We start from the raw sequence: 72089 nt of genomic DNA, 5'->3' as shown, positions 1-72089 counted from the left end.
AGAACAATTAACTTATGTTCTAACAGGTCACATTTTTCTCTCTCTCTGATACAGGGGAGTCACTGAGGGAGAAGCTCGCCCAGATGCAGCCGTCACCGCAAGAAGATGAATGCCATCTTCCCGTTAAGCCAAGCTTCAGCCGGACAATAGAGAGATTGATTCCACGAAGGCTCATCCAGTCCTGATGTGGTACACAGTATAACACAGATAGCTTGTGGTGACCCAGAACCACCAGGATGTTATAAGGACTCAAAGAGACCAAAAAGGACTGATACAAACTGATGTATATGAAAACTGTATCTTTCCTATTTCTAAAAGTTGGGAGGTATAAACTTGCTAAAGGGGTCTCTACGTGGGCTGCTCCTGTCCTCTGATGAATAGCCTGATACTCTGGCCTGGATTTACATCACAGGAACCTATAGGCACAGATGTCCTGGCACCTTAGACTTCGCCCTCCATGAACCTACAAACCCCCACCAAACTGCACCGCAAGTGTGCACTGCTGGTCGATCTAGCTGTCACTTCTCCCTTACTTCCCTTGCCCGTCATAGGTAGCTACAGATATCCCTTAGCATTAGGTTGCCAGAAGTACCCTCAATATTAAGTAGCTAGAGGTGCCCCTGACTAAAGGGAGATCTCTCGAGCAGGGTGAAAAACCTCTCACTTACGATCTCATCCGGACTCTGCCTAGGGAAGGAGGGAGGGAAGTGCTCAGGGAGGGGAGTGAGCCGCCTTTCCATCATCAGGCACCTGTAGGCACATGCCTACAGTGCCTTATGGCAAATCCGGCCCTGAGCGATTTGTTGCTCATGCACAGCCTGGCCACGCTCTCCCACGTTCAGGAATGTTCTGCACCTGCACAGTATTGCGCAGGCGGAGAACACTCCCCGGCCACAGGAGGGCAATAGGGGAGCGCACGCCCAGGCTGTGCATTTGCAACGAAGCACGATTCAGCCAGAGTACCGGGCTATCCAGTGGGTGACAGGAGCTGCCGTGGAGATGGCACGGGTCCGAGCAGCCTCAAGAGGGCTGGATGAAGCCCAAGGTAAGTATAAAACCTAAGACTTCTTTGGTCTCATGCCACCAATAAGCAAGAAAATACTTCGAATAATCTGGGCAGTACTTTTTGACCTACTTTTTGGTACTTTTTCAATTGCAGTGTGCTGAAAATTTATTGTAAACAGAAGATGAAAATTAGCTCCTAATTATCTCCAAATGCAATATGTTAAAGTGATCCTCCGGACTAAAAATCTACTCAGCAGAGTTTAAAAGGCTTGGTGTTTCTTTAACAGTTTCACAGCATCAGAACTTTGTTTTTCTTACCAAAGCATCATTTTTAGCTGCATTTTTAGCTAAGCTCCACCCATCAAAGAAAACTGCCCGGGCTTTTTTTTCCTGTTGCTGTGCAGAGCATGATGGGATTTCCTATGTTGTTATTCACGTTGCCTAGCAACTGGGAGAGGTGCTCAGGACACAGGGCAGTTGGAACTGTGTATCATGCTCCCTGTCACCTCCTTTCAACCAAAAAGATGGCTGCCATCATGAAATCAAACATTTGCCTGTTCTTTTAAAACAGTGTGGGTAAGAGATGATATTACCTATCTATTTTAATTATCATAACTAATGAAACTTAATGAGAGTAGGTTTGTTTAAGCTGGAGTTCCTCTTTAAAGGCTATTTCTTATGCTCTACTTATAACACACAATACTTTGCACATGTTATTCTGCTTTCTGCAGTTTAACAAATGCATCCCTTTTCTTTTTCTTTTTTTTGCCATGAATTATCTCTCCTTATAGCTGAGATGAAAAATAAGTAAGGTGAGATAATACAAGATAAGTTTTGACCCATCCATGTTTCAGAGCCATTTTTAAAGGCACCTGTATCACCACTGTATTTTAACCACTTAATCCACCACTACAGTATATGTGACATCACCTAAGCCACGAGGATGTAGATATAAGTCTTGTAGATGAAGCACAGTTGGGCCTTGCTCCTGTGCACACTTCCAGCACTATCTGCTGCAGCACTAATTCGTGAAAGGGAATATATGTTCCCTGAGCTAATAAAATTTATTTTTATCATTATAATACTTTTATTTTCTTAGTTCATAGTGAAAAATAAACACTGTAGCATTATTTTATAATCAAATACCCTCACCATAAATTGTGACAGGAACATAATCTGAGTTTTGTGATAAAGGGTAGAAATAGCCAGACAAAATTATTTGTGTTTTTTTCTACAGTAGTGCATTTTATTTTTAAACTGGAATTAGTAAAATTGAGAAATAATGTGTTTTTCCCCTAATTTTTCCCATTAAAATTCAAAAAAACAAAATTGTTTTATATAAAAAATGCCATGCAATGAAAGTCTAGTTTGTCTTGAAAAAAAAAACAAAAAAAAAAAACTATATATATTTCATTTAGGTGTCATAAGGAGGGATAAAGGTACTGCTAATTAAATAGTGACATAGCTAAAATGCCAAAACTACTCTGGTCCATAAGGGGAAACAACATCTGTATGCAAAGTGGTTAATCGGTTTGCTGTTATATTAATATGGGGTGCCCAATTAGATGTTAAAAACAAAGTTTTCGATTTGTTCCTTTATAGAACCAGCAGTTTAAACACATTCCATAAAGGACAGTGTGTTCTGCATGGTTTTGGGATGCCCCTCCAGCTGGTTGGCCCTGGGCATGTGCCAATTCTGCCTTATGCCTAAAAACATCCTTGCTGTTGATAACAAGTTATGCCTAAAAACATCCTTGCTGTTGATAACAAGTTGAGTTTCCAAATTTTTTTCCTCTGCAAGAAAAGTAAAACTGTAATGTTTCATGAAATCAATAGTTTTCCAACAAAGCAGACTGAAAATAGCCGTTACCTTGTCTCATCCCTCCAGGGAAACCTGCTGTTAAATCCTTCACTCTTAAAATAGTGTTTTGGGGTTGCTACATAGGAATTACACGGAAGAATCTGTACCCAGGAGACTGGAAAAAAGCTTTGCCACTCAGGGGAAAGAACGGCGGTTTTTGAGAAACAGCAATCCTAAACAGAAATAGATTTTCATAACAGGTCGTTCTCCTAAGCCTATGTTTTCTTCAATGCTTGCCTAATCCACATGTCATCAGCCTTACATTGCCAGCTAGTTTATGTATTGGAGACATCGAGATTCCAACAATAACACATTCCGTGTTGGTCTGGACTTTCCTCTACCCCCAGTCAACTGCTTTGTCTGTAAGTGGAAGAGGGTGGAGACAAAGATTCAGAACCTTTTCTTATCTACAGCCAATGACAGGGACATCAGTGACAGAAACAACAGTGATAGATACATCAGTGACAGAGACAACCGTGACAATGACTTCAGTGACACAGACATCAGTGACAGGGGTATCAGTGACAGCAAGATCAGTGACAGGAACATCATTGACAGGGGAATTAGTGACAGGGCCTTCAGTGATAGGAATATCAGTGACAGAGACACCAGTGACAAGGACTTCAGTGACAGGGACATTAGTGACAGGTACAACAGTGACAGGGATATCAGTGACAGGAACAACAGTGACAGTGACCTCAGCGAAAAGGAACATCAGTGACAGGGGCATCATTGATAGGGACATCAGTGACAAGGACTTCAGTGACAGGGACATTAGTGACAGGTACGACAGTGACAGGGACATCAGTGACAGAAACAACAGTGACAGGGACATCAGTGACAGAGACAACAGTGACAAGGACTTCAGTGACAGGTATATTAGTGACAGGTACAACAGTGAAAGGGACATCAGTGACACGGGCATCAATGACAGGAACATCAGTGACAGAAACAACAGTGATAGATACATCAGTGACAGAGACAACAGTGACAATGACTTCAGTGACACGGACATCAGTGACAGGGGCATCAGTGACAGCAACATCAGTGACAGGGGATTAGTGACAGGGACATCAGTGACAGGAACATTATTGACAGGGGCTTCAGTGATAGGGATATCAGTGACAGAGACACCAGTGACAAGGACTTCAGTGACAGGGACATCAGTGATAGGGATATCAGTGACAGAGACTCCAGTGACAAGGACTTCAGTGACAGGGACATTAGTGACAGGTACAACAGTGACAGGAACAACAGTGACTGTGACCTCAGCGAAAAGGAACATCAGTGACAGGGGCATCATTGATAGGGACATCAGTGACAAGGACTTCAGTGACAGGGACATTAGTGACAGGTACGACAGTGATGGGGACATCAGTGACAGAAACAACAGTGAAAGGGACATCAGTGACAGGGGCATCAGTGACAGGGACATCAGTGACAAGTACATCAGTAACAGAGACAACAGTGACAAGGACTTCAGTGACAGGGACATTAGTGACAGGTACAACAGTGAAAGTGACATCAGTGACAGGGACTTAAATGACAGGGACATCAGTGACAGAGACAACAGTGACAAGGACTTCAGTGACAGGTATATTAGTGACAGGTACAGCAGTGAAAGGGACATCAGTGACGGGCATCAATGACAGGAATATCAGTGACAGAGACAAAAGTGACAAGGACTTCCGTGAGAGATACATAAGTGACAGGAACAACAGTGTAAGGGACATCAGTGACAGGAACAACAGTCATAGGGATATCAGTGACAGCAACATCAGTGACAAGAACAACAGTGACAGCAACATCAGTGACAGGGGCATCAGTGACAGCAACATTAGAGACAACATACCTCTATGTGGGGAGTACTTACTCTTTCACCAGAATGTATTTGGTCCTAAAAAAGTACATTGACAAGTAAAAAAAATAAATAAATAAAAAACAGCGACCTTCCTTTTAACCCTGTACACTTCGTACCGATTCAAACCTCCATGTGTGAATGTCATTGGTTATGATAGCCTTATTTTATTTACGGCAAACACCTTATTTGCTTTCGTTCCCCCCATCCCCGGAGGCGATACATTGCGTGCCCTTGTATAACAATAAGTGCTATTTATACCCACTTGTTTTTGCATCCGCAGGGTGTGTTTTTTCCTCCTGTATAATTAGATGTTATTGTTTTACGTTGTGATATGATATTCACGCGTTTCAGAGATCTCTCTGTGTTCGGCGCGCCGTACATCTAGCGAGGCCGGTGACATTAATCCCTGCTGGATTTATCTAGCACAACATCTCTCCATGCCGCGTGTGCCATTAATTGCCGCCTCTTGCTTCCTTAGCCTCAAACAAAGCTTTCCCCATTTACACACTTCCCCGCGCCGTTCTGAGGCCGGACTCCTTCGTCTCTCTTTATACCGGTTTATTATGATGAAAATAGAGCGACGCCGGCAAGGCTCATGCATATTCCACGCCGAGCGCTTCTCCGGCTCTCCTGCAGGTTATTTTCTCTTTGAAATCCAAATATAATTAGTTTAATGGGGCCGATGTATCTCGGGAAACATGTCGCTTTGTACAACTTTCTGGTGGAACGTTCCACTTTTATATGCCATTTACTCCGGCGCTTTACAGCATGCTGCGGCTTGACTAATTAACACGCCACCGAGGGGACTTTATATATCCAGCCACCTTGTGTCCTGACGTTACCTAGCACGGACGCCGTTCTCGCAAAATATATCTATCTCTATACGGTATTAGGTATGGTCCGAAATTTCAGCTGAAATGGAAATGTCCGATTTTCCGAATCGAAAAATGGAAATCGGAATCCGAATTACCACAACTCGGTAATTTTAGGCCAATCGCAGCCCTCGGAAACATTCAACCAATAAGAGAATGCAGATTTTTTTCAATGGAAATAAGATTGCGCAGTAATTATTGCCCAACCAAAAGACTTGGATACTACCGAGAATTTTCAAGTCTTCTGATTGGCCTAAATTTTCTGAGGTTTTATCACCGCATCCACGGATTGGTTCTATATTACTGACTATTTCCGATTTTACATATTCGAAATTATTGTGAAAATTCGGGAAAATCATAAATACCGTACATGGTAGTATTGGACCAATTAGAGAATGTTGTGATTTACCACGAAAATTGGAAGACTTCAGAAATTTTCAGACTTCAGAACACTCGAAAATACTCTGTAGAAGAGACTTTTGATAAGCCTATAATTACTACGGCAATCTGATTTCTGTTTTAAAAATTCTACATTCTCTGATTGGTTGAATGCTTCCGAGTTCTGAAGTATTTAGCCAATTAACAGTTTATAAGTAAATTGTATGTAAGTAAAATTGTAAATGTTGTTTTTTAAAGGAATCCATAATATTTTGTGGATAGCTGCAAAAATTATGGACACCTGCAAAATAAGAATTCCAAAAAAAAAAACCAATATGTCTTTAGAAAGTAAGACATTAATGGTAAGACATTACCATTCGTATACTGCGGTAACGGAAATCAGAATGTTCCCCCTGTGGAAGTCCGCATCTTCGGGACTCCTCTGAAGACTTCGGAAGCACTTATGTCCCCAAGTGGTTCCAAAGACAGGCACATTCAGGGAAATGAGTACTTCTGAAGCCTTCACAAAGAGTCCCAAAAGCGTATTCAACCAGTTGGTCAAAATACTTTCATGGGGGGAAGGCCCACACAGCATACGCACCATTTTTTTGTGTTTGATCCCTAAAAAGGCTTTGCGTAAAATACTTATTTTGGGGAAATTGTTTGAATTGATCTTCATCTGTCATGCAACTGCCCGTATTTTTGGACAGTTTTTAGCACCTTTTTAAAATAAATTTGTGACTGCAAATATGCCCTGAAGATTTTCAAAGTTCACTTGCCATTAACTACTTCAGCCCAACCTCCATTTTACTCTTACCACCAAGAGCCATTTTCACCTGTCAGCACTCCTCTCATTGATTTGGCCATAACTTTATCACTGCTTCTCACACCTGAATGATCTATGTCTTTTTGTATGCATTTTATAGGGAAAAACAAGGGGAAAAAAGGGAAAAATACGCTACTTTTCCAATTTCATCCCCCATAGTTTTAAAATAAGCAATGCTACTATAAATATAACCCACCCATTGTATTTGCCTGTTAGTCCTGGTTATCACAACATTTAAATTAAGTTCCTAGTACAATGTATGGCGACAAAATATTATTTGGAAATGAAGGTGTATTTTTCAGTTTTGGTTTTTTTTTTTCTTGTTTTTGGACAATAATTACAAACTCTTATTTACTAAAATAACAGCAGTATACCCTCATGACATTTATATTAAAATAAAGCCGAGTCCCTACGGCAATTACCTATGTTTTTTTAACAGTTAGCTAGTAGTTGTTTGGAAACTGGGGGGGCTTTGGAAAAGATTAATTTTATTAAATGTTAATGAAAAATGTATCCTAACTGTGATTTAACTTTTTCACCAGTAGATGGTGCTGCAAACACTATAATGCTGCAAACACTATCAGGAAGTGTTCAATTTTTTTTTTTTACATTTTTTTAATTTTTTTTTATTATTGGTATTATAAATGGACATGGCCCTTGATCATTGTCATGTCCATTCATTCCAGGGACTGTGATTGACTCCGGGAACACTTATTCTCCTGCCTTCACCAATCGCTGCCCCGTAAATCCCACAAGAAATGAGCGGCGCTCATGCGCACTTACCTGCCACAGTAACACTGGGCTAGACCAGTCCAGTTAGACTTTAGCAACTTTTATCTGGACGACTATAGTCATCCAGATAGAATGAAGTGGTTAAAGTCAATGGGGGTCTGCTGCAAACGTTCAGTTCGTGACCTTTCACAGAAACATTTGCGAACGACCTGAAAACATTCGCTCATGATGTTCATCCATTACTAGTGGCCTTAATGCTACAAAACATCAGAATCCTCAATAAAGTCTGCATATTTTCCAACACATTTTCCTTTTTTAAACCTTTACGCCACCGAGCTAAATGATACCTTTTTACATCGTTGCCTGGAGTCCCGAAGTTAGTTTCCAAGGAAGAGAAGTCGTATTTTTATGCCTTGCCTATATAGGTTGATCTTCATTTTTATCCCCTTGTGATCGGCCTTTAAATCATCCCTCCCCCGGCAGAGGAGCCAGAATAAATCTATTTAGTAAAGCCTCCGGACATATTTAAGAACATTTGCTGTCTTGAAACATGTCAAGTGTATGTTATGGGCTGTGTTAGCACATCCTGTCACATATAGGCACGTTATTTCAGCTAATTTATCTGCTGGCCAGACACATGTTTCGGTAAATATAGCCGTATGGAGACAGATGGAAATCTTGTAATCTCAATTACTTTTACAACAGCGGCATAACCGGCTGGATTTGTCTCTCCTCTCTTTTCAGTGAGGCCTTTATTTTTCTTTAATATCTTTTCGCATGTTAAAATTAGTGAGAAGGAATTATGCGTATTTCTTTTTGTGGTTATTGAGAGCTTTTAAGGTTCGGTAATGAAAATAGCATGTTTTCAATTTATGTGAAACCTCCTCTGAGAAGCTATTGTCTTAGTGGGGGGAAATTATCCAACCAATTACTGTGAAAACGCCACTTTAATGTTCCTGTCAGCATATTGGAATCTGTTTCCAATTGGCACAGTAAGAATAACAAAAAAAAATGTTGAAATAGAGAGATATTGAAAAGGCTCAATAAGACAGATGTCTGTTGCCGAAGAGTCCAACTCCGAATAAAGATTGTTTTATTTTTGAACAGTGTGGAATGGGATTGGAAACTCTTTTAGGATTTACTGGTATCTTTGTTTCCGTTGTTGTAGGTCACCATAGCAGGTGACATAAGCTTATATGGGGCAATGTAGTGTAGCGGTTAGCGCTCTCGCCTTGCAACGATGAGTTCCCAGTTCGAATCACAGCCAGGTCAACATCTGCAAGAAGTTTGTATGTTCTCTGCCGTGTCTGCGTGGGTTTCCTCCGGGCACTCCGATTTCCTCCCACATCCTAAAACATACAGATAAGTTAATTGGCTTCCCTCTAAGAATTGCCACTAGACATATACTACACGATACATACATAGACATATGACTGTGGTAGGGATTAGATTGTGAGCCCCTCTAAGGGACAATTAGTGTCAATATACTCTCTACAGTGCTGCGTGATACATAAATACTTAAATAAATAAATATGGAGTGTGGAGTATAAAAGTGCCCATACATCAAACAATGTATGGGCAGATCGACCAAGAGACAGATCTCTCTCTGATCGAATCCTCCTTGTGACGCCACATCCGCTTTTTCGCCACCCCTGGCACTGGCCCCCTAGTGTAAAATGTGCCCCCCCCCCCAGTGCCCCTGCCCCATGCATGAATACTTTACCTGTCTGTGTCCTTTGCTAACTCTATGTTCCGTCCACATGCACGCACCCCACATGGTTGCTGGCATAGCGTGGGCACATGTGACATCACACCCATACTCACGTTTCTGCTGGCAACCACGTGGGGCGCGTGAGTATGTGGGCAGAGGACGGAGCCAGTAGCAGACACCAGCAGGTAAAGTATTCACATACGGGGCACATTGTACACTAGGGGGGACAGCGCTGTTCTCTCGTCCCCATAACGCATGCCGTTACTGCTGTGCTCTCGATTGAGCATGTTGGCCCTACATCTTGCAGCATGTCCAATCAATACATGCAACCAATTTCAGCCTGATGGGGCATGATCTTGGTGGCACAAATTCTCCTACCATTTTATCAAATGGTCAATCGGCCGCCAACTTGCCTGTTATATGGCCTCTTTAAGACGTTCCCCGTGCATCATTCATCTGAGCATCCTTCACTGGATGTTGGACCAGCTTTCCTAGTAAATTCTAAATACTGCACTAGACAGAACTTACAGGTCAAGTCTGCTCAGGCCTGTCCCATAGGTAACTGGCAGGAAAAGATGACTTCGCACGCGCTTCACCCCTCCTCTGGAATGCCATCCCACAACACATCCGTCACTCGCCAACCTTTGTTACCTTTAAACGCTCTCTAAAAACACACTTGTTCCGACAAGCATATGTTCTACCTTAGGCCACTTCCCTTTGTACTAAGATCAAATTGCACTCCTACTAGGTATCCTAAAACACAAAGCCTCTATATATTTGCTGCATACTACCCCTCCTCCTGTTCCCCCCCCCCCCCCATTCCCTTTAGATTGTAAGCTCACAAGGGCAGGGCTCTCTCCCCCTTTCGTGTCTTGGTAACCATTATACATTTTATTCATCATGTTAATTTTATCACTGTCATTACCAATTCGATAATTTGTATTTTGTCACTAATTATGTATCTTGTATATTGGTGTACACCATTGTCTGTATTATGTACCCAGTGTTTCGAGCGCCTGGGGACAAAGTCAACTTTTGCGCCGCCCCCCCTCCCCCGGAAAAAATGGGCATGAGGTAGTCAGGGAGCCCACCATGTAGGTAGCTAGGGAGCCCATTTCACATTAAAAATGCTATTTTTGATTTTGAGAAAATATTCGACCACAGTGGGGTCAAAAAAAAATTTTCGCTGAAAATTTGCAGAAAACATGAAGAAAAAAAATTATTATTTTAGCGCAAAAAAAATGTGAAAATTCCTAAACCTTTTACAAACTAATCTTGGATGTCATCTTGGCTTGAATTTTACAATATTTTCACAAAGATTAATGCAAAAAGAATATTGGCATTTTCACTCATCACTGGAAATGCTCATACCTTGAACTGTAGCCAAGACTTCAATGTTTGACATACATACAGGATTAGCATGGCCTCCAGGGGTACTGTCCTTGGGATCCCCATGGATCTCTCCCATGAAGCCTGGGTGTCTTGGGCATAGGACCTCTCCCATGAAGCCTGGGGGTCTTGGGCATAGGACCTCCCCCATGAAGCCTGGGAGGTCTTGGGCATAGGACCTCTCCCATGAAGCCTGGGTATCTTGGGCATAGGACCTCCCCCATGAAGCCTGGGAGGTCTTGGGCATAGGACCTCTCCCATGAAGCCTGGGTATCTTGGGCATAGGACCTCTCCCATGAAGCCTGGGGGTCTTGGGCATAGGACCTCCCCCATGAAGCCTGGGAGGTCTTGGGCATAGGACCTCTCCCATGAAGCCTGGGTATCTTGGGCATAGGACCTCTCCCATGAAGCCTGAGTGTCTTGGGCATAGGACCTCTCCCATGAAGCCTGGGGGTCTTGGGCATAGGACCTCTCGCATGAAGCCTGGGGGTCTTGGGCATAGGACCTCACCCATGAAGCCTGAGGGTCTTGAGCATAGGACCTCTCCCATGAAGCCTGGGGGTCTTGGGCATAGTACCTCCCCCATGAAGCCTGGGTGTCTTGGGGATAGGACCTCTCCCATGAAGCCTGGGGGTCTTGGGCATAGGACCTCCCCCATGAAGCCTGGGGGTCTTGGGTCTAGAAAATTAAGAATAGCAATAAAAACTTGTTGGATTCTATAGCTCCTTCCCATTCCACTAGGGGTGACAAGTCCTCTTTTTTTCTAGCTGGAGACTGCTTTCATGCTGTACCTGCGTCAAACTGGGGAATACTTGAGTAGGAAGTTCTCCAGGCCAAACGTAAACGTCTGCGATAAATATGCAAAGCGGAGAGTTATTTACATGTGTCTGGTGTGCCGTCTCCACACGCAGCTGGGAAGAAAGACAATGTTCCATAAAGTTTTGGATCTGTAGTAGGAAATGAAGCCTGTTTTTCGAGCAATCTGCTTTCGTGGTTTCCAGACAACAGAATTACAAACACACAGTCTATATATAACAAAGCTGCTGCTGATACAGACAGATGCATGGTAATCTATGACGCTTTACTGATGTTAGAGCCACACTTCTGCAGCCTCGGGTCGCTGTAGTGGAGTTGGACGCCCCATCATTGTAATACTTGGAAACTCTAAAGCTTCGTCCAGCCCCATGGGCATGGATGACTCCCACGCCGCTGTCCTCCGCTGCCTGCAGCTCCAGTACCGGGTCCTGTAACTTTCTCCAGTCTTGGCCAGTCTGCGCAAGAGGAAGTGTGCTCTTTACATATCTCTCCAATGGCTGCTGGGGAGATACATAAATAGCGCACTTCACTTGCGTCAGACTGGGTGGAAGTTATGGGACCTGTACCGGAGCTGCATGCAGCATGCACAGATGGAACTGTCCTGATTTGCTGAGGTAAAGAGTTCCATAATGAAGGAGCAGCATTACAGAAGGCTCTGGGACCAAAAGGTTTCAGGTGGACTCTGGGTATGACTAGATTATTAGAACTTGTGGATCTGAGGTTGCAGGGACTGCTACGCAGCTGTAACATTTCTTTCAGGGAGTGCAGCACTGGTATTATGTGGCAGTGATGAAGGTTGGCTGGTTTTTGGTTAACAGTCTCGAAGCAGTATTCTGAATCAGCTCTAGGCGGTACAAGTCCTTTTTTGGAAGCCCGGTGTAGAGAGTATTACAGTAATCCAGTCGGGATGTAATGAAGGCACGAGCTAAGGTTGGCAGATCTACTGGGGGGATTAGGTGCTTGATTTTTGCGATGTTCTTCAGGTGAAAATAGGATGATTTCACCATAGCAGAGATGTGAGTTCTGATGAAGTTTAAATACCCATCAATTAGAACTCCCAGGATACGCACATGCTCAGAGCTGTGTAGATTGGTGCATCCTTCTTGATCTTAAAAAAGTTTGCCATCCCAACAGCAGGGGGTGCTAGGAATAAGTTTCACACTTTTTTTTATAATCTTCTTCTTCTTATTTAGTATTTATATAGCCTCAACCTCTTCTGCAGCCCTGTATAAAGTAGATTGTCTTGTCACTCAACTGTCCCTCAAAGCGGCTTACAATCTAATCCCTACCATAGTCATATGTCTATGTATGTATTGTGTACTGTATGTATTGGGTAGTGCATATATCATAGTCTATGGCAAATTTAGGAGGAAGTCATTTAATTTATCTGTGTGTTTTTGGGATGTGGAAGGAAATCAGAGTGCCTGGAGGAAACCCACAGAGACATGGGGAGCGTATAAGAACACCTTTTCAATTTAATTATTAGTTATTTTATTAATTATTTTTAAGTACTAGATCTAACAGCTAGATTTTTACCACCTAATGACAAGCTGACTTATAAAAACATCCTGCTAGAGCCTCCTAATGGCTCCAGAACGTTTTTATAAGTCAGACAGTGTTGCTGCCGCTGTGCTCGTGCACGTGTGCGCGTCCATGTGCACGCTCCCGCGCGTGCACGTGCACATGAAAATAGTGAAAAAGAAACCCACCAAACGAAAAATACATCTTTATTTACTATATTGTCACCATACTTTGTATTAGGGACATAATTAAAATATTGTGATAACCAGGACAAATAGGCAGATAAAATGTGTGTGTTTATGTACAGTAGCAGTGTTTACATTAAAACTAGTGGGGATGAAATTGGAGAAATGGTGTATTTTTTCATTTTTTCCTTGTTTTTCCCTTTAAAATGCATAGAAAATAAAGTTATTACCGAAAACAAATATCAACCCCAAAAATCCCAATTGGTGGTGAAAAAAACAAGATATAGATAATTTTATTGTGATTAGTAGTGATTAAGCCGGGGTGCCCAATATGTCGATCGCGATCTACCAGTAGATTGCAAACAATTGTCGATCGCGGCGGCCTGTCATATTTTACTGCCGGCATTTGCTCTTGAAGCGGCCGCCGCTTTCTTATATTGTGCTGCTCTGCTGCCCAGTGCAGAGCAGCACACAGCCAATCAGAGAAGCCAGGGGAGGGGGAGGCGTGGCAAGGGGAGAGGCGCGGCTAAAGGGGAGAGATGCAACTGAATGACAGCGTCTACCCCTCCAGCACTTCCTGTGAAGATAGCCGTCCTTCGCCTTCCACTTCCACGTGGTTTAGGGAGGAAGAGATGCTGCTAGCGAATCGCTGCGTGAGAGCAGCCACACAGCAAGAACAGTGGCTCTAGCTAGGGAAAGAAGAGAGGAGACACACAGGTTGCAGGTGAGTATCTGTTTCTTTTTATAATAGGTGGACACGGTGGATTTGGGGATACTCTGCACTGTGGGGGGGATCTAATTACTTTGTAGGGGGGACTCTGCTATGCTTGAAAAAGGTGACTGGGTTGGAGTGATTGTATCTACTTATGCTAGGATGGGTAAACTATGAATAATTATGTTTATTTTTGATTGATTTCAGAGGTAGCTAGCCCAATTATTATTGATTAAAGGGGATACTTCTTAAATATATGTTTGTGGATTTAGGGGGGGACTCTGATTTACATTTGACTATTTATGTGGGACTTTTCCTAATTACTGTATGTTTTGAGATGGGGAAATGAGAGTCTGCCCAATTATGTTTTTTGTTGTTTTTTTCCGGGGGGTGGGGGGTCGGGGGTGGTATTCCGTAGTGCAGTAAATCACTGTGACCAGATAGTTCTCAAAGTAGCTCGCGACCTGAAAAAGTGTAGGCACCCCTGGATTAAGCTAAATGAAAGGGATGAACACTGAAAGGTGAAAGTTGCTCTTGTCCGTTAGGGTAAAAACGCCTTTGGGGTGAAGTGGTTAAAAAAAATCTTACATTTCACTTAAGAGAAAATAAACAAAAATTATAAAATATATAAATATATAATCAATTACTCAGTCGTCTTGATTAAATAAAGAAAAAGGTGAAAGCATTTTTTGTATCACCAGAAGCTTTTCGAGCTGCAACGCTCAGCTAAAGACTTCCATAAAACTCCTCTATTTGTTTTTATTGGCATCACCCCGGCTAGTGGGAGTAGCTGCTTGTCTACGGTTTCTGTAAGTGCCGTAATGTAGTCACAGCAGGCTTTTCTTCCTTTATTTCATTGACTTATATTTTTGTATATTTTATACCGAATTTATCGTGCCCATTCTCTTCCAGCTCGGACGGATGGAAAAATCATAAGACTTCGAGATGCAGGAAAGTTTAACTTATCATTCTCCAGGCTCGTTTCCAAATCGCTTTATGCTAAAGACTAAAACAAACCTTGCATAAATAACCTACGCGTTTCATAGAGATGATTTTTTTTCTTGTTTAATTCTCAGGGCATAATTTATCATCTGCTCCAGCTGAGGTAGTTGGAGGTATCTAATAGCTCAGATTGGCCCCTTCAAAAAATGACCTCATGTCCTTTGGGTTGAATCAGTGTCGATGTGGTCATCGAGACGCCGAAGAGAAGAGGCAAATTCCTTCAGACAATTTCGCTGTAATATTTGGAGCCGTCCAAATCACGCTAAATTATTTCTTCTTCTTCTTTTTTTTCAGGGCATTAAATCTACTTTTAAATAATGTTTCCAAGACCGTATCCCCACGTCCTGTCTTATTAATGCCAAAATTGCTGCAGTTTGTCTTAGGTTAAATGTCAAGAAGTAAAAAGAACATTGCCCGGAAATTGTGATAATAGGAGAACGATTAGAACATCAAAAAATAGGATTTCTCAAACGCAATATTTACGGCATCTGAAGAAGATAATGAAGTACTGAAGTGCGCAGCGAGGAACATCTTTTATGTAAACCATATAGCCACCTGTCTCTTTGACTTTGCAATGTTCTAATAAAATATGGGAGCTTGGTTTTCATAAATTTTCAGTCATTCTAAAGGACCAGATCAGATGGGCTTTTGGCCAAAGCAGGTAACTTTGGCGCACTGCGCTCAGCAACAAATGCCGAAGCTGGGCGCCCTCATAGCAGCAATGAGTAATTCAATGAGTAATTCAGGGATCCGGCAATCGCCAGACCCCTAATTACATCTCCCTCCGAGTTGTATAGTAGGGGAATAGTATTTAGTATCGCCGGGGAGTTTAGCGGCAGCAGGTAGAGCCATCCAAATCTCATCCTGCGCCCAACTCACCAACAGTGTACATCTACGTACACCTTTTGGCTATGTCACATTTAGTAGGTACTAACAGGGCCGGTTCTAGACTTTTTGCTGGCTGAGGCAAACTTGTGTGGATGCTCCCCCCTTCCCGATTTGGCACAGCACCTGACATTTGACTCTGCTTCATTTAATGTTCTCACATGACATGCTGCAACTCAACACAAATAGCACACTGGCTGGCTGTGAGTCTGTGACAAACTGCTCATCTTCAGCCACTCCATTCCTCCTCCGTCAGGACAGCAGTGCCACCTCCTCCCTTCTGCTGTACAAGTCAAATGAAACACTGCTGCTCTCCTGCCTCCCCCCTCCTCACTCACTGTCAGACTCCTCACACAGCACAACAAGCTGCTTTTCCCCAATGCTGCTCTCCTGCCTCCCCCCTCCTCACTCACTGTCAGAATCCTCACACAGCACAACAAGCTGCTTTTACCTAATGATGACCTCTTCACCTCGCTCTCCTCTCGCTTCTCCTCCTACTCGGACTGCATGCTGTAAGTGCAAACACAGTACAAACATGCTGCCCCTGTAATCTCTGCACCTGATGCAAATGTTTTACCTTGCTTTAGGAGAGAAAAGGCCCGGGATACTAAACGCTTCTCTGAAAACGAGCATAGAAGCGTGTGGCATCAGTTCTTGTCGTTTGGTTGTTGCTTTGTTTTTTTAAGCCTCCTAGGATGGCATGGAAGAGCCAAGCTGTAGCTTACATGTAGCGTCCCAGGAGAGACGAGACGGCGGGATCAAGTGCATCGTTTACGTGAACAACAGGAAAAAGCTAAAAAAAGTGCTTTTTGAATGCACAATGCTTAAAGGACCACTATCATGAAAAAAATTAAAATGTAAAATACATGTAAACACATACAAATAAGAAGTACATTTCTTCCAAAGTAAAATGAGCCATAAATGACTCATCTCCTATGTTGCTGTAAGGGAGCAGACAAAAATAGAGCCCGATTTTATCTGCACCATCATTTAGGGTGCGTTTCCACTAACGCGAATTCGCCTGCGTTCACCGCATGCAAATTCGCATAACCAATAAAAGTAAATGAGCCTTTGTCCACTTGTCAGGAAAACGGAGCGTTTTCTTGTGCAGGAAAAATCTGCACAGCAGAGCCATCCGAATTCGGACACGGCACACACCGCATGCGATTCGCATACAATGTATCTAATAGGGAATTCGCATGGCGTTTTTGTATGTGAATTTTACGATTTCGCATCAAATCAATGAAAAAGCCCACAGGCACTGCCATGGTTAAATTCGCACACAGCGTCATGCATGCGAAATAGTATGCGAATTCGCGGTACAATGCGCATACAACCACATGCGATTTCGCTCCTGCATGCAAATTCCTCTGCGGAGAATCTGTGGCAATTCCCCACCGCACTAGAGGAAACGCACCCTTAACCTCCTTGCCGGTCTAAAAAATCCGGCAAGGAGGCAGCGCCGCACTTTTATTTTATTTTATTTTTTTTAAATCATGTAGCGAGCCCTGAGCGGCGGCATCACCCCACCCACTCCGATCACCTTCGGCGATCAGAGTTTGCAGGAAATCCCGTTCTCAACGGTCGCCATGGCGTCGGGACGTCACAGGGAATCCCGAACCGCCCCTCAGCGCTGCCTGGCACTGATTGGCCAGGCTGTGCAGGGCTCTGGGGCGGACGGGGGAGGGGCAGCTTGGCGCGGCGAGCGGTAAATCGGCGGCGAGCGGTGGCGATCGCGTACTACACACAGCTAGCAAAGTGCTAGCTGCGTGTAGGAAAAAAAATTATGCAAATCGGCCCAGCGGGGCCTGAGAAATCCTCCTGCGCAGGTTACCCCGAGCTGAGCTCGGGATAACCGGCAAGGAGGTTAATCTCCTTGCCGCTAATTAAGGCTTGTACTATTGCTGCGGCAGGGAGTAAGTAGAGTCAGGGGGTTTAGTGTTAGGCAGCGGGGGTGGAGTAGTTCAGTTTTAGGCAGCAGGTGTGGGGGGTGGAGTACAGGTTTAGGCAGCGTGGGTGGACTGGATAGGTTTAGGCATAGGTAGAGGGAGGGTTCAGGGTGAGAGGCGGCAATGGTTAAATGATACATTACCTGGTCCCAGTCTCCTTTACTTCCTTTACTTTAGTCTGAATGAGTCCAGCATCAGCCAACCACCATGCGGCTTCAGTCTCCGCGTAGTGATTGGCTGGCTGCAGGACACTTTCCAACTAAACAGGAAGTGGATAGGAGACGTGATCACCGGGACCAGGTAATGTATCACCGATGCCGCTAATGACATCTTATCACAAAGGTTATTTAACGTTTTAGGACATTTCTGAAACGTTAAATAACCTTAGTAGCAAGATGCCATTATCGGCATCACCCTGCGCCATTTTTTTCTGGCGCCTTTTTTGTATATATCCGATTCTGAGCATGGCCTTTATCCTTTATGAAGACACTCCCTGAAAAGGATTTATACAAAGATGCTGGCCAGCCTCCCTGTTCACCGTACACTTTTTTGGCAGTTGGATGGGTCAACTGCCATTCCCTAAGTGCTTTTGAAAATAAAGAAAACCCAGACAACCATCCCCCCCATGAGAAGATGGGCTACTCCAAAACCTGTTGGTTCTGTCAGATTTCTACTACTTACTATAAGTGACAGCAACATAAGAGAAAACGTGATTTATGATTCACTTTACTCTGGAAGAAATGTAATTTTTATTGGAATGTGTTTACATGTATTTTAAATCTTCGCGATAGTGGTCCTCAAGCTTTTAATGCTGCGACCACACATTTAAAGAGAGTCTAAAGCCTAAAAAAATTACCTTTTTTAATAGCCAGTCCTGTGTTCAGCAATAATGCTATAGCTGAAATGCCACATTCCTGCGGCAGAACACGGCCTTAATCACCCCGAAATAGCCGGGGCAGAATTCAGGGCTCCTTCCGAGTTCCGACTAGAGGCAGAGCTTATGCAGTAGCTCTGCCTCTACTTGCGTCAATATCCGTGGATCTCCACCTCCTCCTGACCCCTCTCAGTCTTTTTTCACTTAGAGGGGCGGGGAGAGGCAGAGATCCGTGGAGATTAACTTGACTGGAGGCAGAGCTAAAGTGCAAAGCTCTGACTCCCCGGGCAGCAAAATCCACAACCTGGAAAGTCATTGAATTTTGTCCCGGGATTTTGGAGATAAAATCTTGTTCTGCCGCGGGTATGCGCCGTTTTAGCTATGGCATTATTGCTGAACAGAAATGGCTATTAAAAATAAGTATTTTTTTAAGGCTTCAGGCTCTCTTAAAAGCCCGTGTGAGCCAGGACTAAATTAGTTGACTTTTTTGGAGGGTCTCTGACACTTAAAGTGAACCAGAGCTAAAGCTCGGGTTCAAAACAAGTTCTTACCCTGCAGATAAGGGAGCCTCATGATCCTACTGAGACTTCCCTCTCTTGTCGGCAGACTCCAAATCGAGGCCGCATAGCTTCTATATTAATGGCCACACTGTAGCCTCGCGAGCCTACCTGCTCATGCGCAGTAGCCAGGAGCTCCGTCTCACTGCGCATACGCAGGTGGGCTCAGTCAGCTATTGCGCGGCCATGTACACAGAGGAGGAGCTGGGCGGCCCCAATCTGATTAGCAACAATGTCTTGCCGCTAATCTTCAGTAGGCCACGCTCCGTGACAGGGGACATAAAAGCAGTGATGGAAGCCTCAATAGGATCCTCAGGCTTCCCTCTATTTAGGTAAGTATCTGATTCGTGAAATTTAGCCCAAAACCTGTCGGTAATGTCAGATTTCTAATACCCACTGAAGTGAGAGCAACATAGGAGAAAAGTAATTTATAGCTCATTTTGCTCTGGGAGAAATGTACTACTTATTAATATGTGTTTAAATTTTAAGATTTTCGCAACAGTTCCTCTTTAAGGATTTAACGTGTCGGTGCTGTATACTTTAACTTTATCTCCAATCACAGACTGTAGTTTAGCTCCAGCCACCAAAATATGATGGCATTGCTTTTAAAGAGGACCGGTAACGACTCATAGCGGAAAAGAAAAAAATTATTCAGGATGCCCATTTTTACATTAATCAACCTGGTTTCAGCATCAGAAATGCCTCTTATATGTTGGTTTAGGCTGGATATTGGTATGTAACCAGAATAGAAGCACCGAGATAAATAAAAAGGCATTAAAAGCACTAGGATGTTTAGTGAAATAACCCAAATAAAGTAAAAAAAAAGGTAAACAACTATTTGTCAAATTCCAATTTGCAATTTTTTTTTAACTAATCTAAGATTGTAAATGTAAGCTTTAGATCTTGAGAAATAATAACTTTTCAAAGTGAAAGTTTAGGCCCCAATGTTTAATTTCAGTTTCATGTTGGTAAAGAGTAAAAACCTCTCACGGTTCATTAGAAGATCTTTCCAAAACTTTGGGAAAAAACCCTCTTGATAGCTGTTCCTGAAACAGATGTACTCGGTGGAAGATTTATCCCTAAAGACTTAGCTGGTGAAAATGTTACATGTTAGAACACCTTTCATTTCTTAGTGCTCACCCTTCCCCCATCCTTTCCCAATCTGGCCAAAAGTAAACAAGAAGAAGTCTTCTTGGCCAGATTTCCATTTGAACCTTACATGCTAAATATGATGCAGATAGAAGTAGTCATCACGGATGTTTTCACAAACCTCGCACAATGCCATTCTTGGCACACAGATCTGGAAAACTTCAGTGAGGAAGTAAGATCTTCATCGTGAGTGATTCTCATAACTAGCGATGAGTAACTGGACTTACCAGAAGATGGACTTCACTCATCCATTCATGTCCATATTTATGATAGCAGCTCACAGAGATCAGTCAGGGCTTCACTGAGCTTTCCACCCATTACCTCTGATCAGGGAACGAGCAGGAGGGTACATATATGTGATTTGTAACCTCTAATGTTGATATTCATGTTGTACTTACCTGACTACTTCTGATACTCCCCTGTAAATTGCTAAAAAATAATGTCCTGACCCTGAACTACAGTGGGATGCGAAAGTTTGGGCAACCTTGTTAATCGCCATCATTTTCCTCTATAAATCGTTGGTTGTTACGATAAGTTAACACAGTTATATTTGAGAAGTGAAAGGAAGTTTATTGGGTTTACAGAAAGTGTGCAATAATTGTTTAAACAAGATTAGGCAGGTGCATAAAGTTGGGCACCACAAAAAAAGAAATGAAATCAATATTTAGTAGATCCTCCTTTTGCAGAAATTACAGCCTCTAAATGCATCCTGTAGGTTCCAATGAGAGTCTAGATTCTGGTTGAAGGTATTTTGAATCATTCCTCTTTAAAAAAAACATCTCTAGTTCATTCAGGTTTAATGGCTTTCGAGCATGGACAGCTCTCTTTAACTCACTCCACAGATTTTCAATTATATTCAGGTCTGGGGACTGAGATGGCCTTTCCAGAACGTTGTACTTGTTCCTCTGCGTGAATGCCTTAGTGGATTTTGAGCAGCGTTTAGGGTCATTGTCTTGTTAAAAGATCTAGCCCCGGCGCAGCTTCAGCTTTGTCACTGATCCCTGGACAATGGTCTCCACAATCTGCTGATACTGACTAGAATCCATGCGTCCCTCAACTTTGACAAGATTTCCAGTCCCTGCACTGGCCACACAGCCCCACAGAATGATGGAACCACCACCATATTTTACTGTAGATAGCAGGCGTTTTTCTTGGAGTGCTGTGTTCGTTTTCCTCCATGCATAACGGGCATCTTGCTGCAGATGGAGTCACTGTGCATCATTCAACCATTTGGCACACTTTACACAAGGAGATGCTGTATGCCAGAGTGATGCAGAGAAAGCCATTTCTTTGCCCACAGCACAAACAGAGCCACTTGAAATATGCTACAAGCCAGCTTCATTTTGGAATAAGGTGCTGTGGACTGAGGAAACTAAAATTTAGTTCTTTGGGCATAACAAGGGGCTTGTTATGTCCAAAGAACTCAATTTTAGTTTCATCAGTCCACAGCACCTATTTCCAAACTGAAGCTGGCTTGTCCAAATGTGCTTTAGCATATTTCAAGTGGCTCTGTTTGTGCTGTGGGCAGAGAAATGGCTTCCACTGCATCACTCTCGCATACAGCATATCCTTGTGTAACGTGTGCCGAATGGTTGAACGATGCACAGTGACTCCATCTGCAGGAAGATGATGCTGTAGGTCTTTGGTGCTGGTCTGTGGGTTGACTCTAACTTCATTCTGTTTATCCAAGATTTTTCTTGGTTTGCCACTTCAACCCTTAACTTCATCTGAGCCTGTGGTCTTCCATTTCCTCACTATGTTCCTAACTGTGAAAACAGACAGCTGAAATCTCTGAGACAGATTTTTGTATCCTTCACCTAAACCATGAGGGTGAACAATCTTTGTCATCAGGTCATTTGAGAGTTATTTTGAGACCCCTATGTTGCTACTCTTCAGAGAAAATTAAAAGAAGAGGGAAACTTACATTTGACCCCCTTAAATACTCTTTCTCATAATTGGATTTACCTGTGTATGTAGGGCAGGGGTCACTGAGCTTACCAAGCCAATTTGAGTTCCAATAATAAGTTCTAAAGGTTTTGGAATCAATAAAATGACAACAGTGCCCACATTTATGCACCTCCCTAATTTATTTTAAACAATTATTGTACACTTTCTGTAAATCCAATAAACTTGATTTCACTTCTCAAATATCACTGTTTGTGTCTCCTATATGATATACTAGCTGATTGCCCGGCGTTGCCCGGGTATGTATTTGGCTGGTGTTGTGTGATGAATAGCGGAAAAGCCGCCACGTGTTCTGACAGTAAGGCGGCTGATTCCGCGTCTGACGCGGCGGTTTGTCCGCGCCGGCATGCGTCTGGGTTGTCTGGAACTAATGGTGCACATGGGAAGAATGGCGTGGGGGCCGCCGCATGTCCTGACGGTAAGGCGGCGGATTCCGCGTCTATTGTGGCGGTTTCCCCGCAGCAACATGTGTCTGGGCTGTCTGGAACTAGTAGTGCACACAGATGGAGAGCTATGCGCGCGCGCGCTGCAAGACAAGCTCTTTATACCAATAGGAGGAAGATCAGCTGATCAGGGCGGTCAGCTGATCGCTGCTCAGTCAGTGATTGGTTGATGGGAGCTGGGCGGCGCTGTGGAGCGCTTTACTATATATATCTCCTGCTGTTCAGTTGCTGATTGTCTGGCATTGCGAATGCTTACGTGTTAGCACTCTGACCTTAGTCAGATCCTTCAGTGTGGTGGAACCAGGTGGACCTGGGAATCCATACTTAGCCAGTTACTGTATATCATCTATGTTATTCTCTAGCATAGTGTGACGTACCTTAGGAGCTGGAGACCGATGTGCCGAGGGCAGCAACTCTTGCAACTTACTAGCCTAGTACCCTGGATTGGGAACAGGGTTCCACAGCTAGTACGGGGCAGGAGCGCTAGCAGATCCAATGGTGTAACCAGGCAGGAACCGAAGCGCTCCCACGTGCTGAGTCTGGAGGTGCAAGGACTCAGCTTCCAGACAGGTTTCAAGACTTGATTCCAAGCTGGAGCAGATACTGAGGCGGATCCGTGAACAGGCAGAAGGTCGGCAACAAGACGGGTAATCAGATGGGCAGAGGTCGGCAACAGAGCGGGCAGTCGTACGTAGCAGGAGTCGGAAGCAAGTCGGGAAGTCAGCCAGGCCAGGGTCAGCAACATGAGATCAGGAACAGGCAGATACAAAGATCACGCACGGGAACACACACCAAACTAGCTGCAATACTACAGCACTGAATGATGGCATTCTCCAGACTTAAATAGGCCGTTTGGCGGGAAAACACGTACGTCCGTACGCAATGACGCATCAGGTGCACGCGATGACGCGACGGACGCACGCTATGACGCGTACATCCGTACGCGATGACGCGGACAACCAGACGCAATCACGCCGAACAAACGCACGCATAAGCCCATAAATAATGCATGAACAGGCGGCCCTTCGGGCGCGCATGCGCACAGTATTACACCAGCGTTGCCGAGCGCCGATGTCTCAACTGCCACACACGGAGCCCAGTGTGCACCCTGCCCGGACCCGTGAGGGACCCACCAGCATGCACCAGGACACCTGCAGCATCCGTAAGTGCCAGCCGCCTCGTCCAGACAGGTAAGTGACCGTGACAATACCCCCACTCTAAGGGGCAGCCCCGGATGCCCCCTTGGAGCTGGTTTACCAGGACATCTTTGATGAAATTCCTTAATCAGGCGATCAGCATGTAGGTTTGAGGCTGGCTCCCATGTGTTATTCTCTGGCCCATAGTCCTTCCACTTCACTAGGTATTGAATGCCTCTCCCTCTTCTTCTGGAGTCCATAATAGTTTCCACCTCAAACTCCTCTTCTCCATTAACTATGATAGGTGGAGGAGGGGCCATGATTCGGCCAGGAAAAGGATCCTTGAGAACAGGTTTCAATAGGGATACATGGAATACCGGGTGTACCTTCAAATGACTGGGTAGTTCTAACTCATAGGCCACCTGGCCAATCTTCCTCTTGATGGGGAATGGACCGATGAATTTTGGTCCCAACTTCTTTGACGGGCAAGACAGTTTGAGATTAACTGATGATAACCAGACCAAGTCCCCTGGATCCATATCAGAGTCACCTCTCCTTTGATCGTCTGCCTTCTTCTTAAATGTTGCTTGGGCTAATGCCATAGATTTCTGTAAAACCGCATGATTCTGAAGTAATAATTTGATGAATTCTCCAGCAGCAGGAACAGGAGTCTCTGCAACCAAGTTTGGTAGGAATGATGGGTGAAAACCATAATTGGCAAAAAATGGAGACTGTTGTGTAGAGGAATGAACGGAGTTATTGTAGGCAAATTCTGCTACTGGAAGAAGCTGAACCCAATTATCCTGAGAACATGAGGAAAAACATCTTAAATACTGTTCCAGCGTCTGGTTAGTCCGTTCTGTTTGGCCGTTGGTTTGTGGATGATAGGCTGAAGAAAGGCAAAGTTTAATGTTAAGCATCTTGCAGAGGGCCACCCAAAACCTAGAAGTAAACTGTGCACCTCTATCCGAAGTGATGTCTGCTGGTATACCGTGAAGACGGACTATTTCCTTAATAAAAGCTGAAGCGGTTATTTGTGCTGTTGGAATCTCTTGCATTGGGACAAAGTGTGCCATCTTTGATAGTCTGTCAATCACCACAAAGATTGTGTTACAATTGCTTGATTTAGGTAACTCGGTGATAAAGTCCATGGATATGGAGTGCCACGGTCTTGGAGGAATGGGTAAAGGTTCCAGCAAACCCCAAGACTTGAGATGAGTTCCTTTTGAGCGGTTACAAACAGTACAGGTTGAGACATACATCCTACAATCCTTCCTGAGTCCTGGCCACCAAAAGTATCTCCGGAGTAAATCCAAGGTTTTAGAAAATCTGAAGTGTCCTGCTAGTTGGTGGCAGAGTTGAAATACTTTTACTCGGGTTTCTTCAGGTACAAAGATTCTATCATTGTGGTACCAAAGACCCTGTTTCTGGACAAGATTAGATTTGACATCCTCTGAGATATCTGTTGGTGTTAGTTGTAACTGTTTTACAATATCTGGTTGCATGATCAAAAAATTTTTGTTGGACAATATTGTATCTGGACTGACCTGAGGCTGATCATCGGGGAACATACGAGAAAGGGCATCGGGTTTAGTATTCTTCGACCCAGGTCTATAGGTAACATGGAATGAAAATCTCGAGAAAAACGAAGGCCATCTGGCCTGTCTAGGATTCAGCCTTCTAGCCGTTTTAAGATATTCCAGGTTTCTGTGATCTGTAAATATGAGTATAGTATGCAAAGCACCTTCCAAAAAATAACGCCATTCTTCTAATGCATCTTTGATGGCTAACAACTCCCTTTCACCGACATCATAGTTCCTTTCTGACTCAGACAGTTTCCTGGTAAAAAAAGACACAGGGTGAAGGAGAGCCTTGATTCCATGTCTCTGAGAAAGTATTGCCCCAACAGCAGATTCAGAAGCGTCCACTTCCAAGATGAAGGGCAAGGCTTGATCAGGATGCTTTAGTACAGGTGCTGTGGTGAAATGTCTTTTTAATTCATCAAAGGCCACTTGGGCTTCTTGAGTCCAGGAGAAGTGATGATTTTGACGAGTAAGTCGTGTGATTGGAAGAATGGTAGCAGAAAAATTCTTAATAAATCTTCGATAAAAATTGGCAAAACCAATAAATCTTTGTACTGCTTTTTTATTGTCTGGAGCTGGCCAATCAACAACGGCTTGAATCTTCTGAGGGTCCATAACTAGTCCATTGGCGGAAATGATAAATCCCAGAAACTAAATCGACTCCTTTTCAAATTCACATTTTTCCACTTTCACATATAACTTATGTAGACGTAGACGTACGAGCACCTGACCAACCTGATGACGATGAATCTCCAGAGATGTAGAAAAAATAAGAATATCATCCAGGTAAACAATGATGAATTGATCGAGGAAATCCCTGAGTATATCGTTAATGAAATGTTGAAAAGTGGCTGGAGCGTTGCACAGACCAAACGGCATCACTAAATATTCAAAATGTCCGTAACGTGATCTGAAAGCCGTTTTCCACTCATCTCCTTCTCTCATCCTGACTAAATTATAGGCACCTCGAAGATCCAACTTTGTAAGTATTGTGGCTTCCCGTAACTTTTGGAATAGTTCTGGTACAAGTGGGAGGGGGAAGCGATTCTTAATCGTAACTTTATTCAAGGCCGATAGTCAATACATGGTCTTAGTGTGCCATCTTTCTTTTGGACAAAAAATATCCCAGCTCCAGCAGGAGAGACTGAAGGCCTAATAAATCCTTTCTTCAAGTTTTCCTGAATATATTGCTTCAGTACCTCCTGTTCGGGATCAGAGAGTGGAAACATCCTTCCAAAAGGTATGGTAGCTCCTTCTATTAGATAAATTGGGCAATCGTATGGTCGGTGTGGAGGAAGTTGATCAGCCCCTTTTTTGTCAAATACATCAAGATAGTCGTGATATTGTACTGGGACTTCATCTGCCAAGGTAGAGGTACAAAGTAACGGGCCAGATGCTTCTGAGGCTTGCTGAAAACAACAACTATTACAGTAGGTGGAGGTGAACTTGATTTCTTCTGTGGCCCAGTTGATAGCTGGATTGTGAGCCCGGAGCCAAGGTAGGCCCAGAATAATAGGATATACTGGGGAAGACACTAGATCAAATTTAAGCCATTCTTGATGATCTTCGGAGGTGGAGGTGAGTAATGGCAGAGTCTCAGTGTTTACAGGTCCAGAGCTGATGGAGGACCCATCTGCTAGGTGTATGTGTAATAACTCTTTTCGGGATTGCACTGGAATTTGATGAGTTGTGGCGAATGCTTTATCCATGAAGCAGCTGCAGGCTCCAGAGTCTATTATGGCAGAAGTCTTAAGGGTTCTTCCGGGAAACTGAAAGAGAATAGAGATATTAAAATGAGTGTGAACCGTGGATGGGGTGTACTTGGGTGGAGTTTGAGCTTTCTGAAGATACTCCTTACCCGTTGGACGAACTGGACAATTCCTCAGGAAATGTCCCGGATTCCTGCAGTAAAAGCATAGATTTCCCTGACGTCTGCGGGTTCTCTCTTCATTGGTTAATGGGGCACGCATGACTCTGAGTTGCATGGGCTCAGGTTGATCATCAGTGGAAGTAGAGGTCGGAGAGGGTGACTGATTTACAGGAAGCCAAGAAGTACGGGCAGAGCAGGGCATTGATTTCTCCAGTTGACGTTCCCGAAAGCGTCGGTCTATCTGAATGGCAGTTGTAATCAACTCGTCCAAGGTAATGGGTACTCCCACTCGAGCCAGTTCATCTTTCAGATACTCTGATAATCCCAGGCGATATTGATGTTTCAGGGCTGACTCATTCCAGTCGGTATCTGATGCCCAACGTTTGAATTCAGTAGTGTACTCCTCCACTGGTTTACGGCCTTGTCTTAGGTTGCGGATGGCAATTTCAGCTGTAACACTACGCTGGGGATCATCGTACAAAACTGCCATAGAAGTAAAGAATTGCTCCATAGAATTTAAACACTGGTGTTTTTGCTCCATCAACCTGTGGGCCCATGACTGTGGCTCTTCCTGTAGTAAGGAGATGATGAATCCTACTTTTGTTTCTTCGTTAGAAAAGGTGCGAGGTTGTAGTGCAAAGTAGAGCTGACATGCATGGCGGAAGGAGCGGAATTTGGAACGGTCCCCTGTGAAGCGTTCTGGCGTAGGTACTTGAGGTTCCGGGTTTACTGCAGGGATCACGGGGACCGGCTCCACAGGAGCAGGTGCTGGAACTGCTGGAGGTGCAGGAGCAGGAAGTGACGGAGATTCCCCAGCACGCATTGTATTAATCCGGCCTTCAATTTGAACATGACCAGCTTGTAGTTCCTTAATGGCCTCCGTTAGTGCGGTAACTTGTTTGCATAAGGTACTTAGTATGTTTGCTGCCTCAGCGGTCTCCATCTTTGGTTGTAGTATTTTTGTGACGTACCTTAGGAGCTGGAGACCGATGTGCCGAGGGCAGCAACTCTTGCAACTTACTAGCCTAGTACCCTGGATTGGGAACAGGGTTCCACAGCTAGTACGGGGCAGGAGCGCTAGCAGATCCAATGGTGTAACCAGGCAGGAATCGAAGCGCTCCCGCGTGCTGAGTCTGGAGGTGCAAGGACTCAGCTTCCAGACGGGTTTCAAGACTTGATTCCAAGCAGGAGCAGATACTGAGGCGGATCCGTGAACAGGCAGAAGGTCAGCAACAAGACGGGTAATCAGACGGGCAGAGGTCGGCAACAGAGCGGGCAGTCGTACGTAGCAGGAGTCGGAAGCAAGTCGGGAAGTCAGCCAGGCCAGGGTCAGCAACATGAGATCAGGAACAGGCAGATACAAAGATCACGCACGGGAACACACACCAAACTAGCTGCAATACTACAGCACTGAATGATGGCATTCTCCAGACTTAAATAGGCCATTTTTTCCATTGACTTGAATGGGTGGAATCTGATTGGCTGTTTGTAGCTCCGCCCAGCAGCATCCGTAAGTGCCAGCCGCCTCGTCCAGACAGGTAAGTGACCGTGACACATAGTTCCAGGGTGTTGAGATCACGGCCCTCACACCCCAGACTAGGAATACTGTATATCATCTGTGTTAATAGTTCCAGGGTGTTGAGATCACGGACCTCACCCCTCAGACTAGGCCTTGTTCTGTTATCTGTTATGACCTATAGCGTTCCTGACTATTCTTCTGATCTCTGAATTGGTACCTTGCATATCTGATTCTCTGTTGCTGACCCGGCCTGCCTGACCTTCTGGCTGTCACCCCCCCCCGCAGGGTGTCCAGCCTTTCTGCAGGGGTCCCCGGCTCTACAGAGGGGACACTGTTTCTTATCAGTCAGGGACTCCCTCTCCAGGTGTCCTTGACTGCAGTAGAGTCTTTTCTACTTATTGGACCACCTGCTACCCCGGTGGTCCAAAGGTTACTGTTGCACCAAAACACTTACACTCTCAGGTGTCTAGAGGTTAGTCATATCTGATTATTGGCGAATCTGCAGATCCCCAATAATCAAGTATATCTGTATTCTTGGGGATACGGCAGATCGCCAAGGATCAGATTCTCTCTCTGGTTGCTGACACCTATCGTTACATGTTGGCTCTGCATACTTTTTCTAACCCTAACACACAATTACTCACTGACCAAGTTTGTGAGCTTTGCGGTCTTTGGTATCAATAATTTGCATTGAAATGAAAAGATCTGATTGGCTATTTGTGGCTCCACACCCTTTTCTGAATTTGAACCCCAGTCACCCAATAACCAACTGTTCCAGGTTTGAGGCCTGTGCCATTAACAGTGCAAGAATGGTAGCAATTAAATATTCCCCTTAAAAAGCAATAGGTGAAGTTTGATTCACTTTTGTAGGCTCCACCCACTTTTCTGAATATTAATCTCAGTCACCCAGTGACCAACTGTGCAAAGTTTAAGAACCCTGCCATTAACAGTGTAAGAATGGCTGCAGTGTACATTTTCCCAGTGAAATTTGTATTTGTCTCCACTCACTGATGACCCGGCGTTGCCTGGGCATGTATTTGACTGGTGTTGGCTCCGCCCACTTTCTAACCCTAACACACAAACACTGAATGACCAAGTTTGTGAGCTTTGGGGTCCTTGGCATCAATAATTTGTATATTCCCATAGAAATTAAACAAATCTGATGGGCTGTTTGTGACTCTGCCCCTCTCCAGCATTTGAACCCCAGTCACCCAATGACCAACTGTAGCAGGTTTGAGGCCTCTGCTATTAACAGTGTAAAAATGGCAGCAATTTAAATATTCCACTTGAAAATCAACAGGTGAATTTTGATTGGCTATTATAGGCTCCACCCACTTCACTGAATATTAATCTGTCACTCAGTGACCATCTGGGCAAAGTTTGGGAACCCTGCCATAAACAGTGTAAGAAGGGCTGCAGTTTACGCTTTCCCAGTGAAAATTGTTTTTGGCTCCGCCCACTTTTTGTAACCTGGACACAAAGTCACTACTCAATGCCCAGGTTTGTGAGCTTTGGGGTCCTTGGCATCAATAATTTGTATTTTCCCATGAAATGAAACAAATCTGATTCACTGTTTGTGGCTCTGTCCCCTTTTCTGAATTTGAACCCCAGTGACCCAATGACCAACTGTACCAGGTTTGAGGCTTGTGCCATTAACAGTGCAAGAATGACAGCAATTTTAATATTCTCCTTGAAAAGCGACATGTGATTTTTGATTGGCATTTTAGGCTCCACCCACTTTTCTGATTATTAATCCCAGTCACCCAGTAACCAGCTATGCTAAGTTTGAGAACCCTGCCATTAACAGTGAAGAAGGGCTGCAGTTTACAACTTCCCAGAAAAATCTGTTTTTAACTCCACCCACTTTTTGTAACCTGGACACACAGTCACTACTTAATGACCAAGTTTGTGAGCTTTTGGGTTCCTGGCATCAAAATTGTGCTAATGGAAGCAGTTTATCCAGCAAATAAATCTGGCTGTTTTTGGCTCTGCCCCTTTACTGAATTTGAACCCCAGACACTTAACGACCCACTGTAGCAGGTTTGAGGCCTCTGCTATTAACAGTGTGAGAATGGCTGCAGTTTCAATATTCCCCTTGAAAATCAATAGGTGAATTTTGATTGGCTCTTGTAGGTAGTGTTGGGCGAACATCTAGATGTTCGGGTTCGGGCCGAACAGGCCGAACATGGCCGCGATGTTCGGGTGTTCGACCCGAACTCCGAACATAATGGAAGTCAATGGGGACCCGAACTTTGGTGCTTTGTAAAGCCTCCTTACATGCTACATACCCCAAATTTACAGGGTATGTGCACCTTGGGAGTGGGTACAAGGGGAAATTTTTTTTAGCAAAAAGAGCTTATAGTTTTTGAGAAAATCGATTTTAAAGTTTCAAAGGGAAAACTGTCTTTTAAATGCGGGAAATGTCTGTTTTCTTTGCACAGGTAACATGCTTTTTGTCGGCATGCAGTCATAAATGTAATACATATAAGAGGTTCCAGGAAAAGGGACCGGTAACGCTAACCCAGCAGCAGCACACGTGATGGAACAGGAGGAGGGTGGCGCAGGAGGAGAAGGCCACGCTTTGAGACACAACAACCCAGGCCTTGCATGAGGACAAGAAGCGTGCGGATAGCAATTTGCATTTTGTCGCCATGCAGTCATAAATGTAATACAGATGAGAGGTTCAATAAACAGGGACCGGAAACGCTAACCCATCACAGATGTTCATTGTTCATGTTACTTGGTTGGGGTCCGGGAGTGTTGCGTAGTCGTTTCCAATCCAGGATTGATTCATTTTAATTTGAGTCAGACGGTCTGCATTTTCTGTGGAGAGGCGGATACGCCGCCGATCTGTGACGATGCCTCCGGCAGCACTGAAACAGCGTTCCGACATAACGCTGGCTGCCGGGCAAGCCAGCACCTCTATTGCGTACATTGCCAGTTGGTGCCAGGTGTCTAGCTTCGATACCCAATAGTTGAAGGGTGCAGATGGATTGTTCAACACAGCTACGCCATCTGACATGTAGTCCTTGACCATCTTCTCAAGGCGATCGGTGTTGGAGGTGGATCTACACGCTTGCTGTTCTGTGTGCTGCTGCATGGGTGTCAGAAAATTTTCCCACTCCAAGGACACTGCCGATACCATTCCCTTTTGGGCACTAGCTGCGGCTTGTGTTGTTTGCTGCCCTCCTGGTCGTCCTGGGTTTGCGGAAGTCAGTCTGTCGGCGTACAACTGGCTAGAGGAGGGGGAGGATGTCAATCTCCTCTCTAAAGTCTCCACAAGGGCCTGCTGGTATTCTTCCATTTTGACCTGTCTGGCTCTTTCTTCAAGCAGTTTTGGAACATTGTGTTTGTACCGTGCATCCAGAAGGGTATAAACCCAGTAATTGGTGTTGTCCAGAATGCGCACAATGCGTGGGTCGCGTTCAATGCAGTCCTAGGCCGAAGAGGTCATAGCCTAGGGTCACAAAACCTGTTTATTTGGGCAATTTCAATGGTGGCGAGTCTGACGTACATAAATCGCAGCAATGGCCGTTAGCAACGTCTGAATCTCACGAAATGTCTCATGCAGGTAGAAGACACATTGTTAGACTTGGGCTCCAAAGATGGGTTCCCTACATCTCTGCAAACCAGAGTTACAGGGCTCCAAATTTGGTAAAATCACCCATAGGCTTTCATTGGGCCTCCTATTTACAGTTCCAAAATCTCACATCTTTTCAAAGGGCAATTACTCAGCAGTGGCAAATTTTCTAGCATTGTAGGGACCCTTAGGGGGAACATGACTGGTGAGTTTCGGGCCCCTAGGCCAAAGAGGTCATAGCCTAGGGTCACAAAAACCTGTTTATTTGGGCTATTTCAATGGTAGTGATGGTGACGTACATAAATCGCAGCAATGGCCGTTAGCAAAGTCTGAATCTCACGAACTGTCTCATGCAGGTAGAAGACATATTGTTAGACTTGGATTCCAAAGATGGGGTCCCTACATCTCTGCAAACCAGAGTTACAGGGGTCCAAAATTGGTAAAATCCCCCATAGGATTTCATTGCCTCCCTATTTCACTTTCCAAAATCTCATATCTTTTCAAAGGGCAATGGCTCAGCAGTACCAAATTTTCTAGCATTGTAGGGACCCTTAGGGGGAACATGACTGGTGAGTTTCGGGCCCCTAGGCCGAAGAGGTCATAGCCTAGGGTCACAAAAACCTGTTTATTTGGGCTATTTCAATGGTAGTGATGGTGGCGTACATAAATCACAGCAATGGCCGTTAGCAACGTCTGAATCTCACGAAATGTCTCATGCAGGTAGAAGACATATTGTTAGACTTGGATTCCAAAGATGGGGTCCCTACATCTCTGCAAACCAGAGTTACAGGGGTCCAAAATTGGTAAAATCCCCCATAGGATTTCATTGCCTCCCTATTTCACTTTCCAAAATCTCACATCTTTTCAAAGGGCAATGGCTCAGCAGTACCTCTTGTACCCACTCCCAAGGTGCACATACCCTGTAAATTTGGGGTATGTAGCATATAAGGAGGCTTTACAAAGCACGAAAGTTCGGGTCCCCATTGACTTCCATTATGTTCGGAGTTCGGCCATGTTCGGCCCGAACCCGAACATCTAGATGTTCGCCCAACACTACACGTGACCCGTTCGGCCAATCACAGCGCTAGCCGAACGTTCGGGTAACGTTCGGCCATGCGCTCTTAGTTCGGCCATATGGCCGAACAGTTTGGCCGAACACCATCAGGTGTTCGGCCGAACCCGAACATCACCCGAACAGGGTGATGTTCTGCAGAACCCGAACAGTGGCGAACACTGTTCGCCCAACACTACTTGTAGGCTACATCTACTTTTCCGAATATTAATCCTAGTCACCCAGTTACCAACTGTGTAAAGTTTGAGAACCCTGCCATTAACAGTGTAAGAAAAGCTGCAGTTTACATTTTCCCATGTAAACAGTTAGTTGTTTTGGCTCTGTCCACTATTTCTAATCTTGACATACAGTCACTTAATGACCAAGTTTATGAGCTTTGGGGTCCTTGGCATCAATAAGTTGCATTTTACTATTGAAATTAAACAAATCTGGTCGGCTGTTTTTGGCCCGCTCCCTTCAGAATTTAAACCCCAGTCTCCCAGTGACTGACTGTAGTAGATTTTAGGTCTCTGAGTGCATGAATGGCAGCAATGTATTTCTCTTGAAAATCAAAAGGTGAATTTTGATTGGCTGCTGTAGGTTCCACCCACTTTTCTGAATATTAGTCCCAGTCGCCCAGTGGCCAACTGTGTCACGTTTGAGAACCCTGCCAATAACAGAATGGCTGAAATCAATCTAACAAATGTGATTGGCTGTTTGTGGCTCCACCCCTTTAGTGAATTTGGACCCCAGTCACCCAATGACTGACTGTATCAGGTTTGAGGCCTCTGCCACTAACAGTGTATAATGGTAACTGAAAGGAAGTGGTCACTTTACAGACCCACTGGACCTTCAGTGATGACCTAGAAAACCTAGAAATAATACTCTGTGATTTCTATACCAGTACTGGCTTTGAATCAGCTGGTCAGCCACAATAAGAGACACACAGACAGGTTGTGGTTGCCAAACAGATTAATTATTGCCTTTGAATCATTATATTTATACAGTAATTTGTACATCCTGCGCAAACTCAATAGACATAGAAATTTCCAGCATATTTACATAATACACGATTTAAATAATACAGATGAGGACTTTCCTAGCATAACATATGACATCTCTGCAGGTGTCAAAGTGGCACAATAAAAGTTTCCTGTAGGACAAAGATAGAACAGAATTGGGGAAGTGAGAATGCAGTGTAGCATGACAGGTTCAGTCTTCAAGATCTGGCTAAACTAAAAGCTTGCTACAATATATATATATGGATCCTAAGATGGCTGCTGAGAAGACAAAATGGCTGACAGTGTATATACTTATGCTTGCGAACCCTTACAATTCCCTCCTTTTTAGACATTTTCCAAAGGAAAAATGGCTACACAGACTATGCTAGTATTGTCCCCCAAAGATTAGTATCCTGGAGGATGCCAATCTAATTGTATCTTTATGAAAAAAGATAATCATATCAATGTCAATTATTTAGCCTTATACAGAACTAACATATCAGTGGGCAAAATTCTGGTCACAGTCCTCCAATGCGATAACGGACATAACATGAGAAGTTGTCTGCACTTCTCTTTCCTGATGTAATCTAACAAAAATCTTATGCATACTGCATGTGAGGGTACACTCATGTGTATAAATTAGCCTGCAGCAGGAATGTTTCTCTCAGATCAATACAAGAAAGAAACTGTCTTATATCAGCACTTACTCCAAGAGAAGTTTCCATCTGCTCCTGTCTAAAAAAGGGCTTGTCTAAATACTAGGCTTTTAGGTAGGCCAAGGTCAAAAACACCCTTATGATAGCAACTAGCGCATGCATAAGGTGGCTATATTTGTGAGAGGGTGGTCTTGACTTTACAATTTAGTTTATAACCCATTTGTGAGGCATGGCAGACCTCCGACCCTCCATCAGCCACTGTACTCCAAACTATCTTTGTATCCTTTACTCTAGGTCACACACTCCTGTTAACCCAGGGAGTGGACATCAACCCAACTACAATCATACTCAGGCCTTAATACCCCGAGTACAGAGGCTGAGATCAGAAATACAGGAGTACTGCCAGAACTCACCAAGCAGGTCAAACCGTAGCTACAGGCCTCAGTCCAGGACACATTTGTGAAAGGGAATACAGATCACAGCAGAAATCTAGGGAATAAGGCTACATGAGATCCTCAACATCTCTGGCCTTCCAATTATCCCATACTAAATATACCAATCCGGTTGCCCAAGGCAACTGTGTTGCTGTGAAATTGTAGTCCATTGCACCAATCATACTGACCAAAATCCTGTTATGCTTGTTCAGACAAACAGATACAACTCTGATTTAACAAGGAAAGGGAATGTTAGCTAATTGACGTTTTACCACAGTAGCGGTAAATATCTATACAGACACACTACAAATCAAAGCAGAAAAAGATGTAACTTATAGCAACCGCTGCTATAGATACTCTTTCAAGATCAGGACTAACAGGACAACTGTAATGATGGCTACCTTCAGATTTGACCATACTAGAAGGACTCTGCTAATCAAACATATGGGCACTCATCAGTTATATTCATAATCAGGATAGGACAGAATATAATACTCTAGTAAAACTTAGCAAGACAATTATGGCCAACTTGAATCTACCAAAGACCAAGGTACCAAAAATAGGAGACTTGTACCCTGAAAATTGCCCACTGAGATCAGGTCTGCTGAATTATATGTGTAGCAACACGTATGCGTGGGTATGTAAATATATATATTTTACTGTCTGATAAATATACAGTTTTATAGTTATCTGGGTTGAAGAAAGAGGTGTGTACATAACATAACACACCACACCGGCCCATTTCACTGCTGGTCCAGAGGAAGGCGAAAAACCCTTGTAAGGCATAGTGTATTTAGCCCCAAAAAGGGAAAATTCCTTCCTGACCCCAAAATGGCGATCAGAAAAAATCCCTGGATTTATCAGCATTTGGCCTTATTTAGTAATTGAGATATCTGCTCATTACATGTCAACCCATTATATAACTTACAAAAACCCTAATTCTAATTTTTACTTGAAAAATGATATAGCAAAATAAAGGCTTTTACTATTCAGAAAGCAGTAACCCATAATGTGACTTACAACTAGATCTCTTTCTATCATATCCTTAATATAGTGACCCACCCCTCATGGCAGCTGATTCAATCATTGATCTAAGATCGGCATTAAAAATATCCAATCCTTGATCAGACAAGTGAACCCTATCCGGGCGGAATAAGTTAGGCCGGGAACCCTCAAGCTTATTATGCCAATAAGAAAAACCCCTTATAGCTGGCAGGGATCTAGATAAGGCCCTATTAATGAATGTCTTAATGGTCCTCAATCTATCTTGAGGAAAAATCCACACCCGTCTGGGAATGATTTCAGAAAAAACCAACACACATTGGGGAATGATCTCATGAATGCGCATAAAATCATATTTCATGCGGTGTAACAAATCAATAGTGTTAACTTTACCCACGTCGTTCCCACCCAAGTGACAAATAAGAATGTCTGGCATAGGAAATCTCCGCATTAAAGAAGTAACCCTACCAAAAAACATATTCCAAATCATCCCTCTAATACTGAACCAATAGATCATGAAGTTATTTCTAGATAACCCAAGGTTTTCCCCATAGTCACTATTAGTAGCTTTCCTACGAGCCCAATACACATAAGAATGTCCCACAATCCATACAATCTTCCTGGGTCTGAGATCCAGATCTTGTTCCATTCTTCAACAGATGACACACGCAACTATGGAACTGATGAAAAAGTCTCTTTTTGGAATTCAGGCCTTAGTCGAACTATTTCACCCAAAACAGTGGATCCAGTAGAAATCCTTCTGTAAAGATAGACTCAGGATAGTTTCTGGTCTGGTCAGAGACTCCCTTCGGGATGGATTCCTCTGGATGGATTACTTCCGGATGGACTCTGGTCAGGCAGTCTTATCCTCCTCAGGATAGATGTCTGGCAAGTTGTTTCTGAAAGAATAAAGAGAAATGTGCGAGCATCCTGTTGCGAGCATCCTGTTTTTCCCAAAAATCCAATAAGTCATTTATTTTTCCTAGTATTTGTAATACCAATATGATTCATACTCTCCACCATGAACTTCAACACACACTTAGCGGATCTTTCTATGACCCTAACGGATCTCTCGCAATACCCCGTTCGCATGACGTCGTGTCGCTGTACCCGTGCGAGTATGTGACTCCATACATGGCAGAGAGGATAAATTCCCAATGAATTTTTACACCATAATGAATTCCCATTTTTCCATTCTTTGATTACAAGTCACACTCTCATTCCATCATACCTTCCACAATCATACCAAACTCCATAAATAGTGATGTATTTAAAGACCTTAGGTGGCCCTAGGCAGGGCTCTTTCCTTCCTAGGCAGGGCTCTTTCCTTTTTACAGAACTTAGGTGGCCTGGGCAGGGCTCTTTCCCCTCTTTGACCATACATTAAAGTTATTTTAATGTCTGGTCAGAATAAGTGAAAGGCTAATATGAGCAGGGTCACAGTACAGCGGAACAGTGGCCAGCACTGTCTTCCTGTAATAGGGTTGGGTCCCCTTTTAGATTTAAAGCTACAGACATACAAAGAACATCTATAGTGTCCTTTTCCTCATAGTGCGCTTAAGGTACTATACCTATGGTTGTCCCCGAGACACACTTCTATAGGCACACATACAAAGAACAGCACTACAGAGACTAAGCTAAGGCCTCCTTACTAAACAGACACTGAACTACAGATCAAGCAGAACTGAAATTACAATTCTGCCAGAGGTAAAGCTTCTAATCATTACACTATAAAATTAAACAGTGTATTTTTTCCTAGAGTCTTCAGAACAGTGAAAAATTCTGTCAAAAATCTAAAAATCCATCCAAATAATTGTCATATCAACATCAAATGATTCTGCAGTTTGTCAAAAAGGTTCAAGCATTAAACTAAGCTATTTTCCTAAGGCTAAGAAAAATGTACTTATTTTCCTATGCTGAGTGGATTTTGGGCTTACAAAAAAAACCATATATTCTCACTAAAAATATGAGTGACATAGAGTAAGAGCCTTAAACAGCTCTCTGCTAATATATGTCATTAATTACATACACACAAAGATATTGTGCCACCCGGAGAGGAGATATTAATGTAAAGGAGATGGATTTATGAACAGGAAGAGGGGTTATTAAGGTCAAAAAAACCCCACTATTGGAAAAGAATTCCCATAATCAGGGTGACATGAGATAAACAGCAAGTGTGACCCAGAACTACACACGCGATCTTAATTGACCTAAAACTATATACCTGTCCTGACTATTTAATATGTCCTCAATGTTTTCCATACATTTTCCCAAATGAATATGGCTTTCACAGTTTCACAATATCCACTAAAATATAGTACAAACAGTATACAATACATCATTATCTTTCAAGAGTTGCATGACATTTAGAAATATTGAAGTTACAATAACTGTGCTTTATCAGTGTGGCTTTGGAGGAGGAGCAAGCTGAGAGAATTCGTTCAACTGGGTGACCAGGCCAGTGAAGAATTAAATTAGACACAGTTTAGTTACAATAGCATGTAACACTTCAACAATGAGTTGCAAACATCATTAAATGCCTTTTCTGCTGCGATTGATATAAAAATACAGCCTACCAACTATGATACAATATTCAAGAAGGATTTTATCTATGGAGAACTATTGAGTAAATTATTTGAATCTATATGCTTCAAAGTTACAAGCTATATAAATTCCGTTCAAATATGAACATTATTCTAACAAACTTATGGCAACTACCATGACATGGGGAAATGATTTAACTCTACTCACTTGTATAAGTCTGGGTGACAAAACGCCATTCCTTAATTAACCCACTTCAGACCAAGGGAATTAGGTTGTACTAAAACTAAATTCTCTTTACACTATGACACTAAGGTAACACGGTGACGTAGCAGCCAGTGCTCTCGCCTTGTAATGTTATTTAAATCTCTGCCTGGTTAACATCTGCCCCGAGTCTGCATGGGTTTCCTCCAGACACTCAGTTTCCTCACCCAAAAAAAACCCCACAGACAAATCAACCGGCTCCCTTCCAAATTGGCCCCAAACTATGATATATGATTCCACTATACTACCTATGAAAAAATCTCAGCACCTCTTTTGGACACGTATAAAAAAATCCAAAAATCTATTCTGCAGTATGGGAAACTTCAATCATATACATATGGACCTGGGTGACAGTTGGTATCAGTGAAATCTAATTTAATTTAAGGACACTAAAGTTCAGGAAAAAAATTATTCTCCTTAAAACTTCCTATACTAGACATGTGGATTTATTTACAGACTGCCGCGTGTGTAGTGAACAACACAGTAGCAGGTATATTAAAGAAAGATAGGGACAAAAGAAATATATATAAATTATTCACTGTTCCAAATACTCCAATAATATACCTCATAAGATACATATGTATACAGATATACGGTATATTCAGAAAAGACTTCTGAATGTGCTTTTTTTTTTCTCTGCAAAGTAGTACGCTAGTTCCTCTTTTTTTCTCTCTCTGCTGGCAGAAAAAAACCATAAGCAGGCGTTTTGTGCAGCCACCCGGAAACACCAATTAAAGAAAAGCAAAAAACGAATCTTTTGTCACAGAACCAAAATCCTTTGTCACAGAACCAAGCCTATTTAGATACAATTTAACTTTTTTATTTCTAACTATTAAGAATACATCCGTATATATGCAGAAATCATTATTAACAGATAAAAAGAGTTAAAAATACTACTATTTTATAAGGCAAGTAGTATACCTGACATTAATCCATACATACGGACATATATGTTTCCTAATTAATCTAATGTTAATGTTAGACCCCATTAGATTAAAAAGCACTACTTTTTACTTCCTCATTTTATTTTGCTGTCACTGACTGATTCAGAGGAGGAACCCACACAGATGTTGGCGGGCGCAGATTAGATCCCTTAAAAATGACGTGTGCTAATTTTTAACCCTTTCAAACTTAAAGGAGAATTCTAACTACGGGCCCTGGTGTAGATTTTACATCAGCCCCCCCCCCCAAGAACTCTATACAGGGCAATTGATACAGCGTGCCAAAACTTACCAAAGACATTTAGAGTGTCAGAGGTGCAAGGAGGGGATTGGGACACACTGGCAACAGTGTGTTAAAGACTACTATTGTTCAGGACCAATAGAAAGCTAATACGGTGATAGAGGGTGGACCCTTCGGGGCCCTTGTGGACCAAAGGCATGGGTACGGTCAGTCCTTCTGTACCCCTCCCCCCTATTGTTATGTCCCTGCAGTTATCACCTCTCTATCATACATATCACATACATGCACTCAATACAATCTCCCAATTTACACACATATGTGTCAGGTTGTACACAATACATATATGAATACATTATGATACATATTATTGCATACTTAGATCCTAATTTACAGGAAACTGATTACATTATTATATTTCTGAGATGTTTCTTTTTACAGAAAAGCTTATTTTACATGACCCATGGATAATTCAGATAATTTTAATGATCGGTCATCACAAAAACCCAGTACAAACAGACCTTTTCCAAAGGTGGCGTCTGAAACCAGTTTGTACGTACATAGAATTTATACTGGCGATTTCAGTAAATGACCGCTCTTATCCGAATCCCATGTGTGTTCTTAATATTAATTTTACTAACCTTCTCTCAGAAATACAGTAAGAATCTTATAGCAATTTATATCATCGCTGGTGCACCCTATAGACAGACAACAGACATACATAAAACACACATTATTATTCAACTGTTCGGTAATAATAATGCGGGGCAAATTCTAACCAATTCTTTGCTCCTTGGTACATATATTGATAATCCCAGTTAATATTATGTGACAAATCTTTTTCCCTCTTTAAACATAAGTCCTTAATTAAGTTCATATGTATTAGGCTATTACTACCAATTAAGGGGAATTGTGGACTAAAATTCATTTCCCTGGTCTTTTCCACTACTTTTTCTACCCACGGGTGAACTAAAGATCTTTTTCCAGAGGCCCTTATAACAAACTCTACACATGACTCAAAACTCATAGGCGTAGGGGCAGGAATTAACTTAACAATATTCTGGCCCATCTCACCCAATTCTAATTTATAATATACTTTCTTGGCCATCTATTCAGGTTAGAAATATATTATTGAAGTCTAGGGATTCTTGTATATATTATTCAAGTCTAGGGATCCTCTTTAAACCCAATCTATTATTTAGTAAGGAACACAATACAGTGGAGCCAAATCACTCTATATAATGATTTGGACTTGAAGTTCCACACAAATACCAACAAATTATCTTCTACTTCTATGCAACAGATAAGATAAGCAGACGACCAAACAAACATATATTAGAAATCACAAAGTATTTGAACCCACATAATCAATATACTATGGCAACTATCTAAACCCTTATTCTTACCAAAAGAAATCATTTCTAATTCCTTACCAAAAGGAACTCTTTCTTTCCTGAAGAAATTACTACTGAGTTGATCAGACCCAAATAGACAAATTAGATTTTCCCAAAAAATCTAACACCCAATTCATTCAGACTTTTACCTAAAAAGTCCGAAAATTTTAAAATTTAGACTTACCAAAAGTCAAACCTATTCCCTATTCCTATTACCTGTCATACCTCTCCCCCTTTTTTTTCCTCTAAATTAAGGTCTATATATTATACTATCAAAATTTTAGACCCCAAGTCTGAATACTATTCAAACCCCGAGTTGCCTGCTTCGACACCCACAACAATTCATATAAGTAATAAACAGTCTTCAATCAACATAAAGACATAATTAGTACTTACATGAACTGAGGCGTTTGAAGAATCCCAGGACGAGAGCCCCAGCTGAAAGGAAGTGGTCACTTTACAGACCCACTGGACCTTCAGTGATGACCTAGAAAACCTAGAAATAATACTCTGTGATTTCTATACCAGTACTGGCTTTGAATCAGCTGGTCAGCCACAATAAGAGACACACAGACAGGTTGTGGTTGCCAAACAGATTAATTATTGCCTTTGAATCATTATATTTATACAGTAATTTGTACATCCTGCGCAAACTCAATAGACATAGAAATTTCCAGCATATTTACATAATACACGATTTAAATAATACAGATGAGGACTTTCCTAGCATAACATATGACATCTCTGCAGGTGTCAAAGTGGCACAATAAAAGTTTCCTGTAGGACAAAGATAGAACAGAATTGGGGAAGTGAGAATGCAGTGTAGCATGACAGGTTCAGTCTTCAAGATCTGGCTAAACTAAAAGCTTGCTACAATATATATATATGGATCCTAAGATGGCTGCTGAGAAGACAAAATGGCTGACAGTGTATATACTTATGCTTGCGAACCCTTACAGTAACAATGTGAATATTCCCCTTGAAAATCAATAGGTGAATTTTGATTGGCTGTTGTAGGTTCAACCTACATTTCTGAATATTCATCCCAGTCACCCAGTGGCCAATTGTGTAAAGTTTGGGAACCCTGCCATGTTAAAAAATTAGTTGTTGGCACCGCCCACTTTTTCTAACCTTGACATACAGTCACTCAATTATCAAGTTTATCAGCTTTGGAGTCCTTGGTATCAATACTTTGTATATTCCCATTTAAAAATAAACAAATCTTATTGGCTGTTTGTGGCTCTGCCCCCTTTCTGAGTTTGGGCCCTAGTCACCTAGTGACCAACTGTACCAGGTTTTAGGCATCTGTTTTTAACAGTATAAGAGAATGGTAGCAGATGAAATATTCCCTTTGAAAATCAAAAGGTGATTTTTTATTGGCTGTTGTAGGCTCCACCCACCTTCCAAAATCTTAATCTCAGTCACCCAATGACCAACTGTGCAAAGTTTGAGAACCCTGCCATTAACGGTGTAAGAATGGCTGCAGTTTATATTTTCCCAGTAAAAGTTGTTTTGGCTCTGCCCATTTTGTCTAACCTTGACACACAGTCACTCAATGACCATGTTTGTGAGCTTTCAGGTTCCTGGCATAAAAAATGTGTGAATAAAAGAAGTTTATCCACCAAGGAAATCTGATTGGCTGTATGTGGCCCCGCCCTGGTAGTGGATTTGGACCCCAGTCACCCAATGACCGACTGTAGCAGGTTTGAAGCCTCTGTCATTAAAAGTGTAAGAATAGCAGCAGTTTAAATATTCCCCTTGAAAATCAATAGGTGAATTTTGATTGGCTGTTGTAGGCTCCACCCATTTTCTTGAATCTTAATCGCATTCACTAGTGTTGGGCGAACATCTAGATGTTCGGGTTCGGGCCGAACAGGCCGAACATGGCCGCGATGTTCGGGTGTTCGACCCGAACTCCGAACATAATGGAAGTCAATGGGGACCCGAACTTTTGTGGTTTGTAAAGCCTCCTTACATGCTACATACCCCAAATTTACAGGGTATGTGCACCTTGGGAGTGGGTACAAGAGGAAAAATTTTTTTAGCAAAAAGAGCTTATAGTTTTTGAGAAAATCGATTTTAAAGTTTCAAAGGGAAAACTGTCTTTTAAATGCGGGAAATGTCTGTTTTCTTTGCACAGGTAACATGCTTTTTGTCGGCATGCAGTCATAAATGTAATACATATAAGAGGTTCCAGGAAAAGGGACCGGTAATGCTAACCCAGCAGCAGCACACGTGATGGAACAGGAGGAGGGTGGCGCAGGAGGAGAAGGCCACGCTTTGAGACACAACAACCCAGGCCTTGCATGAGGACAAGAAGCGTGCGGATAGCATGCTTTGTACCACCATGCAGTCATAAATGTAATAAAGATAAGTGGTTCAATAAACAGGGACCACGCGGCAACGCTAACCCAGCAGCAGCACACGTGATGGAACAGGAGGAGGCGCAGGAGGAGAAGGCCACGCTTTGTGAGACACAACAACCCAGGCCTTGCATGAGGACAAAAAGCGTGCGGATAGCATGCTTTGTACCGCCATGTAGTCATAAATGTAATAAAGATAAGAGGTTCAATAAACAGGGACCACGCGGCAACGCTAACCCAGCAGCAGCAGCAGCAGCAGCACACGTGATGGAACAGGAGGAGGCGCAGGAGGAGAAGGCCACGCTTTGTGAGACACAACAACCCAGGCCTTGCATGAGGACAAAAAGCGTGCGGATAGCATGCTTTGTACCGCCATGTAGTCATAAATGTAATAAAGATAAGAGGTTCCATAAACAGGGACCGGCAACGGTAACCCAGCAGCAGCAGCAGCAGCAGCAGCACACGTGATGGAACAGGAGGAGGCGCAGGAGGAGAAGGCCACGCTTTGTGAGACACAACAACCCAGGCCTTGCATGAGGACAAAAAGCGTGCGGATAGCATGCTTTGTACCGCCATGTAGTCATAAATGTAATAAAGATAAGAGGTTCCATAAACAGGGACCGGCAACGGTAACCCAGCAGCAGCAGCAGCAGCAGCAGCAGCAGCACACGTGATGGAACAGGAGGAGGCGCAGGAGGAGAAGGCCACGCTTTGTGAGACACAACAACCCAGGCCTTGCATGAGGACAAAAAGCGTGCGGATATAGCAGCAATGCTTTTTGCCGCCATGCAGTCATAAATGTAATACAGATGAGAGGTTCAATAAACAGGGACCGGAAACGCTAAACCATCCCAGATGTTCATCGGTCATGTTACTTGGTTGGGGTCCAGGAGTGTTGCGTAGTCGTTTCCAATCCAGGATTGATTCATTTTAATTTGAGTCAGACGGTCTGCATTTTCTGTGGAGAGGCGGATACGCCGATCTGTGATGATGCCTCCGGCAGCACTGAAACAGCGTTCCGACATAACGCTGGCTGCCGGGCAAGCCAGCACCTCTATTGCGTACATTGCCAGTTCGTGCCAGGTGTCTAGCTTCATGCCCGGTTTCAGGTCCAGCGGTGCCAGCCACAAATCCGTCTGTTCCTTTATTCCCCTCCAAATTTCCTCCCCTGTGTGCTGCTTATCCCCAAGGCAGATCAGCTTCAGCAACGCTTGCTGACGCATGCCAACAGCTGTGCTGCACTGCTTCCACGATCCTACTGCTGCTGGTGCTGGGTTAGCATTTCCGGATGAGGTACAGCTTTGAGATGCGTTGGAGGAGAAGGAGTCAGAGAGGTAGGTGCTGCTGTTGTTATCCAGCTGTTTGCGGCGTGGGCAACACCCGCGCCGTAGCAGGTGAGGAATCGCTGCCAGGCTCCACAAGGTTCACCCAGTGCGCGGTAAGGGAGATGTATCGACCCTGGCCGAACGCACTCGTCCAGGTGTCAGTGGTGAGGTGAACCTTGCAGGCAACGGCATTCTTCAAGCTTCGGGTTATTTAGCTGACCACGTGCTCATGCAACTCAGGCACTGCAGAGCGCGCAAAGTGGTAGCGGCTGGGAACAACGTAACGTGGGATGGCCACTGACATCATGCCCTTGAAGCTGTTTGTCTCCACCACTCGATATGGCAGCATTTCGCAGGCCAGAAGCTTGGCTATGCTGGCTGGCTGTTACTGCCACGGCCCGGGGGTCATTTGCTGGCAATTTCCTCTTGTGCTCAAACATCTCAGAGACAGACAACTCAACCGTAGCGCTGCACACCGAAGGGCTGTTGGTTGTTGTGTTTGATGAACACTGGGAGACCTCAAGAGCACTAGTCCGGAAAGTGACAGTGTCAGCATCGTCTGATGTTTGTGAATGTTGTGAACCACGCAATGGCTGGGCTACTGCTGCTGCTGAGGCGGGTCTGGTGGTGAGTCTGGTGAACCCAAGGGAGGCAGTGTTGCTGGTGGTACCCTGTCCTGCCGCGTTTGCCCACAGAGTGGGATGTTTGGATAGAATGTGGCGGCTCATGCTGGTGGTGGAGAGGTTGTTAATACTTTTCCCCCTGCTCAGGCGGGTCTTGCACACCTTGCAAATCGCCATGGTAACATCCTCAGTGCAGTCTTCAAAGAAAGCCCAGACTTTAACTGGCTGAGGACTCGGACCTCGTGCGTGATGTGCTGGTGCTGCTTAACCCACTGCTGGACGCTTGAGAGGTCATCCAAGTAATTATCTGGTCCTGTTCTTTTGGATCTGTGAGGGTTGTTGTCCTGGACAACATGGGCAGTATTGAGTGGGTTTTCTTGGGTGCTCCCCTGTGGCCTGTACGTGAACCGTCAGGGGAAACACCTCTTCCCTTGCCCCTCCCTCTTTCACCGGATTTCTTCCTCATTTCACTTATCCTTAAAGTACACGCTGACTGGCAGCAGTACAGTGGCAGTACAGAAATGCTATACAGTGGTGGGTGAGCGGTGTACCACTATTGTCAGCAGTGACACAGAGCACAATGCTATACAGTGGCGGGTGAGCGGTGTACTACTGTTCCCAGCAGACACAGAGTGGAAGTAAACACAATGCTATATAGTGTGGCTGAGCCGTGTACACAGAGTGGCATTAAACACAATGCTATATAGTCTGCTATATAGTCACCCCGAACAGGGTGATGTTCTGCAGAACCCGAACAGTGGCAAACACTGTTCGCCCAACACTACTGGGAGGGAACGCAGATTTTAGTACCTAAACACACGATACAACATGTTTTCCGGGGTCGGACTCTGAGGCACATACAGATGGTCCCGATCATCATCCTCATCATACAACTCTTCTCCTGAGTCTGACCCACCCACCACCTCTGCCACCCCAACATCCCCAGACACAGACCCCTCATCGTCCTCAACATTAACTTGGGATGCTGGCCTGAGCCAGACCTCCTCCTCCACATCAGGCCCCATCATCTCCTCAATGGCAGCCCTCATTAATCGCTCTGGCGACGGACTGATGGACACAACGTTCTCCTCCGGGGAGGGCTGCTGCTGACCACTGGCTGCTGGGGTGGATGTTATAGCTTGCGTGGGGCGTTGGCTGTTGCTGTTGTTGGGAGTGCTGCTCACAGCGGAGGTCTCTGGGGAACTCATGTTGAGCTCATATAGTGGTTGACGGTGAGTGGAGTATTACTGATCCCAGCAATATACACACTGACTGGCAGAGTACGCAATGCTATATAGTGTGGCTGAGCGGTGTACACAGAGTGGCAGTAAACACAATGCTATATAGTCTGGCTGAGCGAGCGGTGTACTACTGTTCCCAGCAGAATCAGAGTGGCAGTAAACAATGGTATATAGTCTGGCTGAGCGGTGTACACAGAGTGTCAGTAAACAATGGTATATAGTCTGGCTGAGCGAGCGGTGTACTACTGTTCCCAGCAGAATCAGAGTGGCAGTAAACAATGGTATATAGTCTGGCTGAGCGGTGTACACAGAGTGTCAGTAAACAATGGTATATAGTCTGGCTGAGCGGTGTACACACAATGCTATATAGTCTGCTATATAGTGTCAGTAAACAATGGTATATAGTCTGGCTGAGCGAGCGGTGTACTACTGTTCCCAGCAGAATCAGAGTGGCAGTAAACAATGGTATATAGTCTGGCTGAGCGGTGTACACAGAGTGTCAGTAAACAATGGTATATAGTCTGGCTGAGCGGTGTACACAGAGTGTCAGTAAACAATGGTATATAGTCTGGCTGAGCGGTGTACACAGAGTGGCAGTAAACACAATGCTATATAGTCTGGCTGAGCGAGCGGTGTACTACTGTTCCCAGCAGAATCAGAGTGGCAGTAAACAATGGTATATAGTCTGGCTGAGCGGTGTACACAGAGTGTCAGTAAACAATGGTATATAGTCTGGCTGAGCGGTGTACACAGAGTGTCAGTAAACAATGGTATATAGTCTGGCTGAGCGGTGTACACAGAGTGGCAGTAAACACAATGCTATATACTCTGGCTGAGCGAGCGGTGTACTACTGTTCCCAGCAGACACAGAACAGTGAACAGAATGCTATATAGTGTGGCTGAGCGAGCGGTGTACCACTATTCCCAGCAGACACAGAACAGTGAACAGAATGCTATATAGTGTGGCTGAGCGGGCGGTGTACCACTATTCCCAGCAGACACAGAACAGTGAACAGAATGCTATATAGTGTGGATGAGCGAGCGGTGTACCACTATTCCCAGCAGACACAGAACAGTAAACAGAATGCTATATAGTGTGGCTGAGCGAGCGGTGTACCACTATTCCCAGCAGACACAGAACAGTGAACAGAATGCTATATAGTGTGGCTGAGCGAGCGGTGTACCACTATTCCCAGCAGACACAGAACAGTGCACAGAATGCTATATAGTGTGGCTGAGCGAGCGGTGTACCACTATTCCCAGCAGACACAGAACAGTAAACAGAATGCTATATAGTGTGGCTGAGCGAGCGGTGTACCACTATTCCCAGCAGACACAGAACAGTAAACAGAATGCTATATAGTGTGGCTGAGCGAGCGGTGTACCACTATTCCAAGCAGACACAGAACAGTGAACAGAATGCTATATAGTGTGGCTGAGCGAGCGGTGTACCACTATTCCCAGCAGACACAGAGTGGCAGTAAACAGAATGCTATATAGTGTGGCTGAGCGAGGTACACAGAGTGGCAGTAAACAGAATGCTATATAGTGTGGCTGAGCAAGCGGTGTACTACTATTCCCAGCAGACACAGAGTGGCAGTAAACAGAATGCTATATAGTGTGGCTGAGCGAGGTACACAGAGTGGCAGTAAACAGAATGCTATATAGTGTGGCTGAGCAAGCGGTGTACTACTGTTCCCAGCAGTGACACAATGACAGGGGGGACCCTGGCTAGCGTGGCTGGAGCGCGAACTACCCTGCCTGCCTACCCAAAGCTAAACCCACAGACAAATGGCGGAGATATGACGTGGTTCGGGTATTTATTTACCCGAACCACGTGACCGTTCGGCCAATCAGAGCGCGTTCGGGTCCGAACCACGTGACCCGTTCGGCCAATCACAGCGCTAGCCGAACGTTCGGGGAACGTTCGGCCATGCGCTCTTAGTTCGGCCATATGGCCGAACGGTTTGGCCGAGCACCGTCAGGTGTTCGGCCGAACTCGAACATCACCCGAACAGGGTGATGTTCTGCAGAACCCGAACAGTGGCGAACACTGTTCGCCCAACACTAGCATTCACCCAGTGACCGAATGTGGCAAGTTTGAGAACCCTGAAGTCTAAGAATGGCTGCAGTTTACATTTTCCCATTTAAAATGAACGGCTGAAATGTGATTGGCTGTTTTATGCTCTGCCCACTTTTCCTGGATTTGTAACCTCGGTCACCAAGTGACCAACTGTGCCACGTGTGGGGACTCTGGCTTGATTACTGTCAGAATGGCAGCCTTTTAAATTTTTTCCATTGACTTGAATGGGTGGAATCTGATTGGCTGTTTGTATCTCCGCCCAGGTGTGCAGGGGGACGCGAGACCCCCAGAACATATCATCTCAGGTAGTAAGGGATCTGTATACCAAGTTTCATTCAAATGTGTCAAGCCGTTTTCGAGTGATTGCGGCACACACACACACACACACACACACACACATACATACATACATACATACATACTGTACATACATCCGATTTTATATATATAGATTTAACTGACATTTTTTATCATAACAACCAATGATTTATACAGGAAAATCATGACGATTAACAAGGTTGCCCAAACTTTCGCATCCCACTGTATTTCCCTTCTGAGCCTTGTGTCACACTGTAGTAGAGTAGTGGGTAAAAGGAATTTGGTATTATGGCTGACAATCTCGCTTTAAAAAGCATTTTATTGATAAGTAGGGATGCAAATTCGGATTCCACAAAATTGATATCCCTGCATTACGCATTTGTGATCGGAATTCGGAAATTGGAAGACAGAATTGGAAAGTCAGAATTCCATGGAGATTCAATTAGCATTGGACCAATATGTGAATGCAGAAATTTTCCGCAACCCCCCCCCCAAAACAACGGATTACCACGGTAATTTTACACAAGATTCTGTTTTTTGATTTCCGTTTTTTTTTTCATTTTTTGCATTGCCTGCAGCAAAGGTTGTTAGTTGCCCACCAAGGAAGGGGGGTTATTAGTTGCCCACCAGGGGGGTTCTTTGTTCCCTCCAGGGGGGGTTACTAGCTGCCCAGTAGAGGAGGCTTCTGTGTGAGAATAGGGTTAGGTTGGCGTGCATTTTCTGATACAAATACATTGAAGTCAATGGTTAGGTTGCACTTTCTGATAGGTATACATATAAATTATTGTAACCGATTGCAAACATTGTGTCAACACTGACCGTCCTTACTGATAAAGTGTAAAAATATCACCTAGGAGAAAACTTGGAGAAAGAGTAAATCAGATCCGGCCCTATGTGTTTCCACTCTTGAGTTAAAATTTTCTCCAATTTGCAACTAGAGATGGCCTGAACTGTTCGCCGGCGGACAGTATTCTGTGAACTTCTGCTGTTCGCATTCGCGGTGAACAGTGAGCATTTGGCGTGTTCAACCAGCCCCCTATACATCATAATTGAGTTAAACTTGGACCCCCTACCTCACAGTCAGCAGACACATGGCAACCAATCAGCTAGCAGTTGCGATGGACCTGTTGGATTCATTCTCAGCCTGCAGTGAAATTGAGAGCAGGGAAAGACGTGCTGCAGATAGGTAGGGAAAGCATTAGCTAGGCCTTTGTTCTCGTTCCTCACTGACTACTTGCTAAAAGCACTCCTAATAGCCCTTTTGAGGGCTAGTACATAAGTCTCCTGTGTTTTTTGTGTGTGTTTGACACTCCAAAGCCCACGGACACCCATAGCTGTGCACACTACTGCTATTTGTTGCCACATTAAGTTGCAGGCACAGAGTGCCACTCCTGTGAATTATTTGTAGGAATGTACTGTGATTTCTGCCCTTTAGCGATTAAAACACGACTACGTCAACTTTGTAATTTCTGGTGGGACGTTTGGCATGGTTCCCTCTCCGGTATGCCACAGACCAGGTGTTAGACCCCTTGAAACAACTATTCCATCACTTTTGTGACCAGAAACAGTCTTTGTAGGTTTTAACAATTGTCTGCCCATTGAAGTCTATGGCGGTTCTCTGAGTTTGCGTGTTTGCAAATATTTGCGCAAGTTTGCGTACGCCGTTTGCGAACGGAAAATTTGATGTTCGCAACATCTCTATTTGCAACTGAATTTGAGTTGTCATTTTTTCTAATCTTATCCTATGTAACTATGTAAATGTTGCAATTCATACTGAGGCCCCCTTGTGTTATCAGCTGGTCAGCATCCTGCTGGACTAAATGGAATCCCTCCTATCCTCTGAAAAACCATTACGCTTTTGTGTCAACGGCAAACTATGTCACATGCGAACAGGCTAAGGTCATCCGAGGTTATAAATGGCATCTTCTATCCCTTTGCACAGCCTGGCAATCACTTGTTTAAACTGTTTATTGTCCAGCTTCTAGAATGGAACAGAGAGACGCGGAGGATAGCCAGCCAGGGAAATGCTTCAGAGCTGGGAATCATTAAAGCCAACTGCAGCGCCTTTGATGAAATCAGCTAAATTGAAGGGGGATCTTCTGTGGTTGTTTTTTAGTAGAGACAAGATTAGTTCAGCTTATGACAAAGCAGCTGATGAAAATGGCATGTGTGTCTCTTCAACAATGTCGGTGGCTATTAAATGGCCCCTGCAGGAAATAGAACATTTACCAATGTTAAAGAGAAACTCCAACCTAGAATTGAACTTTATCCCAATCAGTAGCTGATACCCCCTTTTACATGAGAAATATAATGCTTTTCACAAACAGACCATCAGGGGGCGCTGTATGACTGCTTTTGTGCTGAAACCCCTCCCACAAGAAGCTCTGAGTACCGCGGTACTCTGGGCAAGCTGCCACAATGTAACAATGTTCACAGACAGGAATTAGCTGTTTACAGCTGTCTCTAACAGCCAAAACAGCTAGCAGCAGCTACATAACCTGCCCACAGTAACAATGTCACCATGTAATAAATGTCAGAATGTAAATCGGGGAGAGGAAAGATTTTACAATGGGAAAACACTGACTAAATCATTTATACATAATTATGGTAAAAAATGAAGCACTTTTTTTACTACATTATTTTCACTGGAGTTCCTCTTTAAAGAAGACCTGAACTGAAAAATAAAAGTTAAAATAAACAAACACAGGTCTTACTTACCTCCCGTATAGTCTACTCATCAATCTCTTTCACCTCTCCAGTGTTCCGTACAGTGGTGTATTTATAATTCATGAGGGTCCCCCAGCGAAACATTGATCCCCCCTCCCAACATCCCTTCCCTCCCTTTGGTGCCCTTCATGGCCTTGGGACCCATCTCACAAGGGTCATAAAACAAATGGGGTCATCCTGATCTTCACACCCCTAACACGTGTAGCCAGAAAAACACCTGTTCTGAAGTATAGTGCCCTGTATCAGAGGAAGGGAAGGTTAGTAGTTGGGGCCCTAAAACAGCTCTGGGCCCCCCAGCCATTGCAGGGGCTTCTCCCCTCCAGTTACGCCCCTGGTTCCATACGTCCTCCATAAAAGATGACATTTTTCTCCTCCATTTTGGAGACGAACAGCTTCCTGGTCAGCGATTCGTGAACCTGTAATATTACACTCCCCTCAAATGTGGAGACACATGAGCCTAAATTGGACGAGCCTGGAGAGCAAGGCAGCGCATGCGCCAAAGGACTTCAGCTTCCCGAGGGACAAGTATGACTGGATCTAGTCGGAACTGGAATTGATTGCTGTTAGAAGAAAATGGTGAGCTTCTGATAGGAACTTATGGTGAGGTAAGCATGTAATATTTATTTTCAGGCACATCATGTCTTTATTTTACATCATTATTTTATTGCCATCTGTGTTCCAAGTGAGAAGATTTTTCCCAAGATTGTTCATAGCCTGAGGAAGCGGGATATGCCTGTGAAACGCGTTGCACTTTATGAAGTATGTGAATAAATATTTGGTTGAACTCTATCAACAGTTTGTTGTGTCTACCTGGAGGAGGGGAATCCACCTCGGCCTACCCTGATTTTTAAACTTTTTATCGACTTTTATCCTTTTGGCGCCTCTGTTTGCCTGTGCATGTTCTAAGTCCACCCTTGATGGAGGGGTGTTGCCCCTTTTTTCCGATCTACAAAGAGCGACTTCTTAATCCTGAGTGGGGACAGGTCTAATCTTACCACCTGTCTTTACAGTGGTTGCCTGGATGGTAACCCTGGTTTAAGAGTATTAATATCATATACTTACTTTGTCACACCCATATTACTAGTACATACTATACTTCACTATATTGGGCTCTCGATGTCTCTTTCTGTATACCTCTCTGAGATAGGCTGGCTCAGTGGTACAGGTAGAAGCAGAGCACCTCTCTGTGATAGGCTGGCTCAGTGGCACAGGTAGAAGCAGAGCACCTCTCTGTGACAGGCTGGCTCAGTGGCACAGGTAGAAGCAGAGCACCTCTCTATGATAGGTTGGCTCAGTGGTACAGGTAGAAGCAGAGCATCTCTCTGTGATAGGCTGGCTCAGTGGCACAGGTAGAAGCAGAGCACCTCTCTGTGACAGGCTGGCTCAGTGGTACAGGTAGAAGCAGAGCACCTCTCTGTGATAGGCTGGCTCAGTGGCACAGGTAGAAGCAGAGCACCTATCTGTGATAGGCTGGCTCAGTGGCACAGGTAGAAGCAGAGCACCTCTCTGTGATAGGCTGGCTCAGTGGCACAGGTAGAAGCAGAGCACCTCTCTGTGACAGGCTGGCTCAGTGGTACAGGTAGAAGCAGAGCACCTCTCTATGATAGGTTGGCTCAGTGGCACAGGTAGAAGCAGAGCACCCCTCTGTGATAGGCTGGCTCAGTGGCACAGGTAGAAGCAGAGCACCTCTCAATGATAGGCTGGCTTAGTGGCACAGTTAGGAGCAGAGTACCTCTCTGTGATAGACAAGCTGGCTAAGTGGCACAGGTAGAAGCAGAGGACCTTTTTGAGATACGCTGGCTCAGTGGCACAGTTAGAAGCAGAGTACCTATCTGTGATAGGCCGGCTCGGTGGCACAGGTAGAAACAGAATACCTATCTGTGATAGGCCGGCTCAGTGGCACAGGCAGAAGAAGAGAACCTCTCTGTGATAGGCTGGCTCAGTGGCACAGGTAGAAGCAGAGTACCAACCTGTGATAGGCCGGCTCAGTGGCACAGGCAGAAGAAGAGAACTTCTCTGTGATAGGCTGGCTCAGTGGCACAGGTAGAAGAGGGCATCTCTCTGTGATAGGTCGGCTCAGTGGCACAGGTAGAAGAATAGAACCTCTCTGTGATAGGCTGGCTCAGTAGCAGAGGTAGAAGAAGAGAACCTCTCTGTGATAGGCTGGCTCAGTGGCCCAGGTAGAAGCAGAGGACCTCTCTGTGATAGGCCGGCTCAGTGGCACAGGCAGAAGAAGAGTACCTCTCTGTGATAGGCTGGCTCAGAGGCACAGGTAGAAGAAGAGAAACTTTCTGTGATAGGCTGGCTCAAAAGCACAGGTAGAAGAAGAGTACCTCTCTGAGATAGGCTGGCTCAGTGGCACAGGTAGAAGCAGAGTACCTCTCTGAGATAGGCTGGCTCAGTGGCACAGGTAGAAGCAGTGTACCCTCAGGCCACACTATGAGGTCCCTCCCACCCACAGATGACACAATCTCTTACCAGTCTTTGCAAAGGCAGAAAACTGCCATGGCAGTTTATCTAGAAAGGGGGGCGTGGCTAACCAGCAAAACAGGTTTTATGACATAAGTAGTCCTGCCACTCTGCTTTAACTCTCAACCCTAAACGAAAATAGAAACGTTTTGATTAGAGTTCCCCGGCTGTATCTGCTCTTTGCTGGTATTCGCTCTTGCCCCGCCGTACTCCTGAGTGACACTGTTCCCAGATCCCACGGGGAAGCGGCCCTCGCTCACCACACCTCTGGCACATTCCTGGCCGAAGTAGTTAAAGCACAGTGTTGTTGTAGGTCAAAAAAACAGTCCATTGAAAGTAATTTGGTGTCGTGCCAAAAGATCAATTTTGTAGCTGAAAGCTACTTATTGTGAGCCGCAGACACAGCTGATTAAGTAAAACTCTAATCTCTTTAAGTAAGTGGTAGAAACCACAAACACTGCAGTCAGGTACTTAGAGAATACAAAGGGACGGCCGCAGGAAATCCTCCGCCTCGCTCTGCGGAGAACCCATACTTTTATAAGCCTCCGATGAAGAATTCAGCTGGACGGACGGCCCCTCTCAGTCTCCACATTTAATTACACTAAAATGTCATGGCTGAAACCACAATCTATACATTTCAGAGCATTGTGCTCCTAATCTCATCCATTCCCTTATTGAAATGATAGACCTGAGCTGAAGATGATTTTTCTTTGGCCTAGTTTGGCTGCAGAATGAAGACTAACGAGAACCTGGGCTTCCTAAAGTGAAATTTCTCCTTCTTAAAGTGGAACTTCAGCCTAAACAAACACACTGTCATTAAGTTACATTAGTTATGTTAATTCAAATAGATAGGTAATATAATCTCTTACCCACCCTGTTTTAAAAGAACAGGCAAATATTTGTGATTTCATGGGGGCAGCCATCTTTTTCATGGGGCAGCCATCTTTTTGGTTGAAAGGAGGTGACAGGGAGCATGAGACACAGTTCCAACTGTCCTGTGTCCTGATCACCCCTCCCAGCTGCGCGCGCTAGGCTTCAAATCTCAAATTCAAAACAAGAAAAAAAAGAACAACATCAGAAATCCCATCATGCTTTGCACAGTATCAGGGGAAAAATGCCCGGGCAGTTTTCTTCTGTGCAGCTAAAAAAGAGGCTTGGGTAAGAAAAACAACGTTCTGATGCTGTGAAACTGTTAAAAATCACCAAGCCTTTTCAGTGCTAAGTAGATTTTTAGTCTGGAGGTTCACTTTAAAAAAATAAAAATAAAATAAAATATTTTTTTTTTTGCTATGGCATGTATTAGTGCAGCATTGTTCCTTTTGTTATGTAAAGTCATTATTAGCTCTCTTTTGATTCCCAGCTATGAAGGGCCTGTAAGCTTAATTAGTGATTTTTCCAATTAATAAATCAGTACTTTTAATGAGAATCTGAAGTGAAAATAAACTTATGAGATAATGAATTGTTTGTGTAGTACAGCTAAGAAATACAACATTAGTAGCAAAGAAAAAAAAAATCTCATGTTGTTTTCAGTACAGGAAGAGTTAAGAAGCTTCACTTGTTATTTATGCAAAACAGCTTCTCTAAGCTCTCTGACCCAACTTGGGTTGGCTACAGTGCTGTTTTCTGAAGCACTTATACATCAAAGAAATAGTGAGATACAACTTCAGATAAGGCTTCACTGCAAAAGGAGTTCAAAGGGTCATTAGCTCTGCTCTGTTTCATAGTTTACAATACAGAGTGTGGTTTGTAAATTGCATATATGACAGGATGATGCAACTTTATATATATATATATATATATATATATATAAAAAAAAAGCTATATAACTAAAACTAAAAATATAAGACTCAGTTCTTTGCTATTAATGTTCTATTAATTATTTTGACAACACATACAGTTCATTATATCATACGTTTTTTTTGCTTCAGTGTCACCTTAACCTCTTGCCGACCACGTAACGCCAATGGGCGTGAAAGTGGCGGCAGCCCCAGGACCTTCTAGCGCCACTTGGCCTCAACTCCTGGGGTGGGGTTTTGCAGGAAATTGCACGCCGATGCGCACGCATCTCCACTTGAATGACGGAGCCCCCTGCCATCAGTCTCCCAACATTGATAGCCGCTAAGAGACTGTTAGACGGCGAAACCGCCATCTATTTACACTGTACAGCTCTGCAATCTAAGGCAGCGCTGTACTAGGGGACAACCGTGTGACATGGCTGTTCCCCTGGGAGACACAGGAGCGATCGGCTCTCATAGGCTGGTGGCGGGAGGGAGGGAGGGATAGAAAAACAATGATAAAAATAGGTTTATTTATTAAAAAAAAAACAATAAATATTTACAAAAAAGTAAACACCCTGGGAGTGATCAGAGCCCACCAACAGAAATCTCTGTTGGCGGGCAGAAAAGGAGGGGTGGGGGGAGGAATTCACCTGTGTGCTGAGTAGTACGGTCCTGCAGCTAGGCATTAAAGCTGCAGTGGCCTAAATTGCAAAAAAATAGCCTGGTCACTAGGGGGGTGTAAGCCTAGGGCCCTGGACTGGTTAAGTGCTCTCTGTAAAGTAAATCCTGGCCAGAAATGTACAAGCATCCCCCTCTTCCTGCATGAGTAAGTAGACTGCACAGAGTAGTAAATGCAACTCAGGCGGAGTAATCGCTTGCAGTGATCTGCGACGAACAGCCAAAACCCTCATTTACACAGATTGTTCCCCAGCTCCAAAGTGCCATGTGTTAGCACTCCATAACTGCTCTGCTCTAAGGTGTAAACTCCATTCATGGCAATATGGCAGTATACTCTACACGTGAGCGAGCATATAAGTTGTCACCTGAAGACACCTCTGTTACAACTGATTTGCTCTGTCTCCAGATGACTCCCCCAACCTCACTCTCTGCCCCTTTCTGTGCCTAAAACCTGATACACACATCCAATTTTCATTGGCCAATGCTTGGCCAAATTTACCACTTCCATGTAGCAAGAGGGGCAAAAGGTTTTGAATACTATGAACAAATCGTGTAGGTAAGCTCTCATATTACTGTTTATGGAACTGGTACAATTGGCCAATTATTAGCAAATCAAAATTGGTAGTGTGTGTACCAGGCTTTAGAGCGGGAATGGCTGTAGTGGAGGAGTCATCAGGTGACTTGGCACATATGGTGCTTAATTTCTTGATTTGGGGGGTGGATGTGCTATCAATTTATATTATTTGGGGGACATCATGCTGTCTAATTATGTTGTTTGGGGGGACATATATACTGGCCATTGTATACAGCTGTCCCATTGTGACTGATCTCATGCTTACTGGCCACACTCTGTCAACTTGACTATGCCTCATTTTAACTTAAACACACCAGAAATGTTAGCATGGCATGCCACCATGCTCCGATCCTGTCTGCCCTCGGAAAACTCCAAGCTCTGCTTTTATTTCTCTTCAGGTATGCAGGAGGTGGAGTAATGCCTTAAGCAGCATCTGGAAAGAGAAATGCATGCAAAAGTGGCCAAATACCCCCCTGCCCTCTACATCAATACCTAGGGCTTGATTAACAAAATGGCGCTAAATGCTAGCACGCTGTGAAAAGTGCTTTGCGCGAAATTTCGCGTGATAACGGCAAAAACTAAAATTGTTCGCACATTACCAGTCGCGTTCACGTGATACATTCGCGTTATCGTGTGAAAACAAATGTTAACGTGTGAAAAATTGGCGTTAACGCGCGAACACAAATTTTTACACACGATAACTGGTTTTGAAAATGTGCGAAAAGCCGCGCTAACAGCCGTGCTAACAGTAGTTAGCACCGTTTTGTGAATCAAGCCCCTACTGTGTTAAACTGTAACTGTGGGGCATAAAATAAAAAAAAATCAATTATTTATTTTTATCTGGTAAACAAGTAACAAGGATGCTAACCAGGCAATACAAAAGTTAAAATCACTATTACTTTTCTTGTTGGTAAATTAACATTCCCCAGTTTACCTGACTCTTATTTGGTACACACAAAATTTGGTACACAAAAAAGAAGTTGCAGGGCATGCTGGGTCATCCTTTTTTTGCTTCTCTACCTCCCCTCAGACTTAATTAATGCAGCCTGATTGGCTGAAGCCTCTTTCCCTCCTGTTTTCCCCTCCCACACCTCTGTTCCTCTCAGATTGGCTAATATTTCTCATGCTTAGACAATGCACTTTCTATAGTGAAGGGCGGGCAAATCATGCAGAGAGTAAGGGAGGAAATGACATCAGGATTGGCTTCAAAATAGTCACAGTTAAAATGGGAAATGCTAAGAAGGATTTTCTCTTTTTTTTACTGTAGAAATATCACTAAAATCAAAATGTGGACAGTGCAATACATATGTTATGTAAGTAGAGCAAGTATTTATCTACTTAAATATGTGGTTTTTTTCCTGAGATAGTATGGCTAACAGCTCCTCTTTAAAGAGAACCAGAGCTAACCTAAAGAAAAGATTCTATACATACCTGGGGCTTCCTCCAGCTCCATACGCATGGATCGCTCCCACGCCGTCATCCACCGCTGTCCGCAACTACGAGAACCGGCTCCCCGCTCTGCCGTCAGTCGGAGCCAGTCTAGCGTAGCAGAGGTGCGCTCTTTGCGTATCTCTGCAGCAGTGTATGGAGAGATACGTAGAGGGAGCACTTTTACAGCGTAGCCCGGCTCCGATGATGTCACTGACGGGAGCCGGTTCTCATAGCTGCGGGCAGCGGTGGACAGCGGCGTGGGAGCGATCCGTGCGTATGGGGCTGGAGGAAGCCCCAGGTATGTATAGAATCTTTTCTTTAGGTTAGCTCTAGTTCCCTTTAAAGAGGAACTCCAGTGAAAATAATGTACTGTAATAAAAAAAAGTGCCTAATTTTTACAATAATTATGTATAAATGATTTAGTCAGTGTGTGCCCATTGTAAAATCTTTCCTCTCCCTGATTCGCATTATGACATTTATCACATTTTTACTGCTGGAAGGTGATGTCACTGGAAGAAGATGTTGCTTGCTTTTTTGGTTGTTGGAAACAGCTGTTATTTCTGACAATGCAACAAGGCTCCAACAGTGTGATGTCAGTACCTCAGTGCTGTGAGGCGCTGACATCACACTGTGGGAGGGGTTTCACCACAAAATCAGCCAAACAGAGCCCCCTGATGATCCGTTTGAGAAAAGGAAAAGATTTCTCTTGGGAAAGGGGGTATCAGCTACTGATTGGGATGAAGTTAAATTCTTGGTTACGGTTTCTCTTTAAGATGCCTGATTGCCTAACTGTGCCTCTAACAGAAAATAAGTAGCAGTTATCTGGGAAAGGGGCAGAGTGGAAAGAATATACTCCAGCACCAAAAAATTTTTTTTTTTTTAAATGTCTTAATGCCCATATGGCTATACTACTGCTCTATTTCTCTAAGTAAAGTCACTTGTGTACAAATTATAATCCCCACCCCAACCATTCAGGATTCAGTGCCTTTAATAACAAAAGAAGCCATATTGCATGTCTATGGCAGAGAGCTTTAGGGTGCTCATACATTATTCGATTATGAGGGCCGATCGACATTTTGATTGGATAATTTTTTGGGATCAAAGGAGAATTGGTACCACAACATGGCCACCTGATCAATCTATCCATCAATTTCCAGGCAAAATCAGGCAAAAGGATCAATCGGGAACGATGAAAAATCATGGTCTCGATTGGGTGAGCAGTACTTTGTTTTATATCGCAACGACTGATGGACCCTCCGCTCGTGTCCCCCCAAGTGTATATGCGAGCGTGGGTGGGTGGGTGAGGGGAAATACATAAACACATGTTGTAATCTATTTGAAATCACTGCAGTGTGTGGGCAGCCAATAGATCCGTCTCTGATCAGATCCAATTAGAGTGGGATTTATCTAAAGGTCGATCTGGTGGCAGATCGACTAATGTATGGCCACCTTTACAGTGAAATAAAAAGCAATCTGCTGCTTGCAATCAGTTCTGCTGTCACACAGAAGCTACATATCAAACAGAGGCTTATATTCTGCTCTAGGTACATATCTATTGCTCACGCTGGGGAAAGCTGAGTGTGGCACAGAATACTGACTACCTAATGAGGTAATATGGCTTCAGGAGATAACGAAAGTGAGCTTAACCTATTTTGGTTCCTGGATGTAGAAACTACGTCCAAGAACCATGCGCGCTCCCGCGGCCGATCGCTCGCGACGCGTGCACGCTCGCTCCCAGCCCGCGGTTCGCTAGCCAAGCAATCAGTGAATCGGGCTATGGTGCCCGATCACTGATTCCTCTCCCCCGCTGAAAAAGCGACAGCTTCTCTCGTAAGCTGCACCTTTTCTGGCTGTTACCTCCCCATGCGTCGCTCTAAGCGTATGTTACGCTTAGAGTGACGTCATGTAAACAAACTCATGGCTGCCATCTTGTGGCCAAAAAAGTAAAACTACAACTAAAAGTAAAAAAAAAAAAAAAAATCAACACACATTTACATTATAAACCTATAGTTTACATCCCACCCTCCCAAAACTACCCAAATAACATGTTTAATATAAAAAAAAAAAACCATTACAATAAAAAAAAAAAAACATGTAAATATTTACCTAAGGGTCTAAACTTTTTAAATATCAATGTAAAGATGATATATTTCTATATTTTTTTATTTTAAACTTGTAAATAGCGATAGATGCAAAACGGAAAAAATGCACCTTTATTTCCAAATAAAATATTGTCGCCATACATTGTGATAGGGACATAATTTTAATGGTGTAATAACCGGGACATATGGGCAAATACAATACGTGAGTTTTAATTATGGAGGCATGTATTATTTTAAAACTATAATGGCTGAAAACTGAGAAATAATGATTTTTTCCGTTTTTTTCTTATTCTTCCTGTTAAATGCATTTACAGTAAAGTGGCTCTTAGCAAAATGTACCCCCCAAAGAAAACCTAATTGGTGGCGGAAAAAACAAGATATAGATCAGTTCATTGTGATAAGTAGTGATAAAGTTATAGGCTAATGAATGGGAGGTGAACATTTCTCAAGTGAAAACGACGGAACGCGAATGGGTTAACCATTTCAGGTTTTATTTTTTACTTGGAAGTTAGAATGGTGTTTATATAAACCATTGGGTTTTGATTGTACTTGGCTTTAAAGCGTGAGTACCCCTTGCCTCCGGCACTTTAGCTCCACTGTCAATGTTTTCTGTACCGAGAGGTTCTTGAGCCATCGGGCTCCGGGTTCTGCAGATATCACAGCTTTCTCTCATAAACTCATCTGCTTCTCTTCCCTGGCCGGCATTTGGGAACAATTCTGGTAGCTGCCGTCTTCTCTCATCCGCTGCCACATCTGTTACTCAACATTTCTAAAACTTCTGCCCAGTCTATTGTCACCACTCCAGTCCCATAATTAACTGTGACAAGTCCCGATCAGAACAGATCAGGCCGATCCTCACTATAATCATCAAAGGGAACATCGTCAATGTCTATAATTAGATCATGTTGAGGACGGGAAAACAGCCCCATCTGATCAGATCGGGAAGTTTTAGATTAAGGAGAAAGAATGTTTCTCATTTTGTGGAGAGGGAAGAGGAGCAGTAATAACAGCCGTGGTGCAGCGGTATGGAAGTAATCACCTTTATGGGAAGCCAGTTTCGGGCCTTAATGGAAATTAATACATCTATCTAGGAAGTAGATCATGATGCACTTACTAAAATTTACTGGACTGCTTGTAAATGTGATTGGAGTGTAACTCGAGGAAATGAGGGACGCAGAGATGGTGATGGGTCTTCTATTGTAGACGTCTTTACCTTTCAAATGTTGTTTGTATCAAAGACAACAGTTGCAGGACAGACGGGCTAAATGCACACTTAAGATTTTTTTTTTTTTGACCTCTCCTTCAGTAATTGGCCAAGCTAGAAAATTTGGGGGAAGTGCTATTGCTGTGTCCACGGTGGGGCATTTCCTGCCCATATCTACCCCTCCCCTCATGTTAGCACAGAGGCGGCTAATAGTCATATGGCCAAGCATTGTTTTGGTGCTACAATCATGCTAGAATGGTCACCTGAAACACACAGGAATGATCTCTTTGGGTGACAGTGACTCAAACTGTTTACATAGCTTTAGCCCAGATGTGGAAAACAAGTAAAAGGGCTCCTGCTCCACAGGGATGGGTTTATGGAAAGGCCACATAGGCCCTGGCCTTGGGCACTTCTGCTCAATGGGAAGGCAGCTCATGGAAAAGTAGAGGCTGCATATGGGAAAAGGAGGCTGCAGATGGGGGGGGGGGGGGGGGTGTTGTAATACATGAAGAAAGGGATTTGCTGTCAAAGGGAACTTAACAAGAAGAGGAGCTGCTATACATGGAAGAGGGGGGAGGCAGTACATATTTTGGGAAGGGTCTGCGGCACATGGGAGGAAAGCCACAAGAAAGTTGTCCTAGGATCAGTAAGAGTATAAATCCAGACTTGCTGCTTTGTGATAATTACCTCTGCAGCACGATGGTCGGTTTCTATACAGTCTGTAGTTCACAATAGAGCCATATCTATCCGTGCTATGCACTGATGAGGACCAGAAAGTCAGAAACAGTGTTGTATGCATGTTGGATTGGTGTGGCTCTGTAAAATGTATAAGCTATAGGCTCACTATACACCAGTGGTTCTGGATGTGAGATTTGTTTTCAGGGGGATATAGAGATGATTTGCATATTTGGGAATGATGCATCATGGGAAATCATACTTGCTCACTTCCCTCCACTGGCTGCCTATCCACTTCAGAATCAACTTTACGATACGATACGATACTGTGTTTGGCCTACAAATCCATCCACAAGTAATGCCCAACCTACATTTCTGATCACATTCACAGGGACACACCTGGCTGTCCACTCTGATCCTCCAAAGACCTACACCTGACAGCTTCATGCATCACCCACTCTCATACGCATATCTAGAACGTCTATAGAGCTGACCATATACTCTGCTGGATCTTCCTTCCATCCCCCATTAGGCTCGCCCCCTCTTGAAACACCTTGAAACAAGCTTTTAAAACACATGCCCTTATGCTCAGGGGTGCCGCTAGCATACAGGCAAGCCACACCCCCTCACACGAAAGGGGGCCTCGCTATGCTGCTGGCAACGGAGCGGCAAGAGGGTGGGAGCAGCGGTGGGGGCAGGGGGAAGCGGGCAGAGCAAAGTTTCAACTCACCTGCCTCGATCCTGCGCACAGCCTCTATCTTCATTCTGTCCCGGCTTGCGGCATCTGTTGCTATGGTAACAGTGCCCCCTGTGATGACGTAACCACATGTTATCCCAGCGGGAGCTTTTACCGATGCGACAGACGGAGCACGCCGGCACAGGAAGAAGATAGGCTGTGTGCAGGATCGAGGAAGCCAGGTGAGTTGAAACTGCACCCTGCCCACTCCCCCCGCCCTATGCTGGAGAAACCTACCTATCTAACCTATACTAGGGGCACGCATCTACCTAACCTATACTGAGGGGCACCTACCTATCTAATCTATACTGGGGCCATCTACCTATCTAACCTATACTGAGGGGTACCTACATATCTAATCTATACTGGGGGTATCTACCTATCTAACCTATACTGAGGGGTACCTACCTATCTAACCTATACTGCGTGCACCTACCTATCTAACCTATACTGTGGCATCTACTTATGTAACCTATACTGTGGGCACTTACCTATCTAGCCTATACTGCGGGCACCTACCTACTTAACCTATACTGGGGGCACCTATCTATCTTCCCTATACTGCCGCCACCTACCTATCTAACCTATACTGGGGGCATCTACCTATCTAACCTATACTGTGGGCACTTACCTATCTAGCCTATACTGCGGGCACCTACCTATCTAACCTATACTGTGGGCACTTTCCTATCCAGTCTATAATGCAGGCACCTACCTATCTAACCTATACTGGGGGCACCTACCTATCTAGCCTATACTGGGGGCAATTATACGGACTACCTATACTGGGGGCACCCATACCTGTCTCCACATGGGGGGGCGCATTTTACACCCTCGCCCTGGGTGCAATTTAGCCTAGAAACGGCTAGTATTTGGCTCCTCCCACATCATGTTTTGGCCACACCCATTTCAGAGCGTGCCTTATCAGAACATGCCTTATCAGAGTTAACATGCATTATCAGAGTTGACACGCCTTATCAGAGTAGCATAGCAAGCGCTTCAAACTTATGCCTGCTAATTGGCAATGACGAGAGCTCCACTCGTCCTGCCCTGAGCCCCTGTGGGTCCAATCACTTTAAAGGACATTATCCCCACACTTTGATTGGCCCAATAGGCTGCCTGTCAAGTTTTCTGTCAAGTGACAGGCAGCCTATTGGGCCAATCAAAGTGTGGGGATAATAGCCTTTAAAGTGATTGGACCCGCAGGGGCTCAGGGCAGGACGAGTGGAGCTCTTGTCATTGCCAATTAGCAGGCATAAATTTGTAGTGCTCACTGTGCTACTCTGATAAGCCACGTTAACTCTGATAAGGCATTTCAACTCTGATAAAGCACGCTATTTGTTATAGTGAATCAACCCCAATACGTCTAAAGCTGGCCACTAACGGTCCAATTTCTAGCGAAAAATCGTTCGAGCGATCAGAAATTCTGATCGGACAAAAAATCGTTCACTACACCATCAACTAACTAATTATTTCTTCCTATCTATCATGACCACCAAGAAAATCCAAATTTTCGTTCGACGAAAATTCATTCGGGCGACATTTTTTTCACTCGTTCATAATCGATTGTGTCCACCAATGGAGATTATTTACAACCAATCCAATCAGAATTTCTGATCGCTCGAACGATTTTTCGCTAGAAATTGGACAGTTAGTGGCCAGCTTTATATCTATTTGTAGCCCTTTTCATCCAAAGCGGGGTTCCTCTTTAAGTATACGCACGACATCTGTCTATATTATATGTACATATTGTTCTACACAAACACCTAAAGGACAGAACAGGCAGCCTATCAACAAATAAGGCAGAAGCGTATACAGCACCGCTGGTTGCCAGAGTCACAGATAACGGCCTCTCGTTCTTGGCAAGGCTCGCGGAGGTTCGGATTTGACGGATGATACGACTGTTATCTTGACACCAGGCTCTCCCGTTCTAAAACTGTTTATGAGAACACAAAATATCATTGGAAGAGCAGCTTGCCAGACACTAAGTAAATCACGCTAGCCATCATGAATCAAACATGGCCAGCTGTACCCTCATTGTCACTGTGTTATGATGTAAGGCATTCCACCCCACTGATACTGCAACCAAATTTGGGCACGAAACCTCTCTTGATCAGTTGGCAAAGTACAAAATAAATGCTTGGGGGGGGGGGGGGGGTATGTAGAGGAGGAGGAGGGGGACTCAGTATTAACAAGGTGTACACTGATTATACAAACGGCAAATTAAAATCCCTTCTCCATCTCCAACAAACTGTTGGAACCCTGAAAGACATGATTAATGGACATTTTTCATGAACCAAAGCACATGGAAAATTGTCCCATCTGGACCCTTTAAGTGGAGGATAGAGGCTTTATCTTTGTTTATTCCAGTGCTAGCTAAAAGGCTTATTATAAATTGCAATAATCCGAGAAGCCAACCGAAGAAGACAGAGACACTGTTCAGATAAAATAACCGAAGGAGCAGCTTTCCCCGGAACAGGACCAGATGTAGTCTTGGGTCCCGTTCTTGTCCACATTTAGCTGGGCTTTTCAAGTGGTGAAGATTTGCATGTTTGTTTTGCGATACTAATGAATATGTTTTGAATTTACATTTTAGAAAATGGAAACTTTTCTCTCTTTTTTTTTTCTAATTCCCCGAGCTTTGTAGCTTAATGACTTCCAGAAGATAGCGGCAGATTGTCCTCTTTTAACCCTTCACCACTGGAAAAATCAAACATATTATTATTTATTTAGAGGGATAATGTCATTCTGGATAGCCTCTTATCTGTTATGTTACTTGTATTGTTTTTTTCTACATAAAGGGAATATATTGCAGTATTATTATAATTAAATGTATTCATTTATACATACAGGATATTTTTCAGCATTTTTTTTTCTTAACACCGCTGTTTTTATGATGTACTAGGGCTTATTTTCAGGTGGTATCTTATATTTCTATAAAAACACAAGTTCCTGTGCTAAGTGTACCAGTGGCGTAGCAAAAGGGGATGCAGACGCTGCGACCACATTGGGGCCCTTGGGCCAGAGGGGCCATCCCTCATCTGCAATATTAGCTCTTGACTAGTGGAAATCATTTACAAAAAGTAGAAATTATAAACAAACTGTTTTCCATCCCCCTGTTGCACTTCTGACACTGCAGTTGTCCTTGGCAGGTTTTAGTGTGCCATAACAACTTAACAATTGTTGTGTATACAGTGCTGGGGGGGTGCAATATAAAACTAGGCTACGGCCCAATGGGCCCATAGCTCCTCAGCTTAGCTACACCACTACATTGTAGAATCACAGGATCGAGGGTGTAACCAAAAAGCATTCAGTCTTTTTAGCAATCTAAGTTGGATACATTATTACAAGTCATTGTGTTCAGTAATCACAGGTGCAGTTGCAGTATAACTTGTACTAGGTTTATTTATAAGTTACTGCATTTCTGTACATCAAGCCATGCTTTGCTTTGTATATCCAGCACACATATACAGGCAGGACAAGAAACAACAAGTCTATAGAACAGCATAGATGGATCCCATGCAGTCATGCAGCATTACAGTAGTATAGCAGTAATATCACAGTGCCATCTACGGGCCAGAGGCCTGAACACGTTTTCCCTCTTGTTACAAAAGCTTCTTTAAACAAATGTCAAATATGCAAACATTCATTTATAACACAAAGCAATAATGTGCAAGATAATTACATCACATAGTCCTTTGTCCACACAGGTGGACTGCTGACTCTTTGAGTAGATCTGGTTAGTTTTGTTTCCGGTTCTCCAACTTGGTCATCATTAGTCACAATATGACTGTGTCTTTCATCAGATGAATCATAGAACAAGTCCTGATTAACAGGTGGAGGACGACTGAAATTCCATGTACTCCATCAGAGATCAGACAGTTCATAGGTATAAGATCCTTGTTTACTTGTCACTCTACAAGTAAACTGGCTAATGGACAGAAAACAAAGAGTTGTGGTCAATGGATCGTACTCAAAATGAGAGACTGTTAGCAGTGGGGTCCCACAGGGGTCTGTACTGGGTCCAGTGCTCTTCAATTTATTTATTAATGACCTAGTAGATGCAGTAGTGAGCAATGTTGCTATTTTTGCAGATGAATATGATACAAAATTGTGCAGAATCATCAACTCTCAGGAAGATAGTGTCATATTGCAACAGGATCTGGATAGGATGGCTATATGGGCACATAAATGGCAGATGAAGTTCAATGTTGACAAATGTAAAGTCATGCATTTTGGTCATACCAATGGTCTAGCACCATACCAAATAAATGGGATACAGTTGGGGACATCAAACTTGGAGAAGGACTTAGGAGTACTCATCGACAACAAGTTAAATAATCGTACTCAATGCCAAGCCGCTGCAGCTAAAGCGAACAAAATTTTGGGATGCATTAAAAGGGAAATAAAAACTCGAGATGCTAGCATAATATTGCCCCTGTTTAACTCTCTAGTAAGGCCACATCTGGAATATGGAATTCAGTTCTGGGCACCACATTACAAAAAAGATATTGCAGTTTTAGAGCAGGTGCAGAGACGAGCTACAAAACTGATACGTGGGATGGAAGGTCTCGCTTACCAAGAAAGGTTAGATAAACTGGGTTTATTTAGTCTAGAGAAAAGACGCCTTAGAAGAGATCTAATTAACATGTATAAATACATCAGAGGGCAATATAATAGCTTGGCGGATGAGCTTTTTGTCCCTAGGCCTTCTCAAAGGACCAGAGGACATGATCTGCGCATGGAGGAAAAACTAATTCAATATTGCGTTTAGTAAACACTGGTGCAGAAAAACTGGAAGTAAGTTTATTTACAGGTTGCTGCAGTCCTGTGCATCAAGCTGTGATTTGCTTTGAATATCCAGCACACACAGACAGGCAGGACAGGAAACAACAAGTCTCTAAAACAGCATAGACAGATCCCATGCCATGCAATCATGTAGCATTACATTAGTATCACAGTAATATCACAGTGCCATCTACAGGCCATAAACATGAGCAACACATAGTCTAATAACTACTAGCAGCAGTAGTGGAAAAAGTTTGGTCATCATTACTAGTGAAAGGCCCGTATTTCAAGCAAGTCACATTAGGCACTGCCAGCCTCTAAGCAAAAGCTATGTGAATCCTGGCAGTGTAAGTATCTTCATTCCCCGCTCATGCTCACAGTGGCCACCCACCACTCTGCCGCTGTGGACCTGCTCCCGACCCGCATGGTTACCCTATACTGGGGCACCTACCTATGCCTGGCTATCTATATTGTTGCACCTATGCCTGGCTACTTATACTAGTATACCCAGTGGTGTAGCTCAGGAGCTGTGGGCCCCGATGCAAGTTTTACAATGCCCCCCCCCCCCCCCCCAACCACTCTATACATAGCAGTTGATACGGCGCACCAAAACCTGCCAATGGCAACTAAAGTGTCAGAGGTGCAAGAAGGGGATGGGGAACAGCTTGCTAATGATTACTACTATTCAAAGTATCTATAGAAGTGATTATTATGAGTACAGGACTAATAGGAAGCTAATACTGTAGTTGAGGAAGGGCCCTTCGGGGCCCCGATGCGGTCGCAACCTCTACAACCCCTATTGCTGCGCCTCTGAGTATACCTATGCCAGGCTACGTAGGCTAGGCAGAACCACTATTTTGTTCAGCCATAATATGTGACTGAGCAAAAGTTTGCTTATGGGCGGGGAGGAAGTGGCAGTTCCCCCTCCTCTCTGCCTGTCCTTAGGCCTTCCCACTTCACTTGCCGCTTATGGTTCCCGATATGCTGCTATTGCACACTGCTTGCAGAAGAGTAATAGCATATTGGGAACCATAAGAGGCAAGTGAAGGGGGCACTCCTAAGGATGGGAAGATGTTTTCTTTACAACACCACAGATAAAATACAATTAAAAGTGTATGTTTAACTGTGCTCTTCACTGCAGACCTTGCATAGCGTAACGCGAAGCGATTTTTCCCCCTCCTTTGTGATCCTGTTTTTAGTTTTACAGGGCAAGCAATGCCTTAGTGTGAGGCTAGCCTTAACCTTGGTCTACACTTGTCCGGTTCCAGATTAGATCGATGTAAAATGGATCAGTTCTTTTTGAAAAGCTGATCTGTTTGACACGGATCTAATCTAGATGTAGAGCACGTTCCATGTCCACGCGTCGATCACGTTTGGTACATACGCATCGGCTGCTCATGTTGTCTCGCTGCCACTGCTCGTCTTGCCGCTCGGCCCCTTTCACAACCTGGAGGCCAGCAGAAGCATGGCTCTCCATAGGCTGCAACAGGCCAATTCTGCCCAGCAACAGGGAGAATTTTCATTGGTCCAACATGATCCAATGTGAATTCTCTCTGTTGCTGAGCATTCCCATTGGTCTTCTAACTGTAATATTAAATACTTAACGCAGGAAGAAGTGAAGGCAAGACTAAATAAATTAAAAATAGACAAGGCACCTGGCCCGGATGGCATGCATCCTCGGGTCCTAAGGGAATTAAGTTCAGTTATAGATAAACCCCTTTATCTTATCTTTTGTGACTCTCTTGCAACTGGCAGAGTCCCAGTGGATTGGCGTACAGCCCACGTTTTCCCATTATTTAAGAAGGGCAAAAAATCTGATCCAGGAAATTATAGACCTGTAAGTTTAACATCAGTTGTATGCAAACTATTTGAGGGGTTACTAAGAGATACTATACATTACTTCATAGTAGAAAATAATCTTATTTCTCAGCATCAACATGGGTTTACTAAAGACAGGTCCTGTTTGACTAACATGCTCAGCTTTTATGAGGTAGTGAATGCTAATATGGATATTGGGAATGCTGTAGATGTGATATACTTGGACTTTGCAAAGGCCTTCGACACTGTTCCCCACAAAAGTCTGGTGCAAAAGTTGAGGATGCAAGGACTGGGGAAGAGTCTGTGTTCATGGATAGGGAACTGGCTAATGGACAGAAAACAAAGAGTTGTGGTCAATGGATCATACTCAAAATGGGAGACTGTTAGCAGTGGGGTCCCACAGGGGTCTGTTCTGGGTCCAGTGCTCTTCAATTTATTTATTAATGACCTAGTAGATGCAGTAGTGAGCAATGTTGCTATTTTTGCAGATGATACAAAATTGTGCAGAATCATTAACTCTCAGGAAGATAGTGTCATATTGCAACAGGATCTGGATAGGATGGCTATATGGGCACATACATGGCAGATGAAATTCAATGTTGACAAATGTAAGGTCATGCATTTTGGACGTACTAATGGTCTAGCACCATACAAAATAAATGGGATACAGTTGGGGACATCAAACTTGGAGAAGGACTTAGGAGTACTCATTGACAACAAGTTAAATAATCGTACTCAATGCCAAGCAGCTGCAGCTAAAGCTAACAAAATTTTGGGATGCATTAAAAGGGAAATAAAAACTCGAGATGCTAGCATAATATTGCCCCTGTTTAACTCTCTAGTAAGGCCACATCTGGAATATGGAATTCAGTTCTGGGCACCACATTACAAAAAAGATATTGCAGTTTTAGAGCAGGTGCAGAGACGAGCAACAAAATTGATGCGTGGGATGGAAGGTCTCACTTATCGAGAAAGGTTAGATAAACTGGGTTTATTTAGTCTAGAGAAAAGACGCCTTAGAGGGGATCTAATTAACATGTATAAATACATCAGAGGGCAATATAATACCTTGGCGGATGAGCTTTTTGTCCCTAGGCCTTCTCAAAGGACTAGAGGACATGATCTGCGCATGGAGGAAAAATGTTTTAGCCATTTATTTAGGAAAGGGTTCTTTACAGTAAGAGTGATTAAGATGTGGAATGCATTGCCACAGGAAGTCGTTATGGCAAACTCTATACCTGCATTTAAAGGGG

This window comes from Hyperolius riggenbachi, chromosome 5 (assembly GCF_040937935.1).
Source record: "Hyperolius riggenbachi isolate aHypRig1 chromosome 5, aHypRig1.pri, whole genome shotgun sequence".
Lineage (NCBI taxonomy): Eukaryota > Metazoa > Chordata > Amphibia > Anura > Hyperoliidae > Hyperolius > Hyperolius riggenbachi.
This window is presented reverse-complemented; position numbering follows the sequence as displayed.